Below are 72,089 nucleotides of genomic sequence, written 5' to 3'. Positions count from 1 at the left end.
GGACCATATAAGGTGGCCAGGGTAGGTCACATGAGTGAATGCTTGGACCCGGTTGGTCCATTTGGAAGGTCTCGCTGGAAGATGTGTCTGCTTTCCTGAAGTGCCTGTGTGTAATGGCTGCACGTGTCTGAGAGTTCCCAGAGGAGAGAATGGACGTCTGCAGTGTGGTGAAGCAACCATGAGGTAACCTGGCCACAGGATGAGATAACTCTAGAGAGCCTGCTTATTGGACATTGCATAAACCTGTGTGACTACAGGGTTAACAGAGTGGAGCTCTGTCATGGACGCTATGATGTTTGACATGAACTTTCTATTGCTTTGGGTTTATGATGCCTGAATAAACCGCATGGACTGTTATTGTTTTATGGAAAACCCGTGCCGGATCTGGTTATTTGGCAACAAAGCGAGTATCCCCAACCTTAATAACAAGCGCTACCTTACAAAACATATAGTATGTTTTGCACTGTTATGGAGGAAATTTGGAGACACTGTCAAAGCCATAGTGGTTCTTGCGTGTGTACATTGTATTTGGACCTCTTATGAGGTTGAAGTTGGTTCCAGTGACATCGAGCACTATGGCTGACACTGTTAAACATGCAAGAGATATTCTCCTTCCTATCTCAAAAACTTGGAAACAGTGCATATAAACATCTTATTGTATGTAAAAGATATATTCACCGATCACTATCAGTAGTCAAGAGGCCTTCTAAATCAAACTCAGGATGTCTAATAGCAGTGCCAACCGGTGAGCCACCATGGTGTATTCCTTTTCTTTACTTGCTCTTGGTTGTCTAAAATATTTGCATTATAATATACGTGGTGAAATATGGATGTAAAACCTGGACAATGAAACAAGACAGAAGAAGATTCGACACCTTCACAATTTGGTACTGGAGAAGGACATTTTGAATACTATGGATAGCAAGAAGAACAAAAAAATCAATTTTGGAACAAATCAAGACAGACATGTCACTTGAAGCAAGAATCACCAAGCTAGGACTTGCCTACTTCGGAAACATCATATGAAGGGAGCAATCATCAGAGAAGAACATCAAGCTCGGAAGAATAGAAGGAACAAGACGAAAAGGAAGACCAGCAATCTGGTGGCTTGATACTATCAAGATAACAGCGGTGAAGATCCTGGTGGACCTATCTAGACTTGCAGAAGATGGATCTTACTACAGATCGTTCATCCATCAAGTTGACATGGCTCCAGATGGAGTTGAATGTGGCAAAAAAATACTGTTTAAAGGAACAGTTGAAATGCTAATGTGACCTTACAGCACATCTGTTCAAGAACTTCACTCTGGATGACCCATAAAGCATAAATCTCATTGTCTTACTAATGCAAAAGAAACCCTGTTTGGGAGAGAAGAACAGACAAATTGCGGCACCCTAAGTGCGTAAACACAATATTGTAGTCTTTAAAGGGTGCACAATTTTATGCACTCACCTGATAGAAGACTAATATGGCTTTAGATTGTGTATCCTCAAAAATCCTTCCTTCTGGGATACTTCTCAATAGACAGGGCTTGCAGCTTGCCTCAGGTGGATCCAAGTGAAAGAGCCAGATTCAGGCTCACACAGGATGAGTAAATCAAGAAAGGCACATCCAGCCCATGAATGGCAGCGCTTCCCAGGACTCACATCCAAAGAATCCTGAATTTTATACTATTAGGATTTGTACTGTGTTTTTATGATATCTGATTAGGATATACACTGTATCCGAAACGCGTTGTATCTCCTCTTTTTTAACCTATTAAATAAAAACAATGAAATATCATCTTTGGATGTGAGTCCTGGGAAGCGCTGCCATTCATGGGCTGGATGTGTCTTTCTTGATTGTCTTACTAATGTTTGGGAAGACAAATATGGATTTTAAAAAATGTTCTAATTGCATTCAAATTAATAAAAAACAATCATTTGCTGCACTATCATACATATAATTCTGTATCGGTAGGCTTTTCTTCGCTGGGACAAAAATTTTTGACAAAAGACTATGTGGCTTATTGGTGCATTGCGCCCATGCCCAACACCCAACATATGTGTCTTGCCAATGCCTCACGTCAAAGCTGCACCTCCTGCTTTTATCATTGTTTAACCTCAATGCAGTAAATCTGTTCTTAGAGTACACTTAGCATTTGTATTGTAATCAGATACGTACCTAACGGGTATGAAATAAATGTTGCTTCATTGGGACAACACCTTATCTATCAACAAATATATCGTGGCACTACTGCGTTGGTGCACAAAAGAAGGTTCCCACACCAGTATCAATAATATAATACATTTTTGGCACTCAACTTGTTGCAAAGTGAAGGTTTTTATTTGCAGTCTCAATAATTAGACGTTTCGGCTTCTACAAACAAGCCTTCATCAGTAAACTGCAAATCAGATACAAATATACAATACAAGTCAGAGGCTACATAGTGTATGGTCATTTAAGATAACATACAGTGAATAACACGTCAAATTTACAATAGTGCACTAGTGATAGGTGGGACGGGTTGAGGTATAAGGGAAGAAAGGGAAATTGGGAAAAAGAAAAAAGGAGGTATAAAACCTACCCAGACTGCTCTCTTGGAAAAATTTGCAATGTATCTGCAGTGACAGAGAAAATTATGTATAATGTATATATGGACTTATAATGATTGCGCCAAGTTAATTAAGAGGACTTAAAAGAATCAATCATTGATCTGTCACTACTCACTCAGTATCGGGACACCACTATAATAATGGTGTAAATAGTCTGATCCATGTGAATGGTAATTCTTGTATGTGTCTTTAAGAGAAAAAGAAGGGAAGGGTTGTAACTAAATGAAAAGCTAAAATATAAATGCACCAGACTATTGTAGTAAGTGCAAATAAAGTATTATAGATACCAACCAGTAAGGATTTGTAACTGAAATAACCGGTGATAATGCCGTAAGGAATCCTATACGAGGGGTCTATGAGTCATAAGAAAGATGAAGAAATTACACTCAATGTACTCGAAAATTGAATAAACAACGTGCCCCCAATAGATCTACTCACTTAGTGTCAGGCTAAGAATCGCCTGTGAGTTCCTACTCCATAGAATAACTTTTACCACGCTGTATGATGTGACTGTTAATGAGAAATGCATGGTAGATGAGGGGTTAAGTACCACTTCGAATTCCGATTATGTATAGAAATGCTGGGTTAAAGGTGGGCTTACCGTTGGTGGGTGTCGGCGTGGTGTGCCTTGAGGAACGCGGTATCGCGCCCCCCTATGCAAACACATTTATGGCAACATTTGAAGACGATATTGTCTATCCTGATGCTTCCTTTAAAACCCATTGCAAATTGTGGAAGAGATTTATCGATGACATTTTTTGCATCTGGACGGGACCGGCTGATACACTAGACACATTTTTCAATAAATTGAATATGGCCTGGCCGGACCTATCTTTCACCATGACCAGAGATGAACACACAGTGAGTTTTTTGGATACAAAGGTCATAAAGAATGTGGAGGGACACTTGAGCACTGACTTATACGTCAAAACCACAGACCGTAACAGTCTGTTACACTACAAGAGTTTACATCCCCCCTCCACCAAAAAATCCATACCCGTGTCACAATTTAAGAGGGTTGAACTGATTGTCTCTGATCCGACAATCAGCAGCATCAGACTGAATGAGATGCATAACAAGTTTCGCACAAGGGGCTATCCTCCAGATCTACTAGATCAAGCACGACAACCCCCGACCCGGAATCATGGTGGGGTCTCAGGACGTTTACCCTTTGTAAATTTCTTATAATCCGTCCGGGGCTAGCAGCGTATACTGCGTCCAGGTCCATATGCCCAGGCACTACACCTGCACGTGTTCATGTAACCTGATGTACTGATACAAGACTGTTAAAGCTCCTCAGGCATTAACCTCTTAGTTTTTATATGTGTCAAATTCTCGTTTACAGGATTATAAGAAATTAATTTTTCTCTAACATTAATTGGTTCAAGTATCAAAAGATATTAACCCATACCCACCAGGCATAAACTCTTACAGGCATAAAGCCCCTAGAGACTTAAGCTCCATTGCCTGTTCCAATTTCTCCCGGATTCACCAGAGCACTACACGTGTTATAGACAGTTGGTCATTGCAGTAACCTCCAAAATCACTGCATTGTAATAGGATCTTATATAATTCTCCACTATTAACTTCATCATCTGCAGCAGTCGGCAGACTGACAAAGGCCAATTGTAGGCCGAAACATCCTTTGTGACTGCCACAATAAAAACTTATTTTCAAAAAGGATCATTCAGTTGAGTGCCAAGTTACTTTATTATACAATCTGATATTGATGACCTATCCAATGGATAGGTCATCAGTATAAAAGTAGTGGAACAATCCATTAACTTTTTATTTCAGGAAATAAATCTTAATTATTATATAACTAAATATTTGCAGCTTACTAAAACACAAGGCCCCTCTTTTTTATGTTCTTCCTGAAAATGTTTGAATTAATTGGCCAATGTGGGTTACCAATGCCATTGTTGTTGAGGCATGTCTCTATTGATCTCAACACTGTGCAATCTTTGCTCACGGTATAAGTCTGTATAGTAGCACACCATTCAAGCCAGATAAATGTTAACACCTAGTTGTTAATTTATCCATACATTTCCAGGAGGAATAACAAAGAAACATCACAATGTCAGGCTCTAAGAAATGATGCTCTGGAATTATTAATTCACGGAGAGTAGAAGAATGTAATAAAACAGACCTGTCAGTAGCGATGATTGGCCCTAAAATCTGATGTAACCTACAGTTTATGGTCTTCAAAATACACTATGTTAAGGAAGCAGCAGAATGCATAAAGAATTAAGTTTAGGTAAAATGGAGAAGAAAACAAAATCAGAGCAGAATAAATAAATATAGTTTTCAAATCAAAATCATAATATTGGAAATGTTGTGTAGTGGAAGCTTGGAAATAACTACGCACGATAGATATGGAATGCTTCTGGAACTGATGCGAAGTCTCATACACATGGTACGAGTTACATCACAACTTAGCTGGAATAAATCCCCAATAACTCACATCAGATGTCTCCGCTCATGTCCTTATTTACCTCCCATTAAGAGCCAGCGACTATGCCCTCATCACCATTTAAGATCAATAGTTTAATGGAGGAATATGAAATGTTCTCTGCTTGAATCAGCACAAGGAGGAGGTAATGGGGCAGGTGAAAGAGTTGGTGTTTTTTCTCTACCTCCCAGAATGGTTATGAAAACTAAACATACAACCACCACCTGGTGGAAATTTCTGAGTTGCTTTCACACACCGTTGATTGATACTATACTTTGACAATGTCATGTCACCTTTAAACATGAGTTTCATAGTTCTATTCTACATTGGATTTCTTAAATAGGGTTTCTTGTAGCTAACATTCATGTTTCATTCCACATATGTGTAATGCCCTTTCCCTTTGTGAACCACCTGTGAGGGACGAGGGAGACTCCATTTTGGATTTATGAATTCAGGCCCCATAAATTATGAAGAGATCTCTCTCCACTCCTGAACGGTGGCCCCCTTCCCTGGGAAAAGTAAACAGTTCCCTGAGCTTTTGCCAAATGCCCAGTGAATTAGAGGCCACATGTTAATGAAGGCAAGGAGTATCAGAGCTAGGACTCCCTGCTATCTGTTCTGCAAGTCTGCCTACTTCAAAGGAAAACTCTAGCCCGAGCATCACTGACATCTAGAGATGAATTATGAAAGTACTGTACATCTCAGGGTTAAGGCTGGTTTCACATTTGCGTTTTTTTGCGCTTGAAAAAAACGCAAACGTGCGCATGCGTTTTTTTCCCCTATATTTAACATGGGCGCGCATACGTGCGCGCTGGCATGCGCACGTATGCGTTTTTCATGCGCTGCGTTTTTTTGGGGTGTGCGTTTGTATTTTACAGACGCTACATGTTGCATTTTTTGGTCTGCCCAAGCACTGCAAAAAAGCGCATGCGCATGTATGCGCACGTTTTGCGCTCAAAATGGCCATTATGGCCTATGGATGCGCATACGTGCGCACTGGCATGCGCATGTATGCGTTTTTTTAGCGCTGCGTTTTTTTGGTGGTGTCCACTAGTTGCACTAGTTAGAAAATTCTAAAGTAAAAAAAAAAGTCTATATAAAGGAGGTGCCTGCCAAAACTCTGCCACTACTACACTGACAGATTGGAGAGCAGACAGTCACCAAGGAACCCATCTTCTATCAGCGTCAAGAATGTGAGTATTATTACATCATATGCCTGTCCTTTTAAATTATGTATGTACTAATGATTTTTATTATTTTTACATGCAGTATGTCTTCAGAATCAGAATATTCCCCATCGCGGCAGGAATTGGCGCAAGCAGACCGTGAGGTGATTATTTTCGTGCATCTGGTAAGTATATCTGCTGCTACTTCAAATCTCTTACGTTTTTTTCAACTTTTTTAAGACATCATCATCATCTTCTGTGGACGGGACTACTGAGGGCGAAGAGCAGGAGCAGCGAAGCCAAGTCCCGGTGGTGATACGGAATGTATGTATCAAATGATTTGTAATGTTCTTTATTTTTTATCTTCTATTTTTACTCTTTTTTATGTTTCTTTTTTTTGTAACTTTTTATTCAATTTAAATTTGATTATTCTAATGAATGTGTTTTGTCTAGGTTCCACAACGGGATGAAGACGTCTACCTGGATAATGAGCAGCTCATCAGCCTGGTCCAGGAGCGTGCGCCGTTGTGGGACAGCCGTGACCGGCTGTACAAGGACAATGTGGTGACCCGGCGGCTATGGAATGAGGTGGCCGCAGCGTTGATGGATGGCTGGGACAGCGCCACAGCATCCTCCAAAAAGGCGTTTAGTGAGTATTTCCCTGCTCTGTATTGTGCCGCAGTGACTGTTGTCCTTGACGGCACTGTTGGGTTTCGTGCTAGGTATATTCTAGCAGGAAACCCAACAGTGTCATCGGGCTCTACAGTGACTGCTTTGAGTATTGTATTGCTATATTGTGCCGCAGTGACTGTTGTCCTTGACGGCACTGTTGGGTTTCGTGCTAGGTATATTCTAGCAGGAAACCCAACAGTATCATCGGGCTCTACAGTGACTGCTTTGAGTATTGTATTGCTGTATTGTGCCGCAGTGACTGTTGTCCTTGACGGCACTGTTGGGTTTCGTGCTAGGTATATTCTAGCAGGAAACCCAACAGTGTCATCGGGCTCTACAGTGACTGCTTTGAGTATTGTATTGCTGTATTGTGCCGCAGTGACTGTTGTCCTTGACGGCACTGTTGGGTTTCGTGCTAGGTATATTCTAGCAGGAAACCCAACAATGTCATCGGGCTCTACAGTGACTGCTTTGAGTATTGTATTGCTGTATTGTGCCGCAGTGACTGTTGTCCTTGATGGCACTGGTTTTTTTTTCCCAACAGTGGACAATGTCCGAACACGTTGGCGTTCGATCAAGGACCGCTTCAACAGTGATGTTCGTGCTGAGGGCTAGGTTCGCAGTGGATCTGCGTCAAGGACCAGAACTAGATACCGTCACTATCATGCGTTGCAGTTCCTAAGACCGGTCCTTGCCACGAGATCGTAAGTATTATAAATTTTGGGTTTTTAGTTTTATTAATCTGTGTTTTTCTAATCCACAGCTGATGCTTCTTGTAAAGGTATGGTAGTAATGATTTTCCTTTCTTCCACAGCACCTGTAGCAGCACCCTGCAACCTGGCCCTAGAGCGGTCCTTCCTTGGACGTCCTCTGACCCGTCCCAGCCATCCGACAGCCAGGAAGCACCTTGCAGGTCAGCCACACACACAGCTGGTGACCAGGAAGCTGGGCCATCAGGTGTTCCCCTGTCCCAGGTCTCTGCCACTGGTTATGCGGGCACTACCCGCCAGCGGCAGAGGGCCTTGGACAGGAATGTCTTGCCCGAGTTTATGCATTTGAGCGAGGCCTTTAATTCCAGCCTCAAGTCGCTGTCCGACAGAGTTGAAAGCGGTTTTGCACTCATGGAACGTGGTTTTAACCACTTTGAACACCGCTACAATTCTGTAGAACAGCGCCTTGACCGTCTGGAGGCCGACCTCAACAGACCAGCACACCATTTTTTTAGTAAGATTGAAAAGGGCATGGCGGAACACCTTTGTCCTGAGCAACAGCTCAATGTGCTGCAGGCCTGCAACAATGCTTTCTTGCAGGCTATGCAGCATAATCGGTACGGTCAGCAGTCAGTGGTGTCATTTCCACCTGTGCCACCATTGACTCGCTTCACCTCACTACCGACTTGTGCTGCATACCACTGCATGGACACCTCTATTCAAAGCCAGGACACCCACCGTTACACCACCACAAGTCTGAGTGCAGCTGGTCACTTCACCGACACCACCATGGCAAGCGCTGCTCCTGTCTGGAGCACCACCGCCACTCCCATGCATGCGTGGAGCTCAGCCACCACTAGGCAAACATGGAACAGCCCTGCCGCTACAACAACATGTAGTAGCCCTGCCACCACCACTCCGCAAACCTGGACCATCACTGCCGCCACCAGTCCTCCTGCAAGGACGAGCACTGCCAACCAAGAGCAGCAGCAGCCACCTCAGCAGCAGCAGCCACCTCAGCAGCAGCAGCAGCCACCTCAGCAGCAGCAGCCACCTCAGCAGCAGCAGCAGCCACCCCAGCAGACGGGGGACCTACACTCAATATTTGCCCCAAGTTCAAGGCGAAATCAATCAAGGTGGGCATTGGGCCAAAGTCGGTCCAGGCACACAAGCCTACGGCGACATGCCATTACCTCAAATGTACCTGAACAGATTTCCTCTCCTCCAAGTGTTCCTAGTTTAATTCCTTTAACTGGACTACCTTCCCCCACAAGTTTTGTTGCCCCTTCCCCTCAAACACCGTCTTCAACTGCAAGTGTTGCATATTCCCTGCACACCCCCAAATTGAAACCATCTGCCCCCAAACGTCGAAAAAAATAATTTTTTTGTTTATTTTTGTGGTTAAAAATAAATTTACATTTGTGGTTCACCATTACAAAGTTTGATTAATGTTGTTTGCGCCGCTCACACACACTGATTGGTAAATACATGTTAAAAACCAACCCAAGGCCTAGTATAGTCATATGTGAAATAACACGGACTAGTATAGTCATACCAAGGCCTAGTGTAATAACTCGAGTTTTACCAACTAGGATCTGGTTTCATGAAAAACAAACTGTTGAAACTTGTCTAAAAAAATAAGTTTCTTTCTTAAAAAATGTTTCAATTTTTTTAGTCAAGTTTCACCAGTTTGTTTTTCATGAAACAAGATCCTAGTTGGTAAAAATCGAGTTATTACAGTAGGCCTTGGTATGACTATACTAGGCCGTGGTATTTCACATATGACTATACTAGTAGGCCCAAGGCCTAGTATACTCATATGTGAAATACCACGGCCTAGTATAGTCATACCAAGGCCTAGTGTAATAACTCGAGTTTTACCAACTAGAATCTGGTTTCATGAAAAACAAACTGTTGAAGCTTGTCTAAAAAAATAAGTTTCTTTCTTAAAAAATGTTTATTTCTACACTACCACAATTTTAAATAAAAGTTGGAATTGAGCTGATTACATTCATCCACTCAATGCTGACTTGTATTCCCCATTGACTTTCATTGGGGTTGGGTTTTGAAAAAATCACATACTTTTTTTTCAACTAGTTGGACAATTTTCTCTTGAAAAAAATTGGTTTCCTGATTCATGGCCTGGTTAATACGCATCAGATTTAACATGCAGCTTTGCTTACGTTCCAATATATTTCACGCAGACTAGCAATGCTGCATTTTAACTCATATGTGTATTTACCTGCCCAGGTGTGTGAACATTAAAAACTTCACAGTTATACATGGGAAGTTTTTTATTTAATTGGAGCTTAAAAAATATAGTGCACTCAGTAATGGTATTAAATAAGGTTTTTTATTAACATAAACAAACAAAAACATTCTTACACCATTTCATCTTGCCAGTGCACCCGTCCTACATCAGAAATAAAGTAGGCCGCAAATTGGTCCCTCATTTGGCCAACTTCAACGGATGACCTGAGAGGGTGCTGAGTGAATTCAGGCAATGGGTTAGGAGCATCATCGTCCAGTTCAAAGGTCGGGTGCTCTTTAGCCATCACAAAGTTATGTAGAACCACACAGGCCTTCACCACCTCATCGACTGTTTCAAGTTTAAGATTAATGGCCGTGCCGAGAATTCGCCATCTGGAGACAAGAATCCCAAAAGCACACTCGACAGTTCTTCTGGCCCTGGTCAGCCTGTAATTAAATATTTTTTTGGTGTGGTCCAAGTCCCGGCTGGAGTAGGGTTTCAGTAAGTTTCCGCACATTTGAAAAGCCTCATCGCCAACCATTACAAAGGGCAGTGGCGGAGCTTCGGTGTGAGGAAGAGGCCGTGGCATAGGGAAATTAAATTGGTTGCCATACAACCTCCGGCCCATGTCTGAGTTTTTAAAAGCCTGTGAGTCATTACCACGGCCAAATGCTCCAATGTCCACTGCTACAAACATACATCCGGCATCCGCAATGGCCATGAGTACTATTGAAAAGTACTTTTTGTAATTATAGTACTCAGATCCCGTTCTTTTGGGTTTGATGATCCGTATGTGTTTACCATCAACAGCTCCCAAACAGTTGGGGAAATTGCATACTGTCCAGAATTTGTCAGCAATTTCCATCCACTTTTCAGCGGTGGGCAGGGGCATAAATTCTGGACAAAGAACATTCCAGAGAGCCCGGCAGGTCTCCGCAACAATTCCAGACAAGGTAGAGATTCCAATACGGTACTGGAAGTGTAGTGAAGATAGGGTTTCTCCAGTTGCCAGGAATCTGTGAACAGAGAAAGAAGTTAAATTAATATTTATGTATATTATTTTAAAAAACTATAAAATAAAATATTAGTACATTCACGAAAACTAATTACCCAAGGTTTTGAATATTAAATTTTAAAAAAAAGCAATCAGACCGCACCCCTTGGTTTTTAAATATTACGTACCGTAATGTCACCAGTAGCCGTTCCTCAGGAGGAATCGCACGACGGAGCTGTGTGTCCTGTCTCCGGATGGATTGTTGGACACGAGCAAGCAAATCCCTGAAACTTTCTTGGGACATCCGGATATAATCTGTAAATTTCTCCGGGTTTGCCTGGAGCTCGCTGTAGAGGGTGTGGTATGCCCCACGGCTCTCCCGGAGTTCAACAATCGGATGTATCCACATACGCCGCCGCTGCCGTCTTCGCTGCCTCTCTCTCCTCCTTTGTTCATGGCAAGCAACTGCATACGCCTGAGCCATCGCGATGTCCAAATCCAAGTTGAAGTGAAAACTCTTCCAGCGCAGATCCATGGTCACGAGAAGAATCAAGCAAATGGGAAGAATACTGTAGACAGGGTCTATATATTAACATACCACACCCACAATGAAGTCCCATTGGTCTTGTGTGTTGTTGAATGTTTTTTTTTTCTTTTTTGGGGGGTTGTCCAAAAATCTGTAAAAAAACGCAAACACACAAAAAACGCATACAAACGCACAAAAACGCTGCGTTTTTTTCCTGCATGCGCATAAAAATGCTTGAAAAAAACGCAGCGTTTGTATGCATTTGTATGCGTTTTTTCTATGCGTTTTTTTGCGCTAAAAACGCGCTGGAAAAAAAAGCAAGTGTGAAATTAGCCTAAGTCCAACATGCCACCAGAACCCTGGGAGCCCCCTGCATGCACCCCTGCACCTCATATTGCTCTAGTTGCCCCAGATATCGAGCTATCGAGACTGGCTCTCCAGAACCTCTTAGCAAACCCAAGTTTGGACTCTCTGTATCAGTTCAGCCCCAATGAACCCATTGAGAAGTCAGTCGTCCCAGTATGACCTCACACTAGGAAGTAATGACCCATCCTAAATATTGGGAATTATTTCAGCGACGAGGTAAAGGGAGGAGAATTCAGTCCAACCCAGAGAGGCGGTGGCAAATATGGGAGGGGGTGCGCTAAGGGTTAAAATCTAGCTCCACACTTTTAGTCTTGTCTTTTGTTCTGCCTTGAAAGCCACATAACGTTTCATGTGAAAACGGACCAGGAACTAAGAAAGCACCTGTGGACTCGAGCGCTTCCCTGGTGGCCACATGTTATAAGAAACGGTAACTTGACACCTACAGTTGACTGCCATTCCCAACGTGTACCCTACTTTTATCTGTACCTCTGACTGTAATATCTGTATAGATTTGTAGTATCTAGTGCGCCTTTCGGCAATTAAAATATTAATTAATTTTGGGCTGCTCTTTTATCTCGAACCCGATTTCCCTTGTCTGTGAGTAAGGCTAGTACTTATACGCTACCCGGGGTTGTTTTCTGAGCAGATATAACCCTGTTAATGGATCGGGCGTATATCTAACGAACTGGTGGCAGCATACCATTCTGGTGTTATTGGTGGATCCTGGCAGTGACGGATCGGAGGCTATATATATATTCCTGGCCTGGGACTGGTGATATACAAGGTGGGCCATTTATATTGATACACCTAATACAATGGGATTGGTTGGTGATATCAACTTCCTGTTTGTGGCACATTAGCATATGGGAGGGGGGAAACTTTTCAAGATGGGTGGTGATCATGGTGGCCATTTTGAAGTTGGCCATTTTGGATCCAACTTTACTTTTTTCAATGGGAAGAGGGTCATGTGACACATAAAACTTATTGAGAATTTCACAAGAAAAACAATGGTGTGCTTGGTTTTAACGTAACTTTATTCTTTCATGAGTTATTTACAAGTTTATGACCAGATAAAAACCATTGTTTTTCTTGTGAAATTCTCAATAAGTTTGATGTGTCACATGACCCTCTTCCCATTGGAAAAAATAAAGTTGGATCCAAAATGGCCTACTTCAAAATGGCCACCATGGTCACCACCCATCTTGAAAACTTTCCCCCCCTCCCATATGCTAATGTGCCACAAACAGGATGTTTATATCACCAACCATTCCCATTTTATTTAGGGGTATCCATATAAATGGCCCACCCTGTATATACCGCCCTCACTGCAGAGTGCCCCAATAACTGATACGTGATAGGGCAGCCTCTCTGGGGACTACTTATCCTAGGTGCAGTTCCCTGACTGATCTGAGGGTAAAGAGGGTGCCAGAGAGCTGTGACTGTGTATGCTCTATCACAGATTGGTGCAGTGGGGGGATTTTCTTATTTCCCCCCTGTCCTCTTGTGTGTGTCGCTTTCCCTTACACCACCTATATAATCTATCTGAAGCCATCAGCTCGAAAAGGCATCCTCAAACAGACAAGACATTAGCTCCTCCATCTAGCAGATCCAAGAAGAACTCGAGCTTTCACACTTTAACCCATAGAGTGTGATCTGGACTTATAACAGAGCCCCCTGGGTTGCGTTCATTGAGTAGCTGCTGTCCGGTGGAGCAAGCCTGGTGAAAGGAAAGTCAAAATTGCCAGATCAATAGCAGAATGGAAAGGACTGAGAGCAGAATCGGAAAGCAATTTTGCAGTCAATGAAATAGCCAGGGTCAGATACAAGAAGGCCATTGAAAAGTAAAGTCAGACAATATAAGGTCATATCTTGCAGGATCACAGAGAAAGAGATAGTTAGGTGATGATCAGTATGAGTACAACACAAGAATAGCTCCTGAAGCTGATTTGATCACACCTGGAAAAATGGGCAAATGTAAGGATGTGAGCAACTATGACTACGGCCATATTTTTGACCGTGAGATGATTGAGTTAGAGGATCTCCAAAACAGCTAATGTTTTGAGATATTCCAAGTATACATTGATTAGTACTTATTAAAAGTGACCAAATGAAGATAAACTAGTGATATGTTTACAGAGTCAGAAACGCCCAAGACTCATTGATGTAAAGCTAGCTCATGTGGACTAATCCTACAGAACATCCATTGGAGCACAAATTGCTAAAAAAGTTATAAAAAGTTGTCATAAGACAGAGTACATCACAGCTCAGTAAGTATGGGGCTTCATAACTGCAGACCAGTCAAAGCAACCACATTGACATCAGTAGAAGACCTGAACTATGGACCAATGGAAGAAGGTTACTTGGTCCAAAAAGTCATGTTTTCTTGTACCTCAAGCATGTATGTCTTACCTACGGAAAAGATGACTCCAGGATGACAAATAGTCAAGTCGGTGGAGGCGGTGTGATTTTATGGGCAACGTTCTGCTGGTAAACCTGAGGTTGGCGACAATTATGTTTACGTTGCGCTACCTGAACAAGTATCCCATTTCATGGCAACAATTTTTCCTTAAAGAGAATATGCAAGATTTTTTTTTTGTATTATGGGCTAACTACCTCCCTGGTCTACCCACCGCCGGATCCATGAACTTTTTTGCCGGAGATTCGTCTGCTCAACATCAACAGAGCAGTGCTTCCTCTTTTGGCTGCTCTGTCGATGGGGCATGACTGCCAATGTCATACTGATTGAGCTGGCAGTGAGGAGCTGGCTGACATCAGCATCAGGAATAGAATACAGGTAGGTAGAAATTACTGGCCTATTAGGTTTATACCGATAGTATTAAAAGTCCTGGATAAACCTGTTAATGGCACTGGTCCCTTTCACTGGTATACATGCATGGTGGATCAGTGGTTAGCACTAGAGTTGAGCGAAACGGGTCGAAAAATTTCAAAAGTCGCCGACTTTTGGCAAAGTCGGGATTCATGAAACGAAACCCGACCCTAGGATGAGGTCGGTCACGAGGTCGGCGACTTACGCGCCAAAGTCGCGTTTCAAAAGTTTGTTTTGCGCTCTTTTTCAGCCAATCAGGATCCACGGACACTGTGGGCAACGTGATGACATAGGCAGGGGTCACCTCCATCTTTCAGAAGGGCATGCAAGTGATTGGCTTGCTTTGGTGGGCGTCACAGGGGTTATAAAAGGGCGTGCACGCCGACCGCCATCTTACTTCTGCCGATCTTAGCATAGGGAGAGGTTGCTGATTCTGTAGGGAGAGCGTTAGGCAGGGAAGAAGAAAAAAAAACTGCTTCTGCTGCTAGCGATTTTGCCTGTACAACACACCAGTCACTGTGTGTGCAGTGCAAGGGGAGGCTATATTGTGGTGGATCAGCGGTGTTGGTTGTTAGGCTGCCTTCTAAGGCTTCCTGATAGCTGCATTGCTGTTTACCCACTGCTCTGCAAACTGCTTTTTTAAAAGCAATCACAATTTTTTTTTTGTCCTGCTGAGGTACTGAGCGTGCATTTTTTCACACCATACAGCGGTGTACGCTCCTCACACAGTACCGTGTAACGGCTGTTATCACAGCCACAGTGAAGCTATCTGTGTGTCACTGTGGAAGGATAAGTGGAGGACTTGTTCCGTTCTTACAGACCTACACTCTAGGGAGATTCCTATTCTGCCCAATTCTACATACACCTTGTAGTTTGTGATACACTAGCCAATTTCTGCCTGTGACATAGCGCTCTGATATTCAGAGGGCCTCACACAATCCAAAAGTGTCCACCAGTGTCCACTAGTGTGTGCAGAAATTCAAAATCTCCCTTATCCTGTAGTCACTTTTTTCACACCTGTGCCATCGAGCCTGTGACATAGCGCTCTGATATTCAGTGGGCCTCACACAATCCAAAAGTGTCCAGTGTCCACAAGTGTCTGCAGAAATTCAAAATCTCCCTTATCCTGTAGTCACTTTTTTCACACCTGTGCCATCGAGCCTGTGACATAGCGCTCTGATATTCAGTGGGCCTCACACAATCCAAAAGTGTCCAGTGTCCACAAGTGTCTGCAGAAATTCAAAATCTCCCTTATCCTGTAGTCACTTTTTTCACACCTGTGCCATCGAGCCTGTGACATAGCGCTCTGATATTCAGTGGGCCTCACACAATCCAAAAGTGTCCAGTGTCCACAAGTGTCTGCAGAAATTCAAAATCTCCCTTATCCTGTAGTCACTTTTTTCACACCTGTGCCATCGAGCCTGTGACATAGCGCTCTGATATTCAGTGGGCCTCACACAATCCAAAAGTGTCCAGTGTCCACAAGTGTCTGCAGAAATTCAAAATCTCCCTTATCCTGTAGTCACTTTTTTCACACCTGTGCCATCGAGCCTGTGACATAGCGCTCTGATATTCAGTGGGCCTCACACAATCCAAAAGTGTCCAGTGTCCACAAGTGTCTGCAGAAATTCAAAATCTCCCTTATCCTGTAGTCACTTTTTTCACACCTGTGCCATCGAGCCTGTAACATAGTGTTCTGATATTCAGTGGGCCTCACACAATCCAAAAGTGTCCAGTGTCCACTAGTGTGTGCAGAAATTCAAAATCTCCCCTGTCCTATAGACACCTTGTACCTTGTTTTAAATTACTATATAGTTTGTTGGATTTTGTCTACATTTCTACCAAAAATAAGGCTGGTGGAAGAGGCCGTGGAATTGGGCGGGGGTTGGCAGCTGGTAATGATGGTGTTGGTGGTGGATCTGATGGTAGTGGCAAAAGCAAAATAGGACCGAATGCAGGAGGTGTTGAGCCTGCGTCATCGTCTGGCTCCACAAGGCCTCGAAGGCTTAGTTTTCTAGGAGTTGGCAAACCGCTTTTAAAGCCAGAGCTTCAGGAAAAAGTTTTGTCTTACATTGCTGACTGAGCCTCCAGCTCTATCGCCTCCTCTTCTGAAGTTGTAAAAAATAAAAGCACTGAGTCGTCATTGGAGGCTCATGTTCATGAACCACACCTTTCCTTGTGTCCTTCACCCCAACCAAGATTGAAGGATGACGCAGGCCATACTACTGATTACTCCATGGAGCTGTTTTCACATACCATGCCTGGATTATCAAGTGAAATGGTGAATTACCCAGGCCAAGATGAATCTGACATGGAGTGCACTGATGCACAGCCGCTGATAGATGATTCTGCTGGTACATTCACTCAGAGCACTACATTGTCCTCGCAGTGTACAGAGCCAGATTCTGACCCTGATGAGACTCAGGTGCCCCTTCCCGCACACTATACCACCATACACGGTGACACAGAGGAAGGTGCACATGACATTGAAGAGGAGGTGATGGATGACCCAGTTGTTGACCCAGATTGGCATCCATTGGGGGAAGAGGGTGCTGCTTCCAATAGCTCAGATAAGGAGCATCCAAAGCAGACATCGACATCGCAACAGCTGTTATCTGGCAGGCCCGGAGCACTCCAAAGACAGGTTCCAAAAATCAAAAGCGTTGCTGGACAGCTTGTCCAGAGGGTCAAAAGATCACAGCGTGCTAGGCCGCAAAATGTCTTCCAAAGTAGGAAGAGTGCAGTGTGGCACTTTTTTGAACAAAATCCTCATGATCAGGCCAAGGTTATCTGTAAGAAGTGTGCAAAGACCTTTAGCCGAGGGAAAAATCTGAAAAATTTGAATACCAGTTGCATGCTTAGACATTTAACCACCATGCACTTGCAAGCGTGGACACAACACCAAACTTCAAGTGCCACATGTGCAACTGATCACAAAGAAGGTAGTCAGCAACGCTACATTGTTTCCCCCACTGTAAGCCCACCGGTTAACACAGCAGCAAATGTTGAGGTGTCGTTGCAAGGCCACAGCAGTCAGGGAATCCCACTGTTATATCAACGAAATACTGAATCTAGGCCATCAGAAAGAACACCAACTCCATCACCATCATCAACCCTCTCTCAGTCCGCCCTGTCCACCGCTACTTCCACCATATGCAGCTCTCAAGTCCAGCTCACCCTCCCAGACACTATGAGTAGGTCAAGAAAGTACTCAGTCTCTCATCCGCGTACACTGGGTTTGAACGCCCACATTGCCAAACTAATCTCGTTTGAGATGATGCCCTATCGGTTGGTGGAAAGCGCAGCTTTCCGCGAACTCATGGCCTATGCAGTACCACGCTATGACCTACTCAGTCGCCACTTCTTCTCTCGCAAAGCCATCCCAGCCCTCCACCATCATGTAAAAGACCGTATTGTCCATGCACTCAAGCAGTCAGTGAGTGGAAAGGTGCACCTCACAACTGATGCATGGTCCAGTCGGCATGGCCAGGGCCGTTACGTGTCCATCACTGCGCACTGGGTTAATGTGGTGGATGCAGGGTCCACAGGGGACAGCGGTGGTGGGACAGTGCTGCCTAGCCCACGGTATAGGAAACAGTTGGCTGTACCCTCCTCCTCCTCCTCCTCCAGAAGCGAAAGCTCGTCCACAGAGCGCAGTCGTACGAGCACTCCATCTGCAGCTGCCACTGTTGCACACGAGGTGTCCCCCTATCGAGCAGCTAGTGGAAAGCGTCAGCAGGCTGTGTTGCAGATGATGTGTTTGGGCGACAGACACCGCCGAGGTGCTGGCCGAGTACTTGAAGCGACAAACTGAGTCATGGCTGGGCAGTGTACATCTTGAGGCAGGCAAGGTAGTGATAACGGCCGTAATTTTGTGGCAGCCATAGCCCTTTCAAAACTCAGCCACATACCTTGCTTGGCTCACACCTTGAACCTGGTGGTGCAGTGCTTCCTCAAAAATTATCCGGAGTTAACAGCCCTGCTCCAGAAGGTGCGAAGACTGTGCGCGCACATCCGCCGGTCGCCTGTACACTCCGTTCGTATGCAGAAGCTGCAGCGATTGCTCCACCTTCCCAACCACCGCCTCATTATCGACATTGCAACAAGGTGGAACTCCACCCTGCACATGGTGGAGCGGCTGTGCGAGCAGAGGCAGGCCATAATGCATTTGTGGGAGGATACACGGCCAGGCACTTTGAGAGCAGACATGGAGTTGACAGGTGTGCAGTGGTCGAAGCTGAAAGACCTCTGTAAAGTCCTTCAGTGTTTTGAGGAATGCACACGGCTGGTAAGTGCAGACGACGCCATCCTAAGCATGAGCATCCCACTTATGCGTCTGCTCATGTAAACTTTGATGCACCTTAAGGAGCAGGCGTCTGCAGCCAATGTTGACGAGGAGGTAATCCTTGATGACATTCAGCCATTGTCTGCTCAGGGACCTCTCCTGGACGAGGTGGAGGAAGAAGAGGAGGAGGAGGATGATGATGGGGATGATTACTTAGGGGAGGAGGATGCATCTCGTGGGGCAAGTGAAAATGTTGGCATGGCAAGGTCTGGTACAGGGTTTGTGCGTGACTGGAGGGATGTGGATTTGTCAGAAAGTGCTCCTCCCACCAGCACTCGCAGTGCATCATTGACACGGGAACATTGGCCCACATGTCAGATTATGCCTTGCGGATCCTAAAAAGGGACCCCCGCATTGCCAAAATGATGAACGATGACGACTACTGGTTGGCCAGCATCCTGGATCCACGCTATAAAGGCAAATTACAAAACATCATGCCACAGGAGAACCTTGACCTAATATTGGCTAATAAACAAGCAACTCTGGTAAATAGGTTGCTTGAGGCATTCCCAGCACACAGCAGCGGTGATGGTTCTCACACGAGCCGTACAGGCCGGGGGCAGCTTGGCAGAGGTGTTCATGGTGCACACAGCAGAAGTGGCGTTGGAGACAGGGGTTTCATGACAATGATGTGGACTGATTTTTCAAGTACCGCTCACACAACTGGTAATTCTGCATCGATGGAAAGTGACAGGAGACAGCAGTTGTCAACTATGGTTACAAACTACTTTTCCTCCCATATCGATGTTCTCCCACACAGGCCATTCCCCTTTGACTATTGGGCCGCTAAACTGGACACCTGGCCTGAATTGGCACAATATGCCTTACAGGAGCTCGCTTGCCCAGCTGCAAGTGTGCTATCGGAAAGAGTCTTCAGTGCAGCTGGATCAATCCTGACAGAAAAAAGGGGATACGGTTCCCTTTCTCACCTTTGTGCAATCACGTGCAATCCATACTGGGCCTAACACCGTCTGAGCCTGCCTCCTGATGTATAGACATATCTTTTGAATGTGTACGCTATCCATACATGTTATCCGGGGATACGGTACCCTTTCTCACCTTTGTGCAATCACGTGTAATCCATACTGGGCGTGAGAACGGCTGGCGAGCTGTTAAGCAAGCTAAAACACCTGTGGTTTGCACACGTAAGTTTTTCATTTTTTCAGGAATGACGGTTAGGCCTAATTCCGGAACTGCGGTTGACCTGCACTTACTGGGAAATCATCGTTCGCGGGTAATAATTGTAATCAGTGATCCCCATCACTAACGTTGTTCAGCGGGTTATCTGCACCTGTAAGCGACAAACGCTGGCCTTTTCAGTGTAGCGCACATGCAGCAACGGACATGTAAGGGCATGACACACCAGTTATTGGCCAATCTCATGTGCCAGAGCCTCACGTGTCCCTCTAGTAAGCCGGACTCGGACCGCGGGGCATGACGGAGTCTCGTTCGTTAACGGAATTAAGCTTGCAATGTGTGCATCTGTTCTGTAGCTGGCATGGTTGAGGTTTCCCAGGTGGAGTCGAATTTAACCGTAGGCTCCACTCCTGGTGGTGCCCTTCTGGACATTCCTTTAATGTTCAGCTTTGCAACCATACTGCCCACGTAGATGGAAGATGGGGACGACGAGGAGTCCAGACTAGTACAGGGATTCCCTAGCGAGGAGACTTATTTGATTGTTTTCAATGTTGGGACAGCAATTTTTGGGGAGCACTATACTCTGGAGAATGATAGATGGGGCCCACCATACACTGGAACATTCCAAAGGTGGACATCAGACACTGGAGCAGCATTTACAGGGCCCATTATACACTAGAGCATTAGAAATGGGGCCCATTATGTTTGGAGCATTATTTGGGCCCATAAGACAGTGGAGCTTCATCCATGGGGACCAACATATACTGTAGCATTATGTGGAGCTCATCATATACTGTTTCAAACATTATATGGGACCAATGATTCTGTATGGAGAAATAGATGGGCCTCGTCATGAGATGTAAAAAGTGAGGTATTTTTCATTGTACTATACCGCTATTTCTCTGCCGTATCGGAGCATGATGAGTTGTGGTATGTGTTAAAGGGGCGCTCTTTCGCCCAGGGCACATGAAAACCTGGAGCCAGCCCTACCCCCCCACAACTTTAGCCAAATAACCCCCATTTTTCAGTGCGTAACTTGTATTATGAAGTTAATTAAGGTTGACCAGCTTAAGTAAGAAGAATTGATGCTTTTGGCATTCAAATGAGCACTGTAGGTGTGTTTCCTGTCCTCCTCTCACTGCCGACTTTTATTCCCCATTGACTTACATTGGGTTTCGTGTTTCGGGACCACCCCGACTTTTCCCTATAATCGGCCGATCTTGCTCGACCCGACTTTTGGAAAAGTCGGGTTTCACGAAACGAAACTCGACCCTAAAAAACCAAAAGTCGCTCAACTCTAGTTAGCACTGTTGCTTTGCAGTGCTGGGGTTCAAATCCCACCAAGGGACAACATCGGCAAGGAATCTGTATGTTCTCCTCGTGTTGGTGTGGGTTTCCTCCTTGTTCTCTGGTTTCCTCCCATGCGCCATCATATTCCATAGTGATTTACAGACATCTTCATAACTGTCCCCATAGGGGCTCACAATTTACAATCCCTATCAGTATGTCTTTCAAGTGTTGGAGGAAACCGGAGAACCCGGAGAAAACCCATGCAAACACAGAGAGAACATACAAATTCCTTTCATATATTTTGGCTGTAATTAAGCAACTACAGTGGCATGTAAAAGTTTGGGCACCTTTGGTCAAAACTACTGTTATTATGAACAGTTAAGCAGTGTGGAAGATAAAATGATCTCTAAAAGGCCTATAGTATCAGATGACACATTTCCTTTGTATTTTAAGCAAAAACATATATATTCTCAATGTTTACATTTTAGACATTACAAAAAGGAAAGTGTGCGGATGCAAAAGTTTGGGCACCCCTGGAGATTTGTGTGCTCAAATAATTTTGACCAAGGTTTCAGACCGTAATTATACTGTTAGAGTTATGGCTTATTCACTATCATGTTTAGGAGTGCCCAGGTGATGTAAATTTCTCAGCTTTTTAAAAACCTATCCTCCTCTAGCCTTGTGCCAAACAACAACAGCCCTGGGTTCTTCTAAGCAGCTGTCTAGCACTCTGAAAATGAAAATGGTGTTAACCTACAAAGCAGGAGAATGCTATAAGAAGATAGCAAAGAGTTATCTAGTTGCCCTTTCCTCCATTCAAAATGTAATTAAGACATAGTAATTACCAGTAACAGTGGAGGTTAAGATAAGGTCTGGAAGACCAACCTAAATTTTGGTGAGAGCTGCTTGTAGGGTTGCTAGTGTGGCAAATCAAAACCTTAGCTTGACTTCACAAGACCTTCAGAAAGATTTAGCAGACTCTGGAGCTGTAGTATATTGTTCTTGCTGGGACGGCGGAACGTACTAAATAATAAATAATAGTAAGTGCGTTCGCCGCCTGGGGTCCACCGTGCAGAGGTGTTACGCTGCTGTTACGCAATGGCAGACGCACAATATGGCGGTATAACACACGCGGGTTGAACGTAACCCGGTGTGCACTGGGCGGACTCTGTTAATTCACAGAGGCGCCGAAGCGTTAAACACAAATGCCGAGCCTGTTGAACTCACAGGTCTCAGCGAAATGCACGCACGAAATATGGTCACAGGACTCGAGCCCAAGACACAGGGTCAGCGTCCTTCTAGACCTACCATGCGTGCGGCGTCGCAACCGCGGACGCCAATAAGTACTGCTGACAGCAGCGCAGCGACAGACACTGCCGCTGTATGACAATGCCCGGTAGCAGGCACACTGTCGGATGCTAGTCCCGTGGAGGATATGCACTGTGGCCTGTAGCTTGCCACTGACTGGCGCTGACTCTATCACTAGTTCCCTATCCACACACGTAATATCAGAGGGAGGGGAATCTTAATGGGTCATTTGCAAGTCCATGCATCCGTCATCATTCACACAGGTAGCAACTAGAGTCTATACTAGCGCATGGCCGAGCGGCCATATAAACCTTTTATAGCCGGGACCTTCCGGAAGCTTCCAGATCAATGAGATGGACCAATCAGATCAGGAGAAGGACCAGTGCTTCTAACTCCCGATCTCCAATGGGAGATCGTCTCGTGAGCATGGTCAGTGGAGCGACGGAAGGACTTAGCCTCTGGAGTGACTTGCTGCTGAGCAACCTGCGTTGCTATTGCTGGCCCAGAGGTGGCAGCAACAGCCAGACCCACAGAGCTGGTCTGAGCAGAGCATCGGGAACGACGGGGCTGCTGAGCAGACTCCTCTGCGGTCAATGGAGAATGGGAGACCGCTGAATGCAAGGCTCTGGATTCCTGCTGTGCCGCTGCAGGAACACAATGCCTAACAGTTCTGTTCAGAAACACTTGCACAAATATGGGCTTCGTGGAAGAGTCATCAGAAGAAAATCTCTCCTGCGTCCTCTCCATAAATTTCAGTCTGAAAAGTATGCAAAAGGAGATCTAAACAAGCCTGATACATTTTGGAAACAAGTCCTGTGGACCGATAAGGTTAAAATAGAACTCTCTGCCACAATGATCAAAGGTATGTGTGGAGATAAGAGGGCACAGAATTTCAGGAAAGCATGGGGGTCGATCAATCGTGCTTTGGAACTGTGTTGCAGACAATGAAATTTTAACGAATTCTTGATGCAAACATAACACCATCTGTAAAAAAGCTGAAGTTGAAAAGAGGATGGCTTCTACAAATGGATAATGATCCTAAACACATGTCAAAATCCGCAATATCCGACCTCAAAAGGCGCAAGCTGAAGGTTTTACAATGACCCTCACAGTCCCCTGATCTGAACATTATTGAAAATTTGTAGCTAGATCTCAAAATAGCAGAGGATGCAGGACGACCGAGGAATCTCACAGAACTGGAAGAATTTTCCAAGGAAGAATGAATAAAAATCCCTCAAACAAGAATTGAAATACTCTTGTCTGGCAATAAAAAGTGTTTATGGGTCGCCCTCGCACACCCAGGGCAGCGGGGTACTCGGTACCGGGCCGGTGTCAAGGTGGGAATGTGTCACAGCAGCGGTGACCCGGTCCATGGCCCTGGGCGCCCAATATCAATGGCGGTGATGTTAATGGTGTTAAAGTTTATTTGAATAGCTCGTGACGCCACCCGTGGTGTTTGGCAAGTTAGATGTTGAGCCAGTGCTGCATGCAGATCTGCTAGGACTGATGGTGTGGTGCAGCAAAGATGGTGTAGCTCCCCACAGGTGGAGCTGTAGTCCCAGGGCGGTGTAGGTGCAATGGATGAGGAGAGGCACAGAATGGTATGGAGGCTGGTACCCAGGTGTAGTGGTGCGGGAATAACTGGAGGACACCAGAGTATGCTTTTCCAAAGCTTTACTCACTGCTTGCAGTTCACTCAACTGCCTGCCTCCGTACCGTGTTCTCCAGGTCAGGGCTCCAGCCAACCTCCAGGCAGGATAGGATTCTCCCTTCCACACTCCGCCAACCTGTACCTTACTGAACGACTCCTCCAATGCGCCTTTAGGTGCGAAGCACTCCATTACTTAGTTACCCTGGAATACCTCTCTCTAGGTGTTCCTAGTCTTTACTTGTATGACAGACAGCTGTAGCCTGCTTCGGGGCTCCTCACTGCGTCCCGGCTCTCTATTCAGTTGCTGTTGTGTCCTAAGTCTATGATGGGAGCAAGGCGTTAGCGGCTCACTACTCCTCCGGTGTCTGTTGCCGGACATAAAGATCCAATCAACCTCGGGGACCGGGCCCCGGCCTTTGCGCTCTCTGGACTGGAAGGGTTCTCTATCTTTCTTCAACCAACTTCCCACCGTCCTTCTATTCTCCTTCGTTCCAATCTGTTCTATCTCTCTCATGGAATCTGTAGTCTTCAGTCTACGTCTCTTTCTCCTTCTCTTCCTTCCCTAGGGAGCTCGTTCCACTAAGACCAGTCCTCAGCCTCTCCTGACTGACTGCCTTCCTCCGCCTTGAGCTCCTCTCAGGCTTACCTGCTGTCAGCCTGCTCTCTCTCTCTCAGACCCTCGTCTGACTGACCTCCTTCTCTGGGACTCACCCCAGACTGACCTGAAATCCTACACCTTCCCTCTCTTTTATATCTAACTCCACCCGCCTCCCCAGCACCTCTCGTGTTACGAAGCCAGGGACCACAAAAGGCACCCTATGACCTTTCCAGCATAAAGCATGGATGGGTCCCTGCTAAACTATCCTGTGTGTGGGGTGCAGGTGTAGGAATGCGGAAGGGAGTTCCCAGCCTACCTGGATGGTGGGGCACTACACCTTAGGAGAAGGTGCGGTACCTCTGTGGCGACTGAAGCCTCAGGGGCGCCACATTTACAAGTTGTGATACTTTCGAAAGGGGTGCTACTAGGTATTAGGCATTCTGGGTGCGTGCCCAAAATTTTGCATTTTCCTTTTTGTAATTTTTAAAATGTAAAATATAAAATATGAAAATAATGTTTTTGTTTTTTTTTAGTAAAATAGAGGAAAAGTCTCATCTTTAACTTTAGGCCTTTTTGGAGATCATTTCATCTTCAACTTGCTTATCTGTTCACAATAACAGTAATTTTCACCAGGGGTGCCCCAACTTTTACCTGCTACTGTACATGATAACTAAAATTTCATGGAATCGCACCTATTCATAAAACTAAATATACGTTAATGCAATAACAGGATATTGCCGTGCCGTGTGTGGGTTTTTGTTTGCTGCCACCACGGAGCCAAGTGCAGCCCCACATTTCCCTTTTAAGACCCGGTTGAATGAATGAGTGAGGAATGTTCTGTGCTTGAATCAGCAGTAAGGGGGCTGTCGGAAGAGTTGGCGTTTTGACTCTCTCCCACTCCACCTCTGAGCATGGAAATGAAAACTTTGAAAGCGTGAGTCACTGCAAACATGCTCCAGTGACAGGAAGTGATTTGACTGGTCACTTTGGCACACAGTGTTCCCTTGAATCGGATTTCCATTCCTCTCTGGTGACTGGCATCTTACAAGCGATTATCAATTTTATTTTTATGCTCTGCATTTCATATAAATGAGAGCTCGTATTTCTCATAGCTGCAGTTCCTGTCTGCTTCTCATTAGCAGCCGAGAGATAGGAATGGTATAGAGAGGGTTCTATAATTAGATGTGTTAGCGACCCACTTATATGTAAAAAAACAACGTACCCTGGAGTCACCAGCGCCGTAATAAAGCACCCCCACAGTGTGCCAGGCTGCACTGTAGTGCTATAAAGTAAAATAAATGTGAAAAAATTACAATTAATTTACATTCAAATGAATGAGGATAAACTGCAATACCAGACACGGCCTGTTGATAACAGTGGCGCTGTTCCTAGAAAAATAAAATCAGACCCTTTATTCTAAAAGCAAATGCTTGAAATAATAAACTGGAATTTTTTTTTCTAAATAGCATTTCCCTACTATTTCTTCCATTGCAATGCAGCTCTTTCTCACTTCTTTACACTGCAGCTTTGCCTATTAATACAAGCATATTACAAATAAGCAAGTAAATGCAAGAATTAGACAAGTTCCATAAAATATAAGGACCCCCACCCAAACAGGTTGCCCTAAAATCTGCCTTAGGCCGGAGTCAGACACAATGTATAAAAATACGGTCCGTATTTTACGGTCGAAATACGCAGAAATGTTCCCTGAACAGTGATCCGTATGTCATCCGTTGGCAATGCGAGGCTGCGTTTCTTGCTCATGTAAGCATCCGTATGTAATCCGTATGGCATTCGTATAGCGTTTTTTTCTCGCAACCTTGTAAAATGGACATTTAACGGTTTTGAGGCCTGAAAATAATTTAAATCATCATCAGCAACCCTAATTATTGCTCCTACAACAGGTGCCAGCCTCCAATCTGGCCATTTTGGTTCCGTGCTTGTGTTGGTGTATTTGTTGTTTGTGTTAAAAATGTCAGACTTCAGTTCACCCCAACTGAGCATGTTCTATACAACTGGGTTTTGTCCTGCCGCTTTGGGCAGCCATACCCCGTGATTGTGGATCCGAGGAGGAGGAGACGAATGTGGGTCCATCCGCTTTTGAGGCAAGGCCTCACTAAAGGCCATTTCCACTGTCTCTATGTATCTCTGCGGACCCATCCGGACAAGTTTTATCAATATTGTCACATGAGCCTTGCCACCTTTCATATTTTGCTGGAGACAGTGCGCCCTGAGATCACCTTTCAGGACACCAGGATGCGCAAATGTATATCTGTTGAGGAGCGCCTTCTCCTTACGTTACAGTATGTATTCCTCCTCCTCATACTCTATGCTGATGATGTTTCGAAATGTAGTATATAGTTCTGATACAAAATTTAGGTGGTTTTTGTAGTAATATATATCAAAAGTCAAAACTCTCATTATTAATAATATGCATTTGTTTTTAAAATCACATAGCCATTGGAACTCTCTTAATGTTGTTATTTCATGGCTTGTTAGTTAGACACTGTACCTTTGATGAATGTGATTTGTTTTTATCCTTGAAAATGTTAGCTAATTTTTGTTTTTCTTTTCTTTTAGCTTCCTCACAACTGGTCTTTCATATGCGGCACTACATCATGAATTTTTGATCGGGAAATCCACAATATAAGGCAGGTCTACCTGTTCCGAAATCTGGTCACGACTTCATCACTTCATCAAGTGGTCATGCCAGAGCCAAAGATGGAAGACTGGTTGCGGATTTCTAGGGGATTTGAGGAGCACTGCCAGTTTCCTAATTGTATTGGAGCCCTGGATGGGAAGCACATCCGTGCGCGTAAGCCGCCAAACTCAGGGTCCCAATTCTATAATTATAAACAATATTTTTCTGTAGTTTTGTTGGCCTTGGTCGACAGTCACTACAGGTTTATAATTGTAGATATTGGGGCCTATGGAAGAACTGGAGACTCTAGAGTCTTCAATTCTTCCATTATAGGTCGGCGGCTGCGCAATAACCAGATGGACTTACCACCACCATGTCAGCTTCCAGGCTCCAATATTGATCCTGTGCCTTATGTCCTTGTTGCAGATGAGGCCTTTCAATTGACCCCGTAGAAACCTGAACCACCGGCGCTGAATCTTTAACTTGCGCCTATCACGCGCACGACAACTGGTGGAGTGCGCCTTTAGCATTCTTTGTGTCAAATGGTGGGTCCTCCAGTCAGCCATTCAGCTGAGTGAAGCTAATGTTAATGAGGTCATTAAACCATGTGTGATTCTACACATCTTCACCCACATACATGATTACTCCTCATCTGATGGTGCTGAAGTTGTGCTTGGCAATGTGGTTATGCCTAGTCCACATGTGATCCCTCCCCGTTGTTCGCCCTCTGGACTCAAAGTATGTGATGTGTTCACTAATTATTTTGTAACACCTCAGGGAGCTACTCCCTGCCAAGAGAATGCTATATCTATGTTGTAATTATCATTTATTTTGTAAATTTAAAAGCCTGTTTGTTCTTGAAGTTTGTGTGTGCTTTCATTTACATTGTGGCACATGTGGAAATATTTAGATGACCAAGTTATGAATTAAATAACACCAACAAGTCATATGTTTTTAACTTTTTATAAAGCCAAAATATAACTTTGGAACCCAAAAAAACATGTTTAACTCATATGGCCTTTGTGCCCATACAAATTTGGGCAAAAAATTAGTTTCATATTTGTAAAACCAAAATTTTACACAAATACAGAAATTTGAGTTAGCAAAATAACAAAAAAAGCACAATTTATAAATTCTGGTAGGTTGGTGATGGGAATGGTGGGGTACTGGGTTTGAGGCCCAACTTGGACGTCACCCTGTGTGGGTACATATTCTGGCCCAGGATGGGTGATGTGGCCAGGATCCTGGTGCTGACTATAGAAGTGGCCAGAGGGATATTGGAGATGATACTCCTGTGGGTTTTGGTAGCCACGTGATTCATACCCCCCAATATGGCTATGTTGACCAAACCCAGGGTGGGACCAGCCTCCAACACTGGGTTTGATCAAGTGGCCATATTGGGTAGGTGGATTGTAGGCTGCTATTTGTGCCTTTGGAGGTCAATGTTGGGTTGGGGGTGGATTGGGATGTGGTGTAGGCACCCATGGAGGAGGTGTCTCAGATCCTGACTGTGCCTGCACTTTTGGGTTTGGGGAAATTCTGAGCTGGTTACGGGGTGACAGCTGCCACCGCTCCAAAAACTCATAACCTCCTATGGGTTATTGGGGGGTGTGCAAGCATCAATCAGGAATTGAATTGATCCTTGCACACGCAGTCTGACCTCCTGGGGTAGTGGACATAGGTACCGGGCCATGCTGTGGGCATAGGCCTCCACACCATCATCTTGGGCAGCCCTGGACAGATAATTTAACACCCCTGTATCGACATGCCTCTTTGTGTCAGAGACAGGGATGTCTCTCCTTCGTCAGCCACGGCGGGGTATGACGGCAGGTTGGGGTGAGGTCTCAAGAGGCACAGCAGGGCTGCTGCTATTTTCCTGGTCCTCCTGTTGCGCTACATCCAGGCTGCATGATGCCACTGCTGGTGCTGGGGCTGGTGCTGGTAGAGGTTGTGGGATGCAGCTGGAAGGTCCAGAAGATGGGCCAGCCACTTCTTCACCTCCCCCGACTGGGTCAATAATGGCCTCTGAATCAAACCCTGTCTCCCTCTCAGTGAGGTTGGACTGAGTGCTGTTTTTAAATGGGAAAAAAAAATTGGAGATATGACCCTAAACACAATATGTGAAATGTGGTGTGATTTATGTACTTACGGTCTGAGATCCATTCTACTTAGCATCCGTCCTGGTCATAAACACATCTTAAAATTAGACCACTAGTTTCTTACATGACCACAAGGATAGAATCATTGTAATCCACAACCAAGTAAATCTTCTGCAGAAAAAAATTATATTTTTTTATTATTTTAGTTTGGATTTTTTTTGTTTCGTTTAAACAACAATTTCTATTAAAATTGTAAAAATAAAAAATTGAAGTGTTGCAATTTTTACACTGGCCACTAGGGCTTTTTTTTATAGTCTGAGGCTCCAATTCGTTATTGATTTGGCGTCTGTTTATCTAGTTTTATGGGTTTTGTGCCTTTTTTTGATGGCAACCAGTTCATTACTTTATTTCAGCCTTTTATATCTATTTTATACGAGCTCAGCTTTTATGGTTTCCTTTGTGTCTAGCAATTATATATATTTCATCCAGATTCATCAATTGCAACTCTTAAAAATTCGCAACATTTGGTGCAACTTCACTCCAGTTCCCCATGGTGCAGTTTTGAGTACAGCAAAATTTTGGCACAATTTAGGCCACAGTGTCCCTAAGGCCGGTTTCACATTTGCATTAAAGGCCGCAGCGTCGACCTGCGCACGGCCGCCGCAACGCCCCGCCCCCTGCCACCCCTCCGCCGGTAGCTCCACCTCCGGACGCATGACGCTGCATGCATCATGCGTCCCCTATCTTTATCACTGAGGACGCAGGCCGTGCGCAGTATGCGTTTGGCGGCACCTGTGTCCTTTTGACGGTGCGCCAAGCGCAACCAAATTGCAACAGGTTGCGTTTGGCGCTGGTCGGCGCACCGTCAAAAGGACGCAGGCGCCGCCAAAATGCATACTGCGCATGGCCTGTGTCCTCAGTGATAAAGATAGGGGACGCATGACGCATGCAGCATCATGCGTCCAGAGGCGGAGCTACCGGCGGAGGCGCGGCAGGGGGCGGGGCGCAGCGGCGGCCGTGCGCAGGCCGACGCTGCGGCCTTTAACGCAAATGTGAAACTGGCCTTAGTCATCAAATTCATGAATCGCAAGTGCCATTGTGATGAATTTGGTGCCAAAAACAAATACAGCAGCAACTAATACCAAAAGACAGCAAAGGGAAGCGACTTAAAAAAATGCAAATGATGAATAGTTCCTATTGTTTCAGGAAACAATACATGTACATAGCCACAACAGTCAGACCCAGGCACATGTTTTTGTATTGAAGAATCTAATGAGCATGTGCAAAGGTCATTGTGAAGTCAGGGGAAACAGGTGAGCTGTAACATCGCCTGTTGTGATTTGTGGATCCTGTGTTATCAGCTGCACATGGAGGTGTTACCTGTCATTGTAATCCTGCCTTTGATGATAAGAAAACTGGTGCAAACTCTTCTTAAAATACAGGACATATGGTTCTAAAAAATTGCTAATGAAAAAAAAGTACAGAAAATGTAAATACTGTTGGTCATTTTCTGATGATAGCTTCCCTTTAAACTGTTCTTTCCTTCAGATGTTGGTGTCTTAGTACCTCCTCAGCCCACTATACACTCCAATCATATTTCTGTCATCCTTTAACTTCCTGAAAAGTAGACTTGGAGAAAAACTCGAAGTACATAGCTCTTTTTCTTTGTTCCTCCCCATTCTCTTCTCGGAGAGTTATGCATTTTGAAAGAGTGAGGGAAGGGAATTGACAACTGCCTTAAAGAGAACCTGTCAGCAGGATTTTGCTAAGTAAACTACAGGTATTGTCATGTTGTCACTGTTACACTGATTAAAATAATACCTTGGGTGAAGGAATCAGTTTTGTGGTTCTTGTGTAATCAGTGTTAGAAGTTTTCAGTTAATGATATGATTGTGATCTGGGGCGGGAATGTGGGCAGAGTCTTATCTTCCTACTCTAAAGGGGCTTTACACATAGCGATATGGCTAGCAATATCGCTAAAACGTCACCGATCTTGTGACGCAGCAGCGATATTGCTAGCGATATCGCTATGTGTGATACCTCCGACCGGCTCCCCCGCTGGCTATCGCTGATCGGGTGAGATCGTCCACATCCATTTCTCGTCGGCCGCTTCCTGCTGGGCTTCCTGCTGGCGCCGACGAGCGATGCGTGGACGCAGGCGGGAAGACGTCATCATCGCCGCGTCTGAAAGGTAAGAAACGACCGCTGCTGCGTCGCTACATCGCTGTGAGATCTGCCTGTTTGGCAGCTCTCTAGCGACCATTTAGCGATGCACCAGTGATCCTGACCGGGTCATATCGTTGTCGGGATCGCTGATGCATCGCTAAATGTAAAGGGGGCTTAAGCCAGAGAAACCAAGGATAGACGAAGGAAATACCTGCCTACAGGCTACCCCGAATCAAAAACATGTTCCTCATAATAGAGAGAGACAGACTGTTTGTGCTTCGGGGTGACCTGTGGGCAGGTCTCTCCTTGATTTCTCTGGCTAAAGGCCCTTTTACATTTAGCGATGCACCAGCGATCCGACCAGCTATCCGACCCGGTCAGGATCGCTGGTGCATCGCTAAATGATCGCTAGTAAACTTTCACACAGAAAGATCTCACAGCGATGCAGCAGCGATACAGCGGATGATACTCACCTTTCACACACAGCGATGAAGACGTCCTCCCGCCCGCCTCCACGCGTCGCTCGTCGTCACAGCAGGAAGCCCCAGCAAGGAAGCTAACAACGAGAAATGGAGCCGGACATTCTCGCGCGATCAGCGATAACCAGCGGGGTAGCCGGTCGGAGGTAAGTATCACACATAGCAATATCGCTAGCAATATCGCTATAATGTCACAAAATCGTTGACGTTATAGCGATTTTGCTAGCGACATCGCTATGTGTAAAACCCCCTTTAGAGCAGGAAGATAAGACTCTGCCTACAGGCCACCCGGGAGCACGACCATATCATTAACTGAAAACTTCTAACACTGACTACAAAAGAATCACAAGACGGATTTCATCACCCCAGGTATCATTTTAATCAGTTTAACAACAGCAACATGACAATGCCTGTGGTTTACTTAGCAAAATCTTGCTATCAGGTTCACTTTAAGCACATACAGTGGGGCAAAAAAGTATTTAGTCAGTCAGCAATAGTGCAAGTTCCACCACTTAAAAAGAAGAGAGGCGTCTGTAATTTACATCATAGGTAGACCTCAACTATGGGAGACAAACTGAGAAAAAAAAATCCAGAAAATCACATTGTCTGTTTTTTTTTCATTTTATTTGCATATTATGGTGGAAAATAAGTATTTGGTCAGAAACAAGCAATCAAGATTTCTGGCTCTCCCAGACCTGTAACTTCTTCTTTAAGAGTCTCCTCTTTCCTCCACTCATTACCTGTAGTAATGGCACCTGTTTAAACTTGTTATCAGTATAAAAAGACACCTGTGCATACCCTCAAACAGTCTGACTCCAAACTCCACTATGGTGAAGACCAAAGAGCTGTCAAAGGACACCAGAAACAAAATTGTAGCCCTGCACCAGGCTGGGAAGACTGAATCTGCAATAGCCAACCAGCTTGGAGTGAAGAAATCAACTGTGGGAGCAATAATTAGAAAATGGAAGACATACAAGACCACTGATAATCTCCCTCGATCTGGTGCTCCACGCAAAATCCCACCCCATGGGGTCAGAATGATCACAAGAACGGTGAGCAAAAATCCCAGAACCACGCGGGGGGACCTAGTGAATGAACTGCAGAGAGCTGGGACCAATGTAACAAGGTCTACCATAAGTAACACACTACGCCACCATGGACTCAGATCCTGCAGTGCCAGACGTGTCCCACTGCTTAAGCCTGTACATGTCCGGGCCCGTCTGAAGTTTGCTAGAGAGCATTTGGATGTCCAGAGGAGTTTTGGGAGAATGTCCTATGGTCTGATGAAACCAAACTGGAACTGTTTGGTAGAAACACAACTTGTCGTGTTTGGAGGAAAAAGAATACTGAGTTGCATCCATCAAACACCATACCTACTGTAAAGCATGGTGGTGGAAACATCATGCTTTGGGGCTGTTTCTCTGCAAAGGGGCCAGGACGACTGATCCGGGTACATGAAAGAATGAATGGGGCCATGTATCGTGAGATTTTGAGTGCAAACCTCCTTCCATCAGCAAGGGCATTGAATATGAAACGTGACTGGGTCTTTCAACATGACAATGATCCAAAGCACACCGCCAGGGCAACGAAGGAGTGGCTTCGTAAGAAGCATTTCAAGGTCCTGGAGTGGCCTAGCCAGTCTCCAGATCTCAACCCTATAGAAAACCTTTGGAGGGAGTTGAAAGTCCATGTTGCCAGGCGAAAAGCCAAAAACATCACTGCTCTAGAGGAGATCTGCATGGAGGAATGGGCCAACATACCAACAACAGTGTGTGGCAACCTTGTGAAGACTTACAGAAAACGTTTGACCTCTGTCATTGCCAACAAAGGATATATCATAAAGTATTGAGATGAAATTTTGTTTCTGACCAAATACTTATTTTCCACCATAATATGCAAATAAAATGAAAAAAAAAAACAGACAATGTGATTGTCTGGATTTTTTTTTCTCAGTTTGTCTCCCATAGTTGAGGTCTACCTATGATGTAAATTACAGACGCCTCTCATCTTTTTAAGTGGTGGAACTTGCACTATTGCTGACTGACTAAATACTTTTTTGCCCCACTGTATCTGGTTTATAAAAAAACGGGTTTGTCAAGTCCATACAGCTTTTGCCCAGACAAATTAAGCATACAACGGAGAACATGGACCTTGTGTTACTTACAACTGTTTTAGGTATGTCCTGTTCTTCTCTCTCGTAAGAATTGAGTGCACCCGCTACCAAAGCACCGTAACATCTCTTTTCCAGCAGCTGATGCAGCTGGTACAAAGGGAGCGCACAATCTGCCTAACTTGATTTAGTATATCAGAATTAAAGCATAATAATAGTGGGAGTGTTGCCCATGATCAGCCTCCCCCATCCCATTAATAAAATTGTTTTTCGATGAGGTGACCAGGAATTAAGATGAAGAATGTAGCAGAACTGGAAAAGATGCCCTTAAACTTAATCCATCAATATCTCATCCGCTCCTTTATTAGTTTAATAACCTTCCCGGACAGACGGCATTGGGGAAGGCTCCATGTAATTGTCAGCTGAACCATCCTTACATTTCTTACAGTTAACATTGTTGTGACGTTCATCCTACTGTGCTCAGTGAATAATTTACATGTCTGGTGAATGATTGTGAGGATAGGAGATGTTGGTTTGCTAATCAGTATCATTGGTGATAACTGACAAATCCTTCAACCTCAGGTCTTGTTCAAGAAAGTTCTTTGTTCTTTGTTCACTTTTTTTCTTAAGGTTACAATGCGGCTCTTATTCTAACATGATGTGTGAGATGCAGACAGACCTGTCTTACAATTTCCTTGATAACATTTGGTGATGTGAACAGTCAGGACTTATGTCACTCTTCTAGTACCATAGAAGTAACTACTGAATAAACGCCAGACCACACCTTACTGTTCTTTTTAATGTGTCAGACCACTCCTTCAGTCATATGCAGGTCACGTTTGTTATAAACCAGCCACTAGAGTTGAGCGACACGGGTCGGTCATATTCAAAAGTCGCCGACTTTCGCTTAAGTCGAATTTCATGAAACGAAACCCGACCATAGCGTGAGGTCGGCCACGAGGTCAGCAACCAGAGCACCAAAGTCGCGTTTCAAAAGATGCTTCCAGCGCCCTTTTTCAGCCAATGATGGAGGACGCACACTGTGGGCAACGCGATGACATAGGCATCGGTCACCACCATCTTTGAGAAGGGCATGCAAGTGATTGGCTGGATTTGTGTGGCGTCACAGGGGCTATAAAAGGGCATGATCGCCGACCACCATCTTACTTATGCCGATCTTAGCATAGGGAGAGCTGCTGCTACTGCTGATTCTGTAGGGAGAGCATTAGGCAGGGAAGAAGAGCAAAAAAACTGCTTCTGCTGTTAGCGATTTCCACTTACAACACAACACTTTGTGTGCAGTGACAGGCGAGGCTCTATTTTTGTGCATCAGCTCTGTTGGTTATTAGGCTGCCTAATAAGGCTCCCTGATAGCTGCATTGCTGTTTGCACACTGCTGTGCAAACTGCTTTTTTAAAAGCAAAAATACTTTTCTTCCTCTTTTCTGCACAGTTACCAAGCGTTCATTTTTCCACCCTTTTGTGTGTGCACTGTGTAGCAGTCCTGCTTATTAGGCTGCCTGCGTCCATACTTGGACTGAGAGCATCATTGTCAGCGTCCTCAAATCTCTAGTGAGATCCAAATTCTCACCAATACTATATACACCCTCCACCTTGTCATACACCATCCAATTTCAGCCTGTTACATTGAGGTGTAATCTCTACTGGGCCTGAGACAATAGTTCAGCGTCCTCAAATCTATAGTGAGATTCAAATTCTCACCAATCCTATAGACTCCCTCCACCTTGTCATTCACCATCCAATTTCAGCCTGTTATATTGAGGTGTAATCTCTCCTGGGCCTGAGACAATAGTTCTGCGTCCTCAAATCTATAGTGAGATTCAAATTCTCACCAATCCTATAGACTCCCTTCACCTTGTCATTCACCATCCAATTTCAGCCTGTTCCATTGAGGTGTAATCTCTACTGGGCCAGAGACAATAGTTCTGCTTCCTCAAATCTCTAGTGAGATTCAAATTCTCACCAATCCTATAGACACCCTCCACTTTGTCATTCACCATCCAATTTCAGCCTGTTACATTGAAGTGTAATCTCTACTGGGCCTGAGACCATGTGCTCCAGCTAGGAGTGAGCCTTAACTCTGCTCATCCTCCAGCTCCCCTTCTCAAGTGCACACACTTCCCCTTCCCTTCACAGACTGCCCTAACTTACCTCCTCCCAACCACAGAGATCAGCTCCTCAGCAGTTAGGTTCAGAGGTCTCCCTGCTTGCCTTGAGTGGGACCTGTTGTGTGTGTTGGTTTAACTGCTAGAGAGATCCTTCGTTGCTCCCAAGCATGACATCACACTCCCTAGGAGGAAGGTAATGCCACTGTGGCGACCGTACTCCTGGGGGCGCCACAAGTGCACTGATGCCCAGCCACTGCTAGATGATTCTGCTGGTACATTGACTGAGACCACTACATTCCCCTCGCACTCTACACAGCCAGAATCTGACCCTGATGAAACTCAGGTTCCCCTTCCCGCATACTATACTACCTTACACGGTGACAAAGAGAAAGGTGCAGATGAAAGTGCAGGTTCCTTGAGCAGGTGGGGGGGCATACTCATGGGCGACCGAACTGGCACAGGGCCCATTCTGGTCAGAGAGCACGATGACATCACGTCTGTACGCCCTCTGCCTAAACAGTCAAAGTGCAGTGAGATGGAAGATGGAGACAATGAGGAGTCCAGACTAGTACAGGGATTCCCTAGCGAAGAGACTTATTTAATTGCTTTCAATGTTGGGACAGCTATTTTTGGGGATCACTATACTCTGGAGAATGATATATGAGGCCCACCATACACTGGAGCATTCCAAAGGTGACATCAGACACTGGAGCAGCATTTACAGGGCTCATTATGCACTGGAGCATTAGAAATGGGGCCCATTATATATGGAGCATTATTTGGGCCCATAACACAGTGGAGCTTCATCCATGGGGACCAACATATACTGTAGCATTATGTGGAGCTCATCATATACTGTTTCAAACATTATATGGGACCAATGATTCTGTATGGAGAAATATATGGGCCTCATTACTCTGTATAGCGCACTATGCGGTGGCCATAATACTGTATGGAGCAATATACTGTCCGTTTTTGGAGCTATTGGAGAATTTAAAATGGGTATCAGTCATGAGATGTAAGAAGTGAAGTTTTTTACATTGTACTATACCGCTATTTCTCTGCTGTATCAGAGGATCATGAATTGTGGCATGTGTTAAAAGAGCCCAGTGACACTCTTTGGCCCAGGGCCCATGAAAATCTGGAGCCAGCCCTACCCCCCCACAACTTTAGCCAAATAACCCCCAGTTTTCCAATGCCTAACTATTATTATCAAGTAAATTAAGGTTGACAAGCTTCAGTAATAAGAATTGATGTTTTTGGCATTAAAATGGGCACTGTAGGTGTGTTTCCTGTCCTCCACTCACTGCCGACTTTTCTTTCCCATTGACTTGCATTGGGTTTCGTGTTTCAGTCGGCCTTCGACTTTTCACGATAATCGGCCGATTTCGTTCGACCCGACTTTTGAGAAAGTCGGGTTTCATGAAACCCGACTCGACCCAAAAAAAGGCAAAGTCGCTCATCTCTACAAGCCACCACTTTCTAAATGCTAAATGCCACTTATTCCCCAGTTGAGCTACTTGTTAAACCATTATACCCCTATTTCACTGATGTGTATCATCACCAGGGCCATATTTGCCACTAGGCAACCGAGGACAGGTGCCTAGGGCGGCAGGTTGCAAGGGGCGGCACCATCATGAAGGAAGATTTAAAAAAAAAAATCTCCCTCTTTTTCTTACTGAACTGGGAGGTAAACCGCCATCTTTCTTTTTTTGGGGTGGTGGTAGATGTTCAAGGGGAGAGGAGCACCAATCAGCTCCCTGCCCTGATGGAAGAAGAAAAATCAAAGAGGTAAAGGACCTGTGATGATGTCATGCCCATGTGACTTATGGGCAGAGCCATGCTTCAGATAACAAGTGATTAAGTGTTTTCCCAGGTAGGAAGAGGAACTGGTGACAGGTAATTATGGAACAGGGGTACATCATGGGATCGCAGGCTGTGTGTGGGGTTACGCGAGGTGCAGGGTGCATATGCTAGTACAGGGTACATATTATGGTGCAGGGTACATATGGGGGTGCAGGGTACATATAGTGATGCATGGTACATACGGGGGTGCAGGATACATATGCTGGTGCAGGCTATGTGTAGGCATACATAAGGGGTGCAGTCTATATATGGAGGTACATATGGGCATGCATGGTACATTTGGGGTGCAGGGTATATGTGAATGTACATATGGGGGTGCAGGGTACACATGGGAGAGCAGGTACACACGGGGTGCAGGCTATATGGGGGGTACATATGCTGATACAGGGTACATATGGGGGTGCAGACTATATGTGGGGGTACATATGAGGGTGCAGGGTACGCATAGGGGTACAGGCTATATGGGGGTACATATAGTGGCGCAATATAATTATGCTGCTGCAGGCACAAATTTTGGCCACACCGCTAGCCACACCCTAATCCACGCTCATTTTCCATTTTTTCTTCCCTGGCAGAAGGAGTTGTCAGACGGGAGCTGACAGTGATAAAAATTGAGCAGATGCCACATCGGGAACAGTTGGGACTAGAGATAAGCGGATGGATTCCTGGGTCTCTGGTTCATTCACAGTCGGAGCAGCCAGAATCTTCTCATCTTTATGTAGTTTCAATATTTGATGTTTGGCTTCCTGCGTCTGTAGGCTGTGTTAACACGTTGCAGAAATACTGTGTTTTTATTTTCTGCAGATGTACACACCAACCTACACAATAATAATCTTCTCCTCCTTATTTCATGTGTTTTTAGTACAGATGTGAAGCTGCGTTTTTAATGTGCTTTTTTCTGGTATAGAAAAGCTTTGATTCTGCACTTGATAAAGTAACTGCAGTTTTTTACTTGAATTTTTTTAGGCTCCACATAAAAGGCAAAAGAGAAAAAAAACACCACATGGGGTGCAAGTTTTCATGAAATCACATCCACTTTGCTTACACAGCAGAATTTTTGTTTTCCAGTGTTTTTATTTGAGTTTCTTTCATTTTAAATTTGACACATTTTTATTGGTAAGACATGTCAGCGGTAACATAGAAGAGGGGAAGAGAGGGGGGAGGAAGGGGGGGGAGGGGAAGGGGAAGTGGACTGGGGGCAAGGGGTCAATCAATCACTCAGTCAATCAATTAATTAGTTAACGTTAACATTAACAATAAACAATAAATCAGTTTAAGTGATATTCAAGTAATATGTAATTAATGTAATACATAACATGCTATGTTGTCATATGTGATAAGGTACAATGTGAGGAGGTTTAAGGGACTAGGTTATCCCAGTGAGACCATTTTTTTGTAAATTTAGTGAGTTGGTTATTGGCTAGGGCAAATTTCAATTCGTAGGATTTATGAAGGAGGATTTTTTCCATTAACCCCTTCCTGACATCCGACGTACTATCCCGTCCACGGTACGCGGGCCCGTATGACCGTGGACGGGATAGTACGTCTACCGCGATCAGCGGCGCCCACGTGGTGAGCGCCGCTGATCGCGGCCGGGTGTCAGCTGATTATCACAGCTGACACCCGGCACTATGTGTCAGGGGCGGTCATGGACCGCCCCCGACACGTTAACCCCTTGCACACCGCGATCAAACATGATCGCGGTGTACCGGGAGTTAAAGGGAAGCATCGGCAGGGAGGGGGCTCCCTCCGTGCTTCCCTGAGCCCCCCACGGCAGCGCAATGTGCAGCGTTGCTGCGGGGGGCTCCTATCCTCCAGGCCCCCGGATCCAAGATGGCGACGGGGGCCTTCGGGGACCTGAGGAAGCTGGCTTCCTCAGTGCCTGCAAAGCGCAGGCAAGAGGAAGTCTTCTTCAATGCCTGTGACAGATTGCTGATCTGTCACAGTGATCTGTGATGTGACAGATCAGCGATCTGTCACAGGACAGTGATGTCCCACCTGGGACTATGTAATAAAGTAAAAAAAAAATTAAAAAAAATGTAAAAATAAATTTAAAAAAATCGCCAAATAAATTAGAAAAAAAAAAAAAAATATTCCCTCAATAAATCCATTTTTTGGAAATAATAAAAAAAAAAAACAATAAAAGTACACATATTAGGTATCGCCGTGTCCGTAATGACCCGCCCTATAAAACTGTCCCATTAGTTAACCCTTTTAGCGAACCCCTTAAAAAATAAAAATAAAAAACGAAGCAAAAAATAATGATTTATTATCATACCGCCAAACAAAAAGTGTAATAACGCGCAATCAAAAAGACGCATATAAATATCCATGGTACCGCTGAAAACGTCATCTTGCCCGCAAAAAACGAGCCACCAAACAGCATCATCAGCGAAAAAATAAAAAAGTTATAGCTCACAGAATAAAGCGATGCAAAAATAATTATTTTTTATATAAAATAGTTTTCATTGCATAAAACCGACAAAAACATAAAAAAACGACCTAAATGAGGTATCACTGTAACCGTACTGACCCGAAGAATAAAACCACTTTATCAATTTTACCGCACGCGGAACGGTGTAAACGCACCCCCCCAAAAGAAATTCATGAAACGCTGGTTTTTGTTCATTCTGCGTCCCAAAAATAGGAATAAAAAGCGATCAAAAAATGTCACGTGCCCGAAAATGGTACCACTAAAAACGTCAACTCGTCCCGCAAAAAATAAGACCTCGCATGACTCAGTGGGTCAAAATACGGAAAAATTATAGCTCTCAAAATGTGGTGATGCAAAAACTATTTTACAATAAAAAGCGTCTTTTAGCGTGTGACAGCCGCCAAACATAAAAACCGCCATAAATAGTAAGTCAAACCCCCCGTTATCACCCCCTTAGTTAGGGAAAAATAATAAAACTAAAAAAAAAGTATTTATCTCCATTTTCCCGTTAGGGTAAGGCTGTGTGCACACGCTGCGGATTAGGTGCGGATTCATCCGCGCGGATTTTGTAAAATCCGCAGGTGAAACCGCAGGTCAAAAGACCTGCGGTTTTACCTGCGGATTGCTCTGCGGTTTTGTCCTGCGGTTTTTCATCTCCTCAATAGAGGAGATGGCAAACCGCAGGAGAATCCGCAGAAAGAATTGACATGTCAATTCTTTCTGCGGATTGAAAACCGCAGATAATCCGCGCGGAAAATTCCGCACCGTCTGCACTGCGGTTTTTAATTCCCATAAGGAATCATGGTACATAAGGAACCGCAGCAAAATCCGCAGCGTGTGCACACAGCCTTAGGGTTAGGGCTAGGGTTAGGGCTAGGGTTAGGGCTAGGGTTAGGGTTAGGGTTAGGGCTAGGGTTAGGGCTAGGGTTAGGGTTAGGGTTAGGGCTAGGGTTAGGGCTAGGGTTAGGGCTAGGGTTAGGGCTCAGATTAGGGTTAGGGGTGTGTTGGGGTTAGGGTTGGAGTTATAATTGGGGGTTTCCACTGTTTGGGCACATCAGGGGCTCTCCAAATGCAACATGGCGTCTGATCTCAATTCCAGCCAATTCTGAGTTGAAAAAGTCAAATGGTGCTCCTTCCCTTCCAAGCTCTGCCATGCGCCCAAACAGTGTTTTACCCCCACATGTAGGGTATCAGCCTACTCAGGACAAATTGCAAAACAATTTTTGGGGTCCAATTTCTCCTGTTACCCTTAGGAAAATAAAAAATTGGGGGCAAAAATATCATTTTTGTGGAAAAAAATGATTTTTTTATTTTCACGTCCGAATGTTATAAACTTCTGTGAAGCACTTGGGGGTTCAAAGTGCTCACCACACATCTAGATAAGTTCCGTGGGGGGTCTAGTGTCCAAAATGGGGTCACTTGTGGGGAGTTTCAATAGTTTAGGTACATCAGGGGCTCTCCAAACGCACATGACACCCGCAGACCATTCCATCAAAGTCTGCATTCCAAAACGTCACTGCTTCCCTTCCGAGCCCCGACGTGTGTCCATACAGTAGTTTTCTCCCACATATGGGGTGTCAGCATACTCAGGCCAAATTGGACAACAACTTTTGGGGGTCCAATTTCTCCTGTTACCCTTGGGAAAATGAAAAAATTGGGGACTAATTGATCATGTTTCTGGAAAAAATACGATTTTTTTTATTTTCATGCCCTGGCATTATAAACTTCAGTGAAGCCCTTGGGGGTTCAAAGTGCTCACCTCACATCTAGATAAGTTCCTTAGTGGGTCTAGTTTTCAAAATGGGGTCATTTGTGGGGGGTTTCCACTGTTTAGGTACATTAGGGGCTCTCCAAAGGCAACATGACACCCGCAGACCATTCCATCAAAGTCTGCATTCCAAAACGTCACTACTTCCCTTCCGAGCCCCGACGTGTGCCCATACAGTAGTTTTCTCCCACATATGGGGTATCAGCATACTCAGGACAAATTGGACAACAACTTTTGGGGTCCAGTTTCTCCTGGTACCCTTGGGAAAATAAAAAAAATGGTGACTAAAAGATCATGTTTGTGGAAAAAATACGAATTTTTTATTTTCACGCCCGGGCGTTATAAACTTCTGTGAAGCACTGGGGGGTTCAAAGTGCTCACCACACATCTAGATAAGTTCCTTGGGGGGTCTAGTTTACAAAATGGTGTCATTTGTGGGGGGTTTCCACTGTTTAGGTACATTAGGGGCTCTCCAAAGGCAACATGACACCCGCAGACCATTCCATCAAAGTCTGCATTCCAAAACGTCACTACTTCCCTTCCGAGCCCCGACGTGTGCCCATACAGTAGTTTTCTCCCACATATGGGGTATCAGCATACTCAGGACAAATTGGACAACAACTTTTGGGGTCCAATTTCTCCTGGTACCCTTGGGAAAATAAAAAAATGGTGACTAAAAGATCATGTTTGTGGAAAAAATACGAATTATTTATTTTCACGCCCGGGCATTATAAACTTCTGTGAAGCACTGGGGGGGTCAAAGTGCTCACCACACATCTAGATAAGTTCCTTAGGGGGTCTAGTTTCCAAAATGGTGTCATTTGTGGGGGGTTTCCACTGTTTTGGTACATCAGGGGTTTTCCAAACGCGACATGGTGTCCGATCTCAATTCCAGCCAAAAACGTCAAATGGCACTGCTTCCCTTCCGAGCTCTGCCATGCGCCCAAATAGTGGTTTACCCCCACATGTGGGGTATCAGCGTACTCAGGACAAATTGCACAATAACTTTTAGGGTCCTGTTACCCATGGGAAAATAAAAATTGGGGTGAAAAGATCATTTTTGTGGAAAAAATATGATTTTTTAATTGTACCGCTGTACGTTATAAACTTCTGTAAAGCCCTTGTGGGTTCAAAGTTCTCACCACATATCTAGATAAGTTCCTTGGGGGGTCTAGTTTCCAAAATGGGGTCACTTGTAGGGGGTTTCTACTGTTTAGGTACATCAGGGACTCTCCAAACGTGACATGGCGTCCGATCTGAATTCCAGCCAATTTTGCATTGAAAAAGTCAAACGGTGCTCCTTCCATTCTGAGCTCTGCCATGCGCCGAAACAGTCGTTCCCCCCCACAAATCAGGTATCAGCGTACTCAGGACAAATTGCACAATAACTTTTGCAGTCCAATTTCTCCTGTTACCCTTGGTAAAATAAAAAAAATTGAACCTGAAGTATTTTTTTTGTGAAAAAAAGTTAGATGTTCATTTCTTTTTAAATATTCAAAAAAATTCCTGTGACGCACCTAATGGGTTAATAAACTTCTTGAATGTGGTTTTGAGCACCTTAAGGGGTTCAGTTTTTAGAATGGTGTCACTTTTGGGTATTTTCTATCATATAGACCCCTCAAAGTGGCTTCAAATGTGATGTGGTCCTAAAAATAAAATGGTGTTGTAAAAATGAGAAATCGCTGGTCAACTTTTAACACTTATAACTTCCTAACAAAAAAAAATTTTGGTTCCAAAATTGTGCTGATGTAAAGTAAACATGTGGGAAATGTTACTTATCAAGTTTTTTGTGTGCCGTATCTCTGTGATTTAAGGGCATAAAAATTCAAAGTTGGAAAATTGCGAAATTTTCAAAATTTTTGCCAAATTTCCATTTTTTTCACAAATAAACGCAAGTTATTTGAATGAAATTTTACCACTAACATGAAGTACAATATGTCACAAGAAAACAATGTCAGAATCACCGGGATCAATGGAAGCGTTCCAGAGTTATGACCTCATAAAGGTACAGTGGTCAGAATTGTAAAAATTGGCCCGGTCATGAACGTGCAAACCACCCTTGGGGGTGAAGGGGTTAAGTCAGGAAAAGCGGGAGGGTGTTGACTCTTCCAATTGAAAGCGATGGCACTTTTAATCACAAGCAGAATGTGTATGATTATGGATCTTTTGTCCGGGCTGATGCTTGAGAGCTCGAGGGATAGTAGAGCAAGTTGGGGGGTAAGGGTAATTGGCTTGCCGGCTATTTTATTGATAATATTGGATGCGTGGGACCATAAAGAGATCAATTTAGAGCAATTCCAAAACATGTGGAGGAGGTCTCCTAGGGAACCACAGTCTCTCCAACACATAGGGGAAGAGTCATGACCAAAATGTGCTACTCTTTTTGGGGTGTAATACCACCTTGAGATGACCTTGTAATGTGCTTCTTGTAGCGACATAGACAACCTAGAGGTGTAAGTCAAAGTTAAAGCATCTTCCCAATCCTCGCAGGGAAGGGAGATCTTTAGTTCTTTCTCCCATTTACTGATGTATGGGTTTTTTTGTAAATTCTGTATCATGGTTGAGCCAATCGTAAATGTATCCGTGGCTCCAAAAAATCCCGTGCTCTAAATTACAATGTAGGTTTAGGGTGGCCTCTGAGAGTTTAGGTCTTTTTTGGAGAAAGGACAAGACCTGATCTTTTAAAATTAGAAATTGGAAGAACATTGACAAAGGGAGTTTGAATTAGTTTTTTAATTTGCTAAATTTCAGTATTGAAGTTCCATCATGTATGTCTCCTAGCTTCTTTATGCTGTATTCTTCCCAAAAAGGTGTGTGGCGTTTGGTTATTAAATGATAGTAAGACATGTAAGGGTAATTTTTTAAGAATTGTTAATTTATGTATCACTTTCTTTGGGCAAGTACCGTAAGTTTTTTCCAGGTGTACGTGGTCGCCTGGAAGATGACAGCAGAATTTTTGTGCAAAAAAAGCAGCAGGAAATACATAGCATTTATTCAACTTGTGAACAAGGTCTAAATTTCCAATCAAAGTGGATGTGACTCCATGAAACCTCTGCCCTCTGTGCGTCTAAAGACACTGCTGGACTCTGCGGTTTTGGTGCATTTTTTTCTCTAAAGCCATCTTCTGAAAACAAAAGCGCGAAAAAAAACACTGCTGCATTTTTAAAATGCAGAATCAAAGCTTTTCTGCACTATTAAAAAAGCGTTAAAAACTCTGCTTCATATCTGCCCCGAAATTGCATAAAATAAGGGGGAAAATGCATAAAAGAAAAGCGTCAAATATGCGATAATCAGAGAAGATTGTTATTGCATCTTGTGGTGCTGACACCTGCAGAAAAAGTTCAGAAAAAACGTAGCATTTACTCTACATGTGAACACGGCCATAGCATTGCAGTATTATTTTTTATGGGTTTAATACAGAAAAAATAACAGTCACGCCACTTTTTTACATCATTTACCGATCCTTGTAAATAATCTGATCACTGTGTTGTGGGGTCATCGTCATCATTACAGGGACACCAAATATGTCCGTGTTATTTGCTGATTTGTGATTTCTAATGCGTTTTCTTCTAAAATAATAAACATGACATATTTTTCATTATTAAGTGTTTTTCACTATTATTTTTTGGTAATTTTATAGTATGAAAAAAATCTTATTCTCCCTCTAGAATACAAATACATAGAAATACTTTGTTGGGTACAATGTATCTCTATGTAATTTCCCTCCTAGTGACATCACCAGAGCTTGTGGCTCAGTAGCTTAGGCTCACTCTGGAATACAAATATGCAGCCTAATCTGGTGATACCGGTGAGTTTGGCCAACCTTAGTCAGGTGTGCATGAGGAACTTTACTATCTAAAGATATGAGCACTTTTAGTCTGACTTATCAGTAAAGGGCATCATGACTCAGAGTGCCTAGGGAAACACGACAACCAAATACGCCCTGGATCACCAGTCCTCTTTCTTATTCTCTGCTCTGTGCCAGACCACCTCTTCTTTCCTCTATGCCAGACCACTACTTCTTCTTCTCTTTTCTGTGTCAGACTGCTCCTTCTTCTTCTCTCCTCTGTACCAGACCACTCCTCTCATTTGTGCCAGACCACTCCTTCTTCTCTTCTCTATGTCAGATCACTCCTTCTTCTCTCCTATATAGCAGACCACTTCTTCTCCCCTCTGTGACAAACCACTCCATCTCCAGCTCTCTGGTGGTAGCCGTGGGCGAGGTACTCATCTGTTGCGCCCCATCACACTGCATGAAGGTGGGGATCCTGGCGGAGTGTGTGGACTTGTGCTGTGAAGATGCTACACAGCTAAGGTTGCATGTAATCAATGTTGCTGGTTGACCTCACTATTTCACCACAACCCAGCTTGACACTACAGTTCAGCTGTCAAGAGTCCTTTACTCAACCCACAGTTCCATGTTTTCTTTCCCCTTAGGGTAGCTACTTTGCCAGTATGGGCGGTACTTATCTTTTCCAGTGCTGACGCTCTAGATCTCCCATCTGGGGCAATCTCTTCTCCTTACTTCTAAGTGACCTTTCTCAGCACTCCCAGCACTCCTCCTCCAACTATTCTAGGTACTAGGTCCCTCCTCCAGCTCTTTTCTGTGCCAGGCTAGTTTTCAAATTGTCCTGGATGCCAGGCCACTACTTCTCCAGCTCTCCCGAGTGCCAGACCACTCTTCCAATTCTTAGGTGTGCCAGTCCACTCCATATCCAGCTCTTGTGTGTGCCAGGTCACTCCATCCACAGCTCTTCTATGTGCCATACCCCTCCTCCAACTTGTCTGCATGCCAGGCCTTTACTCAACATCTACTGGATGCCAGGCCACTCCTTCTCCAGCTCTCTTGAGTGACAGCCCACGCTTCGAATTCTTATGTGTGCCAGTCCACTCCATACAAGGCACTCCTGCAGCTCTTCTTTGTGCCAGGTCACTCTGTCCTCAGCTCTTCTTCATGCCGTACCCCTCCATCAGCTCTTCTGTGTGCCAGACCTCTCCTCTAGTTCTTACTTGTGCTAGGTCACTTCATAATCAGCTCGCTCTCCTGTGTGCCAGACCAGAGATTTATTTTTTTGCTTCAACATTTTTGTACTGTACATAGCACATACAATCTAAAATGCAACTCTATTCCAGGCCACTGGATAGCCTCTTAAATGGGTTGACCACTATTCTCATGTGCTGGAAATATTATAATCCAGTTAGTACAATGTAATATTGTACAAACGTAGCTGCAGGAGGTAGAAGAAGTCATGACAAATCATTGGTCTTGTCTATGTCAATCCCCTGATTTTTGACATTTGTTCTTTGTGTGCATCTACTTTGTTCGGAGGAGGTCTCTTGCTAGATGTGATCTGGTCATTTATCTTTATTTTAAAGCAGTCGCATCATAAGTAAACTTTGCTGTGGCCCATTGGGCCATGTTGTATCAGCATATGCCTAAAATTTCCTTAAACTAATATATTTTACTTTTTTGGCCCCTTCCCCATATGTGGAGTCATCACTATGAGAGTGTGTAGGTGTCATCCATTCCTTTCCCCAAAGCATTAAATAAACAGACGGCGCAATATCCTACATTAAACCCACGCTCCCAACCTGGGGCTAAATGTTCTAAAAATATATGTGTCAGACAACATCTCCTCAAGTCAATGTAAAGCGATTGAGCAATAACACACAGGCTATTTACTATTCAAGCATGAAATATGAATCAGATATTATATAAGGTTGTTTATGTGTAATGCAGAGCATTGTGGTTTAGATCAGCAGGATACTAGCGGCTCTGTGACTGCTGGGAAACACAACTCCTGCCATGTATTATAGCATGGACTAAGTTGTAGTCTCATGAAAATCCAGAAATAAAGCTACAGTATATACCACATGGTCATATATGGTCAATGCTAGAACTTGCTAAACTGTAAAATACTTAATTAACCCAAACTGAGCCTGAATAAATACTCCAAACTGATTAAGTGTCTCCCTTCTGAAAATCGTTCAGTCCACTGCCTGTTGTCAAGTGTAATCAATCTCCAGCAGCAGAGGCAAGCAGACATATTACATGAATTGGGGCAGGTTTCTGTTTCTTTGTTCCCATTTTTCTGCTTCTCAAACTGCATTAAAGCGTAACAAAGAGGTGGGTTTTCATTTCAGAGCAGTTAGGACATTTGACAATGTGAATGCTACTGAGGTGGGCGCAAAGTATGCTGGAAAGTGATGCAAAGGAGGTTCCAGAACCTAAAGTAATGGCAGGATGCTAATAACAGATCAATTTTTCTCAAGGCATCAATGTTTTTTTAATGTCCAAAGTACATAATCAGGCTAAATTGTACCATTTTGGCAGGCAAGAGACATTTCTCAAGCCAAATACAAAAGGACGTCAACCATGGTATTTGGATGGAGAAAGGCCACTTTCCTTTTGAAACGTCACATTCTAGTACTGTGGACAATAAAGGAACATTAGCAATTACTCTGGTGCCTAGAACCAGTTCATTTGTGGATATGCTAGCAACTGGAAGGAAAGTGTCCCCAGTATGCAAACAGGTTGTGGCGTGATGCGTGAAAATATTACTAGAGACACCGCTACTAACAGAGAAGCGGGCACTCAGTTCAAGGCTGGCATGCCTGAGTAGGATGTAATGTTTGCTGGAAGGTGAAGGCAAGGAAGTTCCAGTACCCAAAATGCTAGACAATATGCATGCTGCAGATTCAGGTACAATGCGTGCTGGAAAGTGCGAGAAATAAAAAGACTCTTTCAGGACCAGCGTCAGCACCTGGTGCATCCGGGCAAGTGCCAGGGCACTGAGCAGGCGGAGGAGCTCACTCACCGTTGGGGACACTGGCATGATATAGGGGCCTGGTGCCAGTGCCCACGAGTGCCCCCCCACTTGCTCATAGTATTGCAATACTTGAAATACTATGATGGGGCTCAGCATATACTGGAGCATTTTAAGGGGCCCAGCTTACACTGGAGCATTATATGAGACCCATCATATACTGGAGCATTATATGGGGCCCAGCATATACTGGAGCATTATAAGGGGCCCAGCATATACTGGAGCATTATAAGGGGCCCATTATATAATTAAGCATTATATGGGGCATAGCATATCCTGAGGCATTATATGGAGCCCATCATATACTGGAACATTATATGGGGCCCAGCGTATACTGGAGAATTATAAGGGGCCCATCATATACTGGAGCATTATATGGGGCCCATCATATACTTGAGCATTATATGAAGTCATCCTATACTGGAGCATTATATGGGGCCTATCATATACTTGAGCAATTATATGGAGTCCATCATATACTGGAGCATTATATGGGGCCCAGCGTATACTGGAACATGATTTGAGGCCCATCATACACTGGAGAATTATATGGGGCTCATCACATACTGGAGCATTGTTATGGGTCCCAGCATATACTGGAACATTATATGGGGTCCAGCATATACTGGAACATTATATGGGGCCCAGAATATACTGGAGCATTATATGGAGCTCAGCATATACAGGAGTATTATGTGGGGCCCATCATAAACTGGAGCATTATATAGGGCCCATTATGTATGGAGCAATATATTGGGCTCATTATTCTATATGGAGCAATATATGGGGCTCATAATTCTGTATGAAGCACTATGTGGTGCCCATAATACTGTATGAAGCAATATATGGGGCTTATTATTCTGTACAGAACACTATGTGTTGGCCATAATACTGTATGGAGCAATATATGGGGCTCATTATACTGTATGGAGCAATATATGGGTGTTATGATTGGGTCACCGAGGAGGAGAGCAAGCCCAAGCTAAGCCACAGAAAACCAGAGAGGTTGGTAACTAAGCAGATTGCAGACCCCTGATCCTATCCACACAACTAGCAGTAGCCATGGAGCATGCTTACGATGATCCTAGACGCTTCGGCACAGCCGGAGAGCTAACTAAGCCTAAAGCAAGAAAGGTGAAATCTAAACTGCCCCAGAGCAGACCTCAAAGAAATACATAGCCCCAAACATATATTGTCAGTGAGACAAGATGAAAACACAAACGCAGGTAGGAAAATAGACTGAGCAAACGATGGGGCCCACACTGACTAGACAGGACAGGAAAGGAAAGGAAAGACACTGTCTGCAATCATGCAAAAAACCCTGCAACAAAAGGCCAACATGTCTGATGCAAAAATACTGAAGTCGCACGACTTCCCCCACTATATCAGCACTCTGGTTTATATTGAGAAAGCAGAGCAAAAAGAGGCCAATCTAATAAGGGACAAAAACAATCTGGCACAAGCAGTAACATATGGATGGTGATTCAGCACAGCCCCAGCCGGAGCTGGCTGACCCACACAAAACTGAAATAGACAAAACCAGAACAAATGTGAACAGAATAGCAAAAGAACACTTAGCTGAGCATGCAGGGACTGAGCTGGAAGCTAAGACCTCAGGAGACAGGAAAAAATCACCAGCAGGGATAGAGGGAGTCGGCTGTCTTAAATCCAGTCTGAAACCCCAGATCTCCAATCGTCGTCCTCATTATAGGGTGGCAAGCCTTTGTTAATCAGATCAGCTCCATTACCTCCAGTAACCACCAGAGGGAGCCCAGAAAGAAAACTCGCAACCCCTCTGTCAATTTGACCAGCTCCACTACCTTCAGTAGTAAGCAAATCAAAAAGAAGGAAAGAGTACACAAGGCTGTTTACAAAATATCAAAAAATTAATATTTTATTCAATAAAAATTATTATATAAAATACACATTAAGATTATTTAATGGACATTGTTGCAAAGGAAATAAACAGTGATACGTAAAGTGGTACAAAATATCGATTAAAGGACCGGGTCCATCACAACCCCAATATATAAAATAAGTGAACACCAAAAGCTTTTTTTGTGTAAATGAGTGCAAATAAAGTGAAAAACGCGCACAAATGACTTTGATCAGTTAAAAAAATCTATGTCACTCCAAAAACCCCAATAGCATATACCAAAAAAATGTGAAAGTGCACAAACAAAAAGGGGACATTCTTACCCAGATAAGTCCTAATGTACCACATGTACACCAGCTCCAACGCGCGTTTCGCGTAGGCTTCCTCAGGGGGCTATGCTCATACTGTGTGTTAGTCCAAATTTATATAAACCCTTACACCTGTTCCCTAATAATGACTCATGTCAGATCAGCGCCCAAACCGGAAATTACATAATTTACCAGTGTCCATTGCAAAGTTCCACTCACAGAGCCATCACCCTGGTAACCACAAAACCAGAAATGACGTTCTCACACAAAGAAACTCTGTGTAATGAGTATATTCAAATATGTCACCATAATAATCATGATTCACACACCACACTATATATATAAAAAGAACACTCAAAATGATCAAGACAAACACCACTATCCATTTATTAAAGTTCATATCCCATCGGCGTCTGCACCGGAAATGACGTCACCCCCAATACCCAATGTGAAATTTTCATTTACAGAGCCATCACCCTGGTAACCGCAAAACCGGAAATGACGTTTTCACACAAAACATCTCCGTTTGATAAATGTATTAAAAAATGTCACCATAATCATCATAATTCATACACTACATCATATATAAAAGGGATGCTAAAAGTAATCCAGGTAAGCACCACTATCCATTCACTACAGCGCATGTCCCATCGGCGCCTACACTGGAAATGATGTCACTCGCAATATCCAATGCGAGGTTTTTATTTACAAAGCTGTCACCATAGTCCCCGCAACCGGAAATGACATTTTACCCAAAATCCAGTGCGGTACAATCATAAGGAATCCCATCACCATGGTGACCAGAACTAACACACTGAAAGCAGTGGGCATAAGGGATATTGCTCCAAAAGAAGCGCCACAGACATACGCACTCCAAGATACATTTTGGCGCATGATGCAATGATGTATGCGCCAAAAAGCACCGCCCCCAGGCCTCAAGACATGCCTGGCAAAACCGCCACCATGGTACCAGAATACCAGGCATGCCACACAGACGCCCAAAATGGTGCCCCAACTCACACACATCATGGCCATGCGCACCCATCAAGGAGAACTCAGACATGACAGCAATAAAAATTCCCAATGTCCTCCATATATGACACACAATCAAAACAAAATGAATAATACATAGAAGAGAGAGTGCAATTAGTAGTATAAAACACATACAATTTTTAGATACAAAAACAATACATATAGTAAAATATGGTGCGTTCGGCGCACACTGGCGCATCTTCAAAAGTGCGCAACGCACACAAAAATCCTACTAGCGCACGGCCAGCGCACGGTCTGCTCACCGTATGCTAAAGATAGGGTGCGCAGATCGCATGCAGCCGTGTGCGATAGCAGGAGGAAATGACCGGACGGGGCGGGCAGGGGGCGGGGCTTAGCGGTGCCGTGCGCTGCATGTAAAATGCGCTAGTCTGAAACCAGCCTTAGGAGGATATCTGTTTGTGCAGGTAACTATTACAGTGCAGAATTATTAGGCAACTTAATAAAAACCAAATATATACCCATCTCACTTGTTTATTTTCACCAGTTAAACCAATAGAGCAACACATTTCTGACATTCAAAAACAAAACAAAACAAATCAGTGACCAATATAGCCATCTTTCTTTATGATGACATTCAAAAGCCTTCCATCCATAGATTCTGTCAGTTGCTTGATCGGTTTACGATCAACATTGCGTGCCGCAGCCACCACAGCCTCCCAGACACTGTTTGGAGAGGTGTAATGTTTTCACTCCCTGTAGATCTCACATTTTATGAGGGACCACAGGTTCTCTATGGGGTTCAGATCTGGTGAACAAGGGGGCCATGTCATTATTTTTTCTTCTTTTAGACCTTTACTGGCCAGCCATGCCACAGTGTGGAGTATTTGGATGCATGTGATGGAGCATTGTCCTGCATGAAAATCATGTTTTTCTTGAATGATACCGACGTCTTCCTGTACCACTGCTTGAAGAAGGTGTCTTCCAGAAACTGCCAGTAGGTCTGGGAGTTGAGGTTCACTCCATCCTCAACCCGAAAAGGTCCCACATGTTCATCTTTGATGATACCAGCCTATAGCAGTACCCCACCTCCACCTTGCTGGTGTATGAGTCGGAGTGGAGCTCTCTGCCCTTTACTGATCCAGCCTTGGGCCCATCCATCTGGCCAATCAAGAGTCGCTCTCATTTCATCAGTCCATAAAACCTTAGAAAAATCAGTATTAAGATATTTCTTGGCCCAGTCTTGACGTTTTATCTTGTTGAAAGATGGTCGTTTTTCAGCCTTCCTTAGCTTGGCCATGTCCCTGAGTATGGCACACCTTGAGCTTTTTGATACTCCAGTAATGTTGCAGTTCTGAAATATGGTAAAACTGGTGGCAAATGGCATCTTGGCAGCTTCACGCTTGATTTTCCTCAATTCATGGGCAGTTATTTTGCGCCTTTTTTTATCAACGCGCTTCTTGCGACCCTGTTGGATATTTGCCATAAAACGCTTGATTGTTCGGTGATCGCGCTTCAAAAGTTTGGCAATTTCAAGACTGCTGCAAGACATCTCACAATTTTTGACTTTTCAGAGTCCGTCAAATCTTTCTTCGGACTCATTTTGCCAAAAGAAAGGAAGTTTCCTAATAATTAAGCACACCTTATATAGGGTGTTGATGTCATTAGACCACACCCCTCCTCATTACAGAGATGCAAATCACCTGATTTACATAATTGGCAGTTGGCTTTCAAGCCTATACAGCTTGGAGTAGGACAACATGTATAAAAAGGATGATGTGATCAAAATACTCATTTGCCTAATAATTCTGCACCCAGTGTATACTGTATGGAGCAATATATGGGGCTCATTATTCTGTATGGAACATTATATGGTGCTCATTTTTCTGTATGGAGCATTATATGGGGCTTATTATTCTGAATGGCGCATTATATGGGGCTCATTATTCTGTATGCAGCATTATATGGGGCTCATTATTCTGTATGGAGCACTATGTGGGTCCATTGTACTGTATGGAGCATTATGATGTGCCCATAATGCTGTATGGAGGACTATACTGTCCAGTTTCTGAGCTGTTGTAGAGTTTACAATAGATATCACTCATGTAATATAAGAAGTGAAATATTTGGCATTGCACTATACCTATATTTCTCTGCCGTATCTGTGCATGATGAATTGCAATATGTATTAAAGGGGCCCACTCATGGGCGGACATACCGCATGTGCAGCCTGTGCAGCTGCATCGGGGCCTGGAGGTGGAGGGGGGCCCCTGCAGGGCAGCTAATAATGAGGGCAATCTAGTCTGTTTCTTTGGGCCCAAAGCTCCATGGAGACCCTGGCCAGATTGCCTTCATGTGCGAGTGATCACGCGATCCCTGCAGCTTTGCTGCCTATAGGAGAAAATAACAGCGGAGCTGCAGGGATCCGTCCTGCTTCCTGCCCGATGCCCGCGCTTCCTCTCACAAAGACAGCAGCGCCACTGAATGACGTTATCATTCAGCAGCCGGCTGTGGCAGAGAGAGGAAGCGTGGGCGCCGGTGATGCTGCGGGAGTACCTGTGGTGCAGACAGGTGAGAGGTGCTGTGTGTGTGTGTTTTGTATGTACGTGTGTGTGTGGAGATGAGTGGTGGTGCGTGTGTGTGTGTGTGCGTGCATGTGTAGTGCTGCAGGGGAATGTGCAGAGAGGTGAATGGTGTTGTGTGTGTCTGTGTGTAGGTGGAGGAGAGGGCAATGATGGGGTGATGGGGAGAAGGTAATGATTGGGGTGATGGGGAGAAGGCAATGATGGGGAGAAGGCAGTGATGGGGGTGAAGGGTAGAAGGCAATTATGGGGGTGATGGGGAGAAGACAATGATGGGGGTGATGGTGAGAAGGAAATGATGGGGTGAGGGGGAAGGAAGAAATGATGGGGGTGATGGGGGAGGAGGCAATCATGAGGGTGATGGGGAGAAGGCAGTGATATGTAGAAGGCAATGATGGGGTGATGGGGAGAAAGCAATGATGGGGATGGTGGTGGAGGAGGAAATGATGGCAGTGGTGGAATGGGCAAGGATGGGGATGTGGGGGAGGAGGAAATGAGTGGTGGAAAGGGCAATAATGGGGGTGTGGGAGAAGGCAATGGTGGCGATGGGGAGAAGGCAATGATGGTGGTAGTGGAAAAGACAATGCTGGGAGTGGTGGGGAAGGAGGCAATGATGGGGGTGGTGGAGGAGAAGGCAATGAAGGGGTGGTAGGGAAGACAGCAATGATGTTGTGGTGGGATAAAAGCAATGATGGTGGGATGGTGGGGGAGAATGCAATGATGGTGTGGTGGAAAGGGCAATAATGGAGGTGGTGGAGGAGGAGGAAATGATGGAGGTCGTGGGATAGGCAATGATGGGAATGGTGGGGGAAGAGACAATGATGGGGTGGTGGGGAAGGAGGAAAGGATGAGGTGGTGGAATGGGCAATGATGGGGTGGCAGGGGAGAAAGCAATGATAGTGGTGGGGGAGAAGGCAATGATGAAGGTGGTGAAGAGGGCAATGATGGGGTGGGGGAGAGGACAATAATAAGATGCGGTGAGGAAGACAATGAGGGGTGTGGGGAATTGGGATGGGAGGAAGGGGACTTATAATGGATTTAGGAACAGGGTGAGGTGGAGCAAGACATTATTATTGCTTATTATTTCTAACACAGTCCCTAAGTGTACTCACTTATTATATCTAAAACAGTCCCTTAGTATATAGTGTACTCACTAATTCTGCATAGCACCATCCTTAGTTACATGGTTTCCTCTTTTATTATGTATAACACCGTCCCTTATTACGTACCATCCTCTCTAGTTATATATGGTGTCGTCCCTTATTATATAGCTTCCTCTGCTGTTATGCACAGTGCTGTGTATTAAGTACTGTATTCTTGTTAATTTTGCTATTCACAGTGCCCTCTTTTATCACATAGTCCCTTCTCTTTTTAAATATAAAATGACTGCTCATGGAGGAGCCGGTGACCAGATGACCAGTCCATCAGCTCCTCCATTAGAAAAAAAGCTTTTTCCCATGCTCCATCAGCCATCATTGCATTATATAGCTAACAAGACAGGACTGTATGTAATAAAAATACGGCTCTATATAATCCAATATGTAAGAGACGGTGCTGTGCATAACAAGAGAGGGCACTGTATAATAGGGGACGGCAATATACATAATAAAGGAGACTATGTAATATATATACATGTATGTGTGTGTGGCTATATATATATGTAGCTTTGTCGCCATAAAAGGAAGGGGGCCCAGACACATTTCTTGCACAGGGGCCCCAAGCTGTCAGTGTCCACCCTTGGGCCCACTGAGACTCTTTCTTCCGGGGCCCACGAAAACCTAGCGATGACTTTGGCCTATTTAATGCCATCTAAAGATGGCCACATTGTTCTCTGACAATTAGTATCTTGCTGCCATACTGGCCATGAATCCAACTTCCCAGAAAGCTGTATAATGAATCAGAAACAAACCCCGCATAAGTTCTAAGAGGGATCATATTGGGGTCTAATACAGGTAAACTATAGGTAAGAAATTGCAGGATGGAATTTCTTAAAAAGGAGAAGCTCTTTGCATGTAATTTATTCATAAAATATCAAATATAAATCCATTGTATGAGTTGAAATGTATTAAAGGAAATAAAATAACATCTTTCTTTTAGATTATCTTTTAAATGTGAACTATGAGAATAAAGGTGTATACTAAATGGGGGTCTTAGATTAGCAAAAATAGTAAAAAAAAGAAAAAAAAAAAAAGGTCAGAACCATCAACTTCTACTCCAAACAAGCAAAGCAGAATAGCCTCCAAGTCAGACCCTTCCAGAATCCTCAGCGTGGCTGCCTGGAGCCGCTTCGGTGTTATTCCACTTGACTTCATCAGCCATTATATATTTGTGTAATAATCTACAGCTGTCTGCCGGTCTCTGACAAGTCGCCGTCACGTCTTGTTTAGAATGATACTACCTGTTATAGCCCATACCGTAAGTAATTTGTTAGTAAGTGACTCATATCCTGGCACCTTGTGCACACGCCTGACTCATTTTCTTGTGTTTCAACATAGAGGGAAAAGTAAAGGAAAATGGGACGTAATATTTCGATGTGAAAGTATGAAGTGTTTTGCATTGCCATTCCAAAGAAAATAGGTCCCGTCTAGTTCTTATATGGGTGGACGTCATTGGTTGGTTTTCACTTTTCATAAAATAAAATGGATATAAAATGTCATTTTCCTTATTTTGACCATTCAGTCACTAGGACAGTGTCTTAGGGATCATGCCTCTTCCATTAAAAAGAAAAAGTACTCTTGTGACTATTCATAATTTTGTTGAAAGTCCTTTTTAGATTTGTGCCCAATTAAATTATTTTAAAGAGTTACTTGCAAATTCACAAGTTATATCCTATTTCCAGCTTATCGATGGGGGTCCAACAACCAAAACTCCGAGCAATTCCGAGATCAGGATTCCGGAACCCCGAGAATGGGATTTTGCAGCCCCGTCTTGGTTAGAGCACATGCTTGGCTTCCACTGCATTCATTATCAATGGGACTGTTGGCGTTTCAGTCAATACAGGGCTGCAGGGCCCTGTTTTTTGTTTTTTCATGGGAAGGGGGTTTACAAATCACATACTACATTAAAAATAATAAAAATATAAATTTAGTAGTTTTCACGCTGGCCACTAGGTCCTTTTATACTCTAAGGCTAGTTTCACATTTGCGGATGGCCGAGCTGCGGAGGGCTGCGAACTTCCTCCATGAAGCTCCGTCAACTGCCACACCTCCTCTGGTCAGCTCCGCCTACATCCGCATGCAGCCTGCATCCCTATCTTTAACATTGGGTATGCAGGCCGTGCAGATGCCTCCGCATGCATCATTTTGACGATGCGGCGACGGCATCAAAATTGCAACTTGATGCGTTTGACGCCGGTTGCCGCAGCATCAAAACGACGCATCCGCGTACATCCGCACGCCCTGCATACCCAATGTTAAAGATAGGTACGCAGGCCGCATGTGGACGTAGGCAGTGCTGACCGGAGGAGGTGCGGCAGTGGGCGGCGCTTCACAGAGGAAGTCCACAGCCTCTGCAGCTCGGCCATCCGCAAATGTGAACCTAGTCCAACCCTATATTCTGCTTTGAAGCATCTAATGAGCGTGTGCAGGGGGAGGAGCCTATTGTGATTGGTGGATCCTTTGTTATCTGCTATGTTAGACCTCATTCACACTTTCAGTATTTGGTCAGAATATTACATCAGTATTTGTAAGCTAAAACCAGGAGTGGGACAATCAGAGGAAAAGTATAATAGAAACATGTCACCGCTTCTGGATTTAGCACCCACTCCTGGTTTTGCCTTACAAATACTAATGTAAAATACTGACCCAATACTGAATGTGTGCACATAGTCTTACCTGTAATCCTGCCTCTGCTGATACAAAGCAGAAGCGACAGGAAGTAAATGTCTAAAATATCCCTAGTGGCCAGTGTGAAAATTGCAAGGGACAGCAAGTAAAAGTCTAAAATATCCCTGGTGGTCAGTGTGAAAATCGCAAGGGACAGGAAGTAAAAGTCTAAAATATCCCTAGTGGACAGTGTGAAAATTGCATGGGGCAAAGTGAAAGTCTAAAATATCCTTAGAGGACAGTGTGAAAATTGCAGGGGACAGGAGGTAAATGTCTAAAATATACCTAATGGCCTGTGTGAAAATAGCAAGGGACAGGAAGTAAAAGTCTAAAATATCCCTAGTGGCCAGTGTGAAAATTGCAAGATTACCACATTTTTCTTTTCTAACCATTACCATTTTTTTAAAAAAGTGAAACATAAAAACCTGATTTAAACAATAGCTCATTTTCTGATGATATCTTCCCTTTAATTAGACAGCACAAGCCGCTGAGCTCTAGAATTGGCTACAGAGTTGACGTAGCCAAAAAAAAAAACGGAGCAGCAAAGATCAGCCGAGGAAGGATGAGTACCTGCTCTTTTTGCTATTTTTTGTAGTCTAGATCACTTTCTTGAAAGTGAAAAATCTCCTTTATTTTCAATACCAAGTATGCATTTGCCACAATTCTATACAGTTGTTATACGCCAAAAAAACAGCAGAAAAAAAGTCCTACAGTGACTTGTTTGGAAGAGAGTCAGATACACTATGTAATCCTTGTAGAATGCATAGTAAATCAGATTTTGACCACGGGGTACATTTTTTTTTTTTTGCCTGTAAAGTCTTGCCTGCTGTTATAGCTGTAACATTCGTCCAGGTGGCATTGTCTTGTCCTGCAAAACAATAGTTCACCGAGCCCGTGGAGCAGCGAAACGCCCCCAGGATTAGATTAGCTATGATTTTTACGATGATATAATCATTTCACTTAATCAGACCTGAAACATGTTACATCCCGCACTGTGATACACTGATGACTAAATGTGTATTTTTATAGTCTTTTGGAATATGGGTGTGGACGTTAAGCTTACACCTTATTAATTTGGGGCATTTTGTGATTCATTGAAGACAAGACCTCTCAGTCACCCATCAGTAAAGCTTGAGTAGATGTGATTAAATTTATAGAGGCCCCCGGGGATAAAAGGCTCAGATCACAACAAGTATTTTCAAGTCTAATTTAATCCTTTTCGAGTCAACTATTTAGAGATATGTAGGCTAATGAAAAATGAAAACTATTTTAATTCTTGAGCTGCGCTCGTTTGGACAACTGTGTATTCACCTCAGTTCAACTACTTGGTAAATATGGAGATGTGCATGGGATGAGTAATGTTATTCTGGATGATAAAGAAAACTAGAAACTAATAAAAAAGGCACATTATGCACAGTGTATTAGGTCTGTGTTCTCTGTACTAATATTCCCAAGGCCACAATTAAAAGGCCGCTGACTACACAGGGTGGGATCAGTACTGGCTGTCATCTAACTGTACTCTCTGTCATGGTTCATTGGGTAATCTGGAATGATGCTTGCTATGCTCACCAGGTAAGATGCATCCTCTAAGCCTTAGGTCCGAGTGGGTATACGGACCCTGGGCATTGATGTAGCAAGCCACGTGGGCAGCGAGAACTTGGCACACACAGGAATATCAGGAGCAGCAGGATAGATGGAGTGGAACCCAGTAAGGATGGATGTAAGCACAAATGCAAAAGCACAGATGATGTAGCACATCAAACACAGAATAAGAGTCTCAATGCCAAGACACAGGTATGTGTATTCATAAGCCTCAAATAGGCTTAGAGAAATTATGTCATTGATCCACACTGTGCAACTTGAAAACCCAGACGTGGAGCACAGCAGAAGGCAGCAGACATCGGGGATGGAAGCGGAGACCAGGATACTCGAGACAGTTGTATAACCATGCCATTATGATCATGTAATGCAGATAACCAAATGCAACTCACAGTGGACATGAGGCAAGGACAGTCAGCGAACGGTGTAATGTTAGTCAAATGCAGCGGTAATTTACAGTAGTTATAAGATAATCATTCTATTAAACAATGTAAATCAACAATGAACCATCTAACGGTACAACTGTAATAACAATGAAAGTTCTTCAGTATAAAATGCATGCTATGGCGGGGGTCACACTTGCGAGTATGAGGCGATAAATTCACACGAGTCTCTTGCATCAATACCTGGCACTGCCGCCGGCACTCGGGAGCGGAGTGTGCGGCTGCATGTATTTCTATGCAGCCGCACACACCGATCCGAGTGTCGGCGGAAGTGCTAGGTATTGATGCCGAGTGTCTCGCATCACACTCGCAAGTGTGACCCTGGCCTTCTGTTCTCTCTCTAAAGATGGTATGCCCATCCAATGGAGTTACCACTAAGGTTCTTACTGTAATTCTGGCCCTAGCAGGGTCATTGGGTCTTCCCGCTAGGCCGCAAGTCTTTTTGACCAAGTCTATTAAAGTACGTTGAGCCTCCCACACACCAACCGGCCCCCTTTCCACCTGTCGTCCTAACCCAAGCCAGCCCCAGTAGTACCGGTACCATATGTTATAGCTGGAAGTGAGGGCCCTGATCACTCACATTGTCCCTCTATAATCACTAGCATGCTCCTCTGATCATCTTTTTCATGTGGATCTTCAGTGCTTGACCATCAGCATATGTCTCCTGGGCCTGGTGCGGAAAGGGCTTGCTCCTGGTTCTTGACCGGTGTCGTCCAGACCTTGCTTGGCTATGGCCAGCACCCTGGTGGCATACATTTTCTGCTGCGGCCTGTCACGCTGGCCTCAGTGCCCTCTCAGGTTCATGTCTGCTTCGCTCTCTTACTTGGTGCCAAAACCTTCTGTGGTTTGGTGCCCAGAGCTTTTATATTCAGTAATTCTGTCATGAGAGTCACCTGACCAGATCCAGCACAAGAGCTAACCCCCATGCAATTTTTCCGGTATCTATTGTTTCCACCTGGTTTCGCCCAGCCAGCAGATGATAGTCTTTCCTCACTAATATCACATCATGCAAGGGCTTTACATGGGTATCATATCTTCCTCTTACAATCATTAGGGCACTTCGATCACCAAGAAATATGGCAATAAGCAGAACATAAAATCACGAGGGTTCAAGAAGTAACTATATAGTAAGGAATTACATGGCAAGAAAATCCTACAGAAATTGTGCCACAGTGGACCTACAAAGCAATCGAACCACCATGGATTGATAACACAGTGACCAAAAAGAAAGGAATTTCACCTCTGCTAGATAACAAAGGATTACACTGTAATATCAGTGCCAGTGAGAATATAAGTGCATTGTGGCATTGCTTTGGCACTATGATGTGGGTGGTACCATGTTTTTCTGTTCTGTTGGCCTTGCATAACAAAGTACATGGTGTAATTTGAAGCTCATGGTGCCAAATGCAAAATCTCCAACAGGGCCACCAACTATCACAGGTCTTTATTTATATTAATCTTCTCATATGGGATAAAAGCTCTCGCCGCCTACTGTCGCCTCCAGCTCAAAAATATTTCCAGAATCCGTCCTTTCCTCAAACCTCACTCTACCAAAATGCTTGTGCATGCCCTAAACATCTCCTGCCTCGACTACAGCAACATCCTCGTCTGTGGCCTACCTTCTAACACTCTCGCACCCCTCCAGTCCGTCCTGAACTCTGCTGCCCGACTAATTAATTTCTCTCCCCGCTAGACTCCTGCTTCCCCTCTTTGCAAATCCTTTCACTGGCTCCCAATTTCCCAGCATATCCAGTTTAAACTACTAACACTGACCTACAAAGCCATCCATAACCTTTCGCCTCCGTATATTTCCGAAATAATCTGTAACAACCCTGCTGGCTTCACTGCATGGCCTCCCATCCCCCACTAACCAACTTGCTCACTGCTCCAACCCTTGCTGTGATTTCTGTATACTGCCAGCTCCATGCTCTGTCCCTCTAATCTCCTGTCTGCTGTGTTCATGTTTCTTGACTGTGTGTATAGGGGGGCAGCGCCTGAACTCTTTACTTCTTATGCAGTCAGGGTGCACCTGTCTAATCTGTCCCTGACCAATTATCTAGAGCCCTCGACTATTTAGGCCTGCCTCATCCACTGGAAGATTGCCTGTGCAATGTCTAAACTCAGTTAGTATCTTGCTACTGAGCCTGCCAGGTCCTCTCCTGTGTATCGCCTCCTTCTCTGGAGGAATACTCCTTGTCTTGCCTAGTACCTTTGCCTGTGTCACGCCCCTGGGGGTTCAGTTGCCACAGAGGTACTGCACCTCCTCCTGAGGTGTGGTGCCCCACCATTCAGGTAAGGTGGAGACAACTGACCATGCTCCAACAACTGCATCCCACACAACATAGTAGTGTAGCAAAGCACCCTTTGGTGGCTCCCTGCTTGGAACACGAAGCGTGTTGGGAGGCGGGTGGAGTTTAGTTTGCACTAAAAGAGCGGGAAGAGGATAGGAAGTAGTTAGTTAGTCAAAGGAGTCTGACGAGGTCAGTCTGTGAAAGGAGATCCCCCGAGTGGGATGGATGAAGGAAGTGCTGCAGCCGACCTCAGTGATCTTGGTCCGCTGGCTCAGGAAAGGAACATTAATAGAAAGCCTTACTCTCCATAAGAAGGAAAGAATTAGTACGGAACGTGAGGAGAGGAAGAGAACCAAGGATCAGGGTTGGAGGAGAACCCTTCCCAAGTTCTAAGCGCAAGGCCGGGGTCCGGTCCCCGAGGTTGTATGGATACTAATGGTCTTGCAGCAAACACCGGAGGAATAGAAGTTGTCACCGCTTTATTCCCACACCAGACTTGGGGGGCACAACAGCAATGATAGTGAGCCGGGACTAGGTAGTAAGGAGTCCCCGAAGTAGGCTACAGCTGTCTGCCGTACAAGTAGAGTTCATAGAAACATCTGACAGGAGGAACTCCAGTGCAACTCAGTACTGTGAGTACTTCACTAAAGGCGCTAAGAGGGAGACGTTCAGAAAAGGCACATATGTTGGTGGAGTGTTGGAAGGGAGTACTTCATCTTGCCTGAAAGTTGGCTGAGCTCCTAACCCGGAGGACACGGCATGGATGCGGGGTCTGGTGCCATAACAGACTGTGAGTAAAGCTTTGGAACTACATGCCCAGTGTCCTCCACTTATTCCTGCGTCAACCCGCCCAGCACTGCTACATCCCCTGTGCACGACACTACATCATCTAAGTGTCACTTCACCTACTCTGCCATGGGACTACAGCCCTGCCTGTGGAGGGCTATAACATCATGCTGCACCACACCATCCATACCAGAGGAACTGTCTGCAGCGTCAGCTCAACATCTTCATTGCCGAACACCACAGGTGGCGTCACGACTCATTCATTCATAATTTCTAATCATCATAAGCACACTGAACATTTTCCCCTTTGTTACAATGGGCGCCGAGGGCCACGGGCTGGGTCCCAGCTGCATTGACATCTCCCATTGAAGCTCATCGGGCCCGGTACCGAGTACCCCACGGCCCTGGGAGGGTGACCCAACTTGGCGTCACGAACAGGATGACGAAGTCTGGTGCCACTGGGTTCTGTGTGCCTACGATTTATTGGACTTAAAAATTAGTGGAAAAGTGCAAAAGACCCAGATTGATAGACTGTAAAATGAACTCTAAAAATGGCTGCCAGCGCAGAGAAGAAGGGCGTGACAATATGGGTGGTCCTAAGAAAAGACCGCGAACTGTCCTGGGCCTCCCCTGCCTGAACTTCTATGCAACTGCAACATGGCCCACCCCCTGAGGGGTTCGTATACTGGCCTGGTATGGAGGAGTAGGAAGAAGACGCCGCCCCCAGAAGGAGGAGTGAGATCCGGTGGCGGGAAAAGAGTCGAGACAGGAAGAAGAAGAAGGAGAGAACGCCATGATGGAAGGAGAGAGGAGGCCTGAAGAGCGAAGGGAGGTTGAGCTGAATCTCCCCGGCGTAATGGCTGAAGGCTCCGATCTGGCTTCCGGCATGAACCGTCAGCAGCTGGAGGATGAGATAGCCCAGCTGACCACCCGTCTGCGACTGAGGCAGGAGGCGTTATGGAGGATAAACTGGCAGCACGTCCAGGAGGGGCCTCCATCAGCGGTACCCCAGTCACCGGTACCCGCCACTGCTGCACCGGACCTCCCCAGGCAGACCCGGTGTAGCCCGTGGCTGCTGCAATACCACCGGCAGCGTCTATTACCATCTCCCCACTGTCATCACCACTGGGTGAGTCCTGCCAGGAGGAGTTGTCCGAGGGCCTGGGAGCTGAAGTGGAGGAAGAAGTTGAGCTCCTGCCTGGACCTGACACGGCTGCGCAGGTCCCACCAGAGACCCCTGCGGACCCAGAGCCGCCATCTGCTCCACCGCCAGCGACATCCAAATGGACTATCTCTGAGGATGTTCCTGCTGCCGCCTTCCCCCTCAAGTCCGCACAGGAGCCAGGACGCCGCCAGGAGGCCCCAGGTACGTCTACTGCCCCTGTCCCTGGGAAGACCACCGGGTGTGTAGCTGCTGCAGCGTCCGGACAAGTGGTGCTGGACTTCGTCTGGGACCGGGACTCTGAGCCCTGGGGGGATACTTTTAGGGCTGGCGGAACGCACCATATTATAAAATAATAGTAGGTGCGTTCGCAGCCCGGGGTCCACCGTGCAGGGGTGGTACACTGCTGCTAAGTAATGGCGGAAGTATTAAGCAGTGTGAGACCAGTCACACGTGGGTTACATCACCCAATGTGAACAGGGTGAACTCTGTTACTGCACAGAGCTGCACCACCGCTGAAAGTAGATGCCGGAGCCTGTTAACACGGACACGGGGTTAGAGTCCTTCTAGGCCCACTGAATGCGCGGCGTCGCTGCCGCGAGCGCCGCTAAAGATGCTGGGTATGGAGCACGTGCACAGAGGCGTGCCGAGTCCCTGGTGAGGCCAGATGCCTGACTCAACCTCAGACCTACCTACGCCTAAGCCTGGGCGCTAGCAGGCTAGGCTGCACAACACATGCGTACCAAGGGTAGGGGTTTCTTAATGAGTCATTCACCAGAGACATTCATGCGTGCATACATCACTCACTCCACATAGTCTGTAAATACAGTCTATACTAGCGCATGGGCGAGCGGCCATGCAAACCTTTTATAGCCACAGCCATCCGGGACCTTCCTGGCTTCTCGGATGGGCCAATCCGAACACGAGCAGGACCTGAGCACGTGACCCTCGATCTCCAATGGGAGATCACTCCACGGGCATGCTCAGTGGCCCGTCATGAGGACTTAGTCCCTGGAGAATCTTGCTGCTGAGCAGCATGCATTGTCATAGCTGTGCTAGAGGTGGCAGCAGCAAGAAACCCCACAGAGTTTGCCTGGGCAGAGCGCCGGGACCGACGAATCTGCTGAGCAGGCTCCACTGCTGCCGAAGAAGAATGGGAGACTGCTGGGTGCAAGGCTCTGGATTCCTGCTGTGCAGTGGCAAGAACCCGATGCCTAACATTACCCCTCCTCCTAGGGCCCCCTCCCCTCTGAGCCTCACTACGCTCAAATGCCGCAATGAGGAGCGAAGCGTGGATGTTCTCCACTGGCTTCCAGGTCAGAGCCTCTGGACCATGACCCTTCCAATCCACCAAATAAAACTTTTTGCCCCGCATCACCTTGCATCCCACGATGGCATTGACCTCAAACTGGTCCGAAGACAAGTCTGATGTCCTGGCAGATGACTCGGAGAACCGGGACAAGTGAACAGGCTTAAGGAGGGACACGTGGAATCTATCAGAGATAGCCAAGTGTGGTGGAAGGGCCAGATGGTAGACCACAGAGCTGATCTGCTCGAGGACCTTGAAGGGGCCAATGTAGCACGGTGCGAACTTAGCAGACTCTACCCGCAGCCTGATGTTTCGGGCGGAGAGCCACACCAAGTCGCCAGGGGAAAAAGTTGGAGCAGGGCGCCGGTGTGCATCAGCGGAGGTCCTCATTCTCTCCTTAGAAGCCAGGATAGCATCCTTGGTGTGATCCCAAATGTCGCATGCCTCCACCGCCCAGTCTGCCACCCTGGATGACACGGGCATGGGCACAGGGACGCGCGGATGCTGGCCGTAATGTAGGAGGAATGGGGTCTGACAGGTGGAGTCGGCCACAGCATTGTTCAAAGCGAACTCTGCCCACGGCAGCAAGGATGCCCAGTCGTCCTGCCTGGCCGAGACAAAATGTCGAAGATATGTGATCAGGGTCTGGTTGGCTCTCTCTACCAACCCGTTCATCTCGTGATGATAGGCCGAGGAGAGATTCAGCTCAATGCTGATCAGGGAACAAAGCTCTCTCCAAAACCGGGACACAAACTGAGGACCCCGGTCACTGACAATCTTGTCCGGCATGCCATGCAGGCGGAAAACGTGCTTAATGAACAACACTGCCAGGCCCCGCGCAGAAGGTAACCGGGAGAGAGGTACCAGGTGCACCATCTTAGAGAAATGGTCGGTGACAACCCAAATGACCGTGCTGCCACTGGACTTGGGTAGCCCCACCACAAAATCCATACCGACCATCTCCAAGGGCCTGTCCGCTACTGGCAGAGGAAAAAGAAGCCCAGTGGGCCGCTGCCGAGAGGACCTATTCTGGGTGCAAGAGACGCACGCCTGAATATAGTCCCTGAAGTCTCGGGCCATATGCGGACGCCAGTACGTCCTCGCCAGAAGCTCAGAGGTCCGTTTTATCCCAAAATGTGCACCCACCCTGGACAAATGAGCCCAAGAGAGGACCTCCGGTCGCAGACGGGCAGGGACAAATGTCTTGTCTCGGATGGGACGATCAGCCGAGGCTCCTCCTTCTCTTCCTCCGATGACACCACGGAGCGGAAGAGAGCAGCGGCCCGGACGTTCTTCTCCCCGGAGAGAAAATGGAGGGTGAAGTGGAACCGGGAAAAGAACAAAGACCATCTGGCCTGGCGAGAACTTAGCCGCTGGGCTGTTTGTAAATACATCAAGTTTTCGTGGTCGGTGAACACCTGGAAAGGATGGCGAGCCCCCTCCAGGAGGTGTCTCCACTCCGAGAAGGCCAACTTCATCGCTAACAACTCCCTGTCCCCGATGGCATAATTCCTCTCCGCCGGTGTGAAGGTCTTGGAGAAAAAGAAGCATGGGTGCTTTTGACCTCGCGTGTCCTTCTGAAACAGGACCGCTCCAGCACCGACTGAAGAGGCATCCACTTCCAGAATGAAGGGCTTTTCTACATCGGGGCGATGTAGAATGGGAGCGCTAGCGAAATGGGACTTAATGGAGGAGAAGGCCTTGGAGACCGGTTCCGGCCACAACTTGGGGTTTGCACCCTTCTTGGTGAGGGCTACCAAGGGGGCTACCAAAGTCGAGAAGTGGGGGAAGAATTGGCAATAGTAATTTATGAACCCCATAAAGCGCTGCACCGCTTTGAGAGAATGAGGTTCCTGCCAATCCATCACTGCCTGTAGCTTGGCAGGATCCATGGCCAACCCCCGGGCGGAGATGATATAGCCCAGGAAAGGCAAGGACTCCTGCTCAAACACACACTTCTCCAACTTGGCATAGAGGCAGTTTGCCCGCAGGCGATCGAAAACTTTGCAAACATCTCTCCGGTGGGAGTCAATATCTGGTGAGTAGATGAGAATATCATCCAGATAGACTACAACTGAGGTGGTAAGCATATCCCGGAAGATATCGTTCACAAAGTCTTGGAAGACGGCCGGGGCATTACAGAGGCCGAAGGGCATCACCAGGTATTCATAGTGCCCATCCCTGGTGTTAAATGCCGTCTTCCATTCGTCCCCATCACGGATGTGAATCAGGTTGTAAGCCCCCCCGCAGATCAAGTTTGGTAAACACTCTCACTCCCCGTAGCCTATCAAACAGCTCTGATATCAGGGGCAGAGGATACTTATTCTTAACGTGATGGCGTTAAGACCCCTGTAATCAATGCAAGGATGTAGTTCCCCACTCTTCTTCTGGACGAAGAAGAATCCCGCCCCGGCTGGTGACACTGACTTCCTAATGAATCCTCTTGCCAGATTCTCCCTGATGTATTGAGACATGGCCTCTGTCTCCGGGAGAGATAGGGGATAGACTTGACCCCGGGGAGGCTCGGCACCAGGCAAGAGGTCAATAGGACAGTCATAGGGGCGATGCGGTGGAAGGGTCTCCGCCGCCTTTTTGGAGAACACGTCCGCATACTGTCGATAGTGTTTGGGGAGTGAGGAGAGATCTGCGGGAACCTCGGTGGAGGCAACCTGAACGCACTCCCTCAGACATCTACCCTCACATGATTTACTCCACCCAATAATCCTCCCTGAGGACCACTCTATACGAGGGGAGTGGTACCACAAGCCAGGGGACCCCTAGAAGTACCTGGTCAATACCCTCGGGCATGACGAGGAGGGATATCATCTCCTGATGAGATGGAGCAACTGAGAGTAACAAGGGGGCGGTCTGGTGGGTTATCTGAGGCTAGAGTGGCGCCGTTCACCACTCTGATGGTGACTGGTGTAGACATCATAACCAGAGGTATAGCGCACCGTTGAGCGAAAGCTCACGACATAAAATTGCCCTCTACCCCGGAATCCATGCAAACCTCCACCACCAGAGTGGAAGAATCAACCTCAAGTGTCCCCTTAAAGGACAACTTGGAGGAAAACGCTGCAGATTCTAGTGCTCCGCCTCCTAAGGCCACTAGGCGCGAGCGTTCTCCCAGCTGCTGTGGGCACCGGTTGGCAAGGTGACCGGACTGCCGGCAAACATGACAGCTCACAGGAGCTCAAGCGGACCGGGGCCTGGATCCCTCACGGGAAGCCCCCTGACGCTCGGATGCCCGATCAGAAGATTCCAGAGGTTTAGCAAAGCTAGGTGCCAACCTAAACCTCTGCCTACACTGGGCCCGCTCAGAGTGTCCAAGAACTGCGAAACACTCTCCACCACATGATCACCATGCTCCCACAGCGGTGTGGCCCACTCCAAAGCCCTGCCCGACAAGAGGGAAATAATAAATCCCACTTTAGCCCGCTCAGAGGGGAATCGTGCTGCCAGCAGCTCCAGCTATATAGAGCACTGGCTTACGAAACCCCTACAAGAAGCACTATCACCCGAGAACTTCTCGGGCAGCGGGAGGCGGGACAAAGTCGGGGCAGGGATGACTGTGGTCACACGGTAGACAGCCTCTGTGGCTGCCTGAACAGCGAACGCAGTAACATCCGCAGCTGAGGCTGAACGCTCGAGAGCCGCCAACCTGCCCTGCAGCTGCCGGATGTACTGCAGCAGTCGCTGTTCATCCGCCATTACTAGCCAGACCCTGGCGCTAGTATAATATTAGGGCTGGCGGAACGCACCAAATTATAAAATAATAGTAGGTGCGTTCGCAACCCGGGGTCCACCGTGCAGGGGTGGTACACTGCTGCTAAGTAATGGCAGAAGAATTAAGCGGTGTGAAACCAGTCACACGTGGGTTACGTCACCCAATGTGAACAGGGCGAACTCTGTTACTGCACAGAGCTGCACCACCGCTGAAAGTAGATGCCGGAGCCTGTTAACTTACAGAGCTCGGCCAAAAGAGTGCACAGTGTACGGCCACAGAACTCTACCCCAAGAACACGGGGTTAGAGTCCTTCTAGGCCCACTGAACGCGCGGCGTCGCTGCCGCGAGCGCCGATATAGACGCTGGGTATGGAGCACGTGCACAGAGGCGTGCCGAGTCCCTGGTGAGGCCAGATGCCTGACTCAACCTCAGACCTACCTACGCCTAAGCCTGGGCGCTAGCAGGCTAGGCTGCACAACACATGCGTACCAAGGGTAGGGGTTTCTTAATGAGTCATTCACCAGAGACATTCATGCGTGCATACATCACTCACTCCACATAGTCTGTAAATACAGTCTATACTAGCGCATGGGCGAGCGGCCATGCAAACCTTTTATAGCCACGGGCGTCCGGGACCTTCCTGGCTTCTTGGATGGGCCAATCCAATCACGAGCAGGACCTGAGCACGTGACCCTCGATCTCCAATGGGAGATCACTCCACGGGCATACTCAGTGGCCCGACATGAGGACTTAGTCCCTGGAGAATCTCGCTGCTGAGCAGCATGCATTGTCATAGCTGTGCCAGAGGTGGCAGCAGCAAGCAAACCCACGGAGTTGGCCTGGGCAGAGTGCTGAGCAGGCTCCACTGCGGCCGAAGAAGAATGGGAGACTGCTGGGTGCAAGGCTCTGGATTCCTGCTGTGCAGTGGCAGGAACCCGACGCCTAACAGAAAAACCCGAACCCCTAACGGTGGTATCCTTGTCAACAGTGGGTAGTAGCAGGCCCCGGGAAGAGGAAGATGAGACATGGACTCGTTGCCAAGAAACCATTCATCAGCTGGGAGCCAAACAAAGAGAAAGGGAACGGAGGAGGCTGGCTGTGCAGGGTCCTGATATGGACCGGAAGGAAAAGGTCCGTGCCGGTCACTTTGGTCCCCGGGACTCAGCTGGATGGGGACAGGTCCTCAATGTGAACCATGAGCAGGGGATTGGGTTCATTGCAGACCCCAAGAGGATCAGTGACCTGTTCTTCAGCAGGAGAGATGTGGAGTTGCACCTGAGGAAGGGACACCCTGCTAAGGATCTGCAACCGGAGAATATGTAACCTTTACCCAGTATGAGGGGCTGCGTGGATGGTATGCGATGATCGTACGCCGCATTCTTAAAGATTTCATTGCGGCCTATAAGAAGGAACACGCTTATGTTCCCCCAGCAGGAGTACCACCCACTGTAGTGATCACACCTACCAACGCCAGGCAGGCAACATCTACACCTGTCGCCCACCCCATGGTACAGGTAGTTACACCAGCTGTACCTCGGGCAGCAATCCACCCAGCTGCCACCACCTCGTCCTATGGCAAACAGTCAACAGGAAAAGGTTGTCCAGAAGTTCTCCCCTGGAAGCAGCAACCCAAGTCATCAGCTTCCAGTACCCCAGGAGGGGAACACCAACATGAAAGGAGAAAATAACTAACTCTGTTACCCAGGAGGGTATTTGCACCATTGTGCCTGTTTTTCTATTTTTCTATTTTTTTTGGTTATCATGATGTTTTCCCTGTTGTTTCCAG

The sequence above is a fragment of the Dendrobates tinctorius genome, unplaced genomic scaffold, assembly GCF_039654945.1.
Source record: "Dendrobates tinctorius isolate UK_male_01 unplaced genomic scaffold, ASM3965494v1 ptg000086l, whole genome shotgun sequence".
Lineage (NCBI taxonomy): Eukaryota > Metazoa > Chordata > Amphibia > Anura > Dendrobatidae > Dendrobates > Dendrobates tinctorius.
The sequence above is the reverse complement of the archived record's forward strand: the minus strand, read 5'-3'. Positions refer to the sequence as shown.